At 40.8% G+C, this 72,089-nt stretch overlaps 2 protein-coding genes across 2 annotated transcripts; one reads left to right on the forward strand and one right to left on the reverse strand.

Annotated features, from left to right (window-relative positions):
- Positions 1-14,251: 14,251 nt before the first annotated feature.
- Tmem184c (transmembrane protein 184C) lies at positions 14,252-35,630 on the forward strand. The gene is made up of 9 exons (XM_037206468.1): positions 14,252-14,266; positions 17,532-17,695; positions 17,786-17,822; positions 19,467-19,672; positions 20,739-20,813; positions 23,086-23,179; positions 34,366-34,478; positions 34,923-35,022; positions 35,451-35,630. The coding sequence occupies exons 1-9, from the start codon at positions 14,252-14,254 to the stop codon at positions 35,628-35,630; spliced, it is 984 nt and encodes a 327-aa protein (XP_037062363.1).
- Positions 35,631-68,990: 33,360 nt separating this feature from the next.
- Positions 68,991-71,635, reverse strand: LOC119087958 (ral guanine nucleotide dissociation stimulator-like). Its single transcript, XM_037205619.1, has 5 exons — positions 71,170-71,635; positions 70,876-71,024; positions 70,211-70,258; positions 69,622-69,830; positions 68,991-69,383 (listed from the first exon to the last, which is right to left on the reverse strand). Exons 1-5 carry the CDS (start codon positions 71,344-71,346, stop codon positions 69,355-69,357), a joined length of 612 nt encoding a protein of 203 aa, XP_037061514.1. The 5' UTR covers positions 71,347-71,635; the 3' UTR covers positions 68,991-69,354.
- Between the last annotated feature and the right edge of the window lie 454 nt (positions 71,636-72,089).

Raw genomic sequence — 72,089 nt, forward strand, 5'->3', positions numbered from 1 at the left:
AACCACACTTGTGTTGGCAAGAATCAGTAGTCCTTTGTTTCATGTCCTGTCTGTCCATTTTGTCCTGTTTGTCAGCAGTTGATTAGAGGATACTTTTTTGTCCATTGGCTAACTTTTGCCACAGTGAAAGTTAACTCCATATTCAGTTTCTTCAATGCCCATATTTTTCGCTAAAGTAGATTGGTACTGCCAGGAGCCAACATGTCTCATAGTCATAACAAAAAAGAAAATTTTTCTAAGTTATTAAAACATTTTAAATGCCATATTCTATAGATCTCTGAAGGGTTTTAAGATGACCTGTCTATCTAAAATATATCTGCTCAATCTTGAAAACACACCTAATATAACTAAAAGTTCTATTGTAATGTCTAACTACTAACTTTCATTTCTTTTTATCCTAATACTTGATAATAATAACATTCAAGGATCAGCAAATTGCATTACATTGTTAAATGAACGGTACAAGTACAATATCTTGAACAAGATTAGAAATATATGTATAGCATTTTCTAACAATATCAATATCAATATATATAATTTGTATACAATATAAAACAATCCAGTCCAATGTAAAGTATTTAAAACTAGTAATTGTCTTTTTCTTTTTCTTTTCTTTTTTTTAAACAAGAACCTTAAATCTAATCTCCTTTGCTTAACCCTTTTCCTAACCCTTAACAACAACTTGTAACCAACCCCCCTAAACAATGAAAATTATCCCAGACCCAAAAATCCATTAAAAGACGAAAAAACCACCCGCCCCATATCACCTCTTTGGGAATGTGGGCATAGTATTCTTAAAATTGCTTTCTGCTGGGTATGGGCAATGGTATCTTTATTCTGAAAAGAAAAATTTTGGGTTAATTGTCAAATTCTAAGAAAGGTAGCTATATCCTTTGTTGTCCAATTTGAGCATAATGTCAACGTTCAGGGCTTATCTCAAGTCCTTATTCAAGTAGTCTTTGAAACTGGATCATCTCATCTAGTCCTCTCAAAATTTCTCTGAGCACTTTATAGTCCAAAGCTGATCTGTAGATGATATTTGTCAGCTTAGTGCTATTATTATTGTCCATGTGGAATTATTGTTGTTGTGGGGCCATATCTTCTTCCTGGAGACTTCAGTTAATGTTAGGCCTGACCGTGATTTCCTGCAGAAAACCGATAAGAGACTAGAACACAAAGACATGTATAAGCAGCTAATTGAAGCCTTTTTTCTAGAAATAGTTAGTACTCTATATGACAATTAATATCTTAACAAAGTTAATATATATATAAATCTTGTAAATTTTGTTATAAAATTCATACTTTAAGAAAAGTTCAAAGAATCAGAATAGAATTAAAGAATTGAGATTAGTAGTAGAATAGTCTCTTAATTAATTTGGTTTTTCTTCTGTCCCATGTCAGAAGATGGCTCTTTCTTCTGGCATGATACAGGGAGTTTGCATTTTCCTTTTAACAACATGCTTGAGTTTAAAGAAGGAGAGAGCCATTCTCCAACTCCAAAGTCAGCTTTAGATCTTAATTGAACTGGGACTACAAGAAGACCAATAGTGTTAAATGTCTTTAGAGAAGAACAGAAACAAACATTTAGGAAAACTTATGAAATTTTATAGATGATATACCAATAGGCCATTTTACTCTTTTTCTTGGACAGATGATTTTTCTTCAGTTGTCTCATTTGTCCAGTGTTCTTCAGATTCCTTAGCCTTCATTCTCCTAAAAGACAAAAACAAAAACCTTTCCCCAAGACTAATTTTGGGGAGGTTCCCTTTTGGTAAGTTATTATCTGATTAAATGAAAGGGCATGTGTTACTGGTATAAATTAGTTTAAATTGGATGGTCATGCTGGTTGATGAACTATCATCTCCTCTAATTAATTAAGAGGTCTCTCTTGTTCAAATCGAAACTTTATCAATTTTGATGGTATCCACAGCTTATCTTCTCCTGTAGAAACAAAAGCAAAACATCGTCCCCAACATACACATATCCTGGTTTCCATTCTGAGGTCAGCACATCCTTAAAGTATATAGGCTGGTTTAATTCTGTAGTTTTTCTATTATCCAATGTTTCTCTGCAGCTGTTGTTCCTTTCTCATTAGCATTGAGAAAATTCAAAGTTAATAGAGCATTATGCAGTCTATTTCTGGGGGGTTTTGTTACCCCTTTCTGTTTATTTAGCATATCCTTTAGAGTTCTGATTAATCTTTCAATAACTGCTTGGCCTGTAGGATTATGTGGTATACCTGTAATATGCTTTAAATTGTAATAAGCAAAAAAAGTTTAACAGAGCATTGTCAGTTTTAATTTGTGCAGGTATACCCATGATGGCCATAACTTCTAGCAAATAAGTGATGACAGAATCACCTTTTTCAGAACTCAAAGCAGTTGCCCATTGAAATCCTGAATAAGTATCAATGGTATGGTGTACATATTTCAATTTTGCAAATTCTGAAAAGTGAAACACATCGATCTGCCAGATTTCATTACTCTGAGTACCCTTTGGGTTACATCCTGCTGGTAATGGTGTCTGATTCTAAAAGGAACAAGTAGGACATTTCCTTACAATTTCCTTGGCTTGTTGCCAGGTTATGGAAAAATCCTTTTTTAAACCTTTACTATTGACATGATGTTTTTTGTGAAATTCTGAGGCCTCCAGCACATTTCCTATCAATAATTTATCAATTTCATCATTACCTTGTGCTAGAGGGCCTGGCAGACCAATATGGGATTGGATGTGAGTTATATATAAAGGATGACTCCTTTTCCTGATTGTATCTTGTAATTGAATAAATAGTGAAGTTAATTCTGAAGCATCAGGGATAAATTCTGCAGTCTCAATATGTAATACCACTCTTTCAGCATACTGAGAGTCAGTAACTATGTTGAGAGGTTCTGAAAAATCCATTAATAAGAACAGAATAGCATACAATTCTGATTTTTGAACTGAATTATAAGGACTTTGAACCACTTTACTTAAATTTTCTGATCTGTAACCTGCCTTTCCTTGTTTGTTTGCATCTGTATAAAATTAAAAACTCCAGATATGGGTTTTTCCCATACAATTCGAGGCAAAATCCAATCAGCTCTCTTTATAAGATCAATTCTATAGCTTTTGGGATATTTGTTGTTAATTTCTTCCAAAACATTGCTGCAAGCTCATTGCCAAAGTTCACTTACTGTCCATAATTTTTCAATATTCTCCTTAGTTAAAAGTACAACAATTTCTGCTGGGTCTATTCCTGCTAATTGACGAAGTCTCAATTTTCCTTTCCAAATCAAGTCAGAGATTTTTTTCCACATAAGTTTTTAATTTTTTATTTGGTTTATTTGGTAAAAAAAATATCCATTCCAATATAATACCTTCCCTCTGCATTAATATTCCTGTAGGAGAATGCCTAGAAGGTAAAATAACCAAAATGCAATCTAGTTTTGGATCAATATGATCCATATGTCTTTCATGTACTTTCTTTTCTACCAAGGCCAATTCTTCCTCAGCTTCAGATGATAATTATCTTAGACTATTTAAGTACTTGTCACCTTCTAAGGTTTTGAACAAATTATTCAATTCATCATTTTTTACCCCAATAATAGTTCATAGATGAAAAATGTCTCCAAATAAACTTTGAAAGTCATTAAGAGTCTGTAGTCAATCTCTCCTAATTTGCACCTTTTGGGGTCTATTTTTTTGTAGACCTATTTTATATCCTAAATAATTAATAGAATCTCCTCTTTGTATCTTTTCAGGAGCAATTTGTAACCCCCAGCAAAGCAAAATTTTCTTTACTTCTTCAAAAATTCTAAAGTATCTGCATTTGAGTCAGCTAGTAAAATATCATCCATATAATGATAAATTATAGATTCAGGAAATTTTTTACGTATCACTTCCAATGGCTGTTGTACAAAATATTGGCACAGGGTTTGGCTATTCAACATTCCCTGTGGGAGGACCCTCCATTGAAATCTCTTAACCGGTTGAGAATTATTTTAAGTAGGTACCATGAAGGCAAATCTTTCTGTCTTTTTCTTGTAAAGGTATTGAAAAGTCACCGGGCGGTGGTGGCACACGCCTTTAATCCCAGCACTCGGGAGGCAGAGGCAGGCGGATCTTTGTGAGTTCGAGGCCAGCCTGGGCTACCAAGTGAGTTCCAGGAAAGGTGCAAAGCTACACAGAGAAACTCTGTCTCGAAAAACCAAAAAAAAAAAAAAAAAAAAGTATTGAAAGAATTATTAGTCTTTTAAATTAATAACTATGAGAGGCCATCCTTTTGGTAACAGAGTAGGCAAAGGAATTCCAGATCGTAGAGAGCCCATTGGCTGAATTACTTTGTTAATTGCTCTAAGGTCTGTTACCATTCTCCATTTACCAGATTTCTTTTTAATACAAATACAGGAGAATTCCAAGTGCTGGTTGATTCTTCAATATGCTGAGCATTTAACTGTTCTTCTACCAGCTCTTCTAAAGCCTGGAGTTTCTCTGTTGTTAAAGGCTATTGATGAACCCATACAGGCTTGTCTGTTGACCATTTTAAAGGTAGAGCTGTTGGTGTCTTTGGAAGATCATCAGTTATTGTGTCCTGTTCTTGTATAATATGGATGGCTGGTGACACTCATTAGAAAAATATCTTCTAATATTTCTCTCAGAAACATGTGCTAGTTTATGATTTGTTTCTGAGGTCGGAGGGATGTTAATCTGAGTATTCCATTGTTGCAACAGGTCTTGACTCCACAGGTTCATAGCTATGTTAGCCACATATGGTTTTAATTTTCCTCTCTGTCTTTCTGGACCTATACATTCAAGCCATCTTGCACTGTTTCACTTGAGATAATGTTCCAATTCCTAGCAGATGAACATTTACCTCCTGAAGAGGCCAAGTTGGTTGTCAAAATTCTGGTGCAATTATGGTCACGTCAGCACCTGTGTCTGCCAGTCCAGACAACAAAACACTATTTATTTTTATTGTTAATTTTGGTCTTTGTTCATTTATAGAAATTTGCCAAAAAATTTTCTTTATGTTTTCTCCTGAATTTTCTATTCTCTCTGTTTCATCATCCCAAGCAACATGATTTATTCCAATAGGCATTTGGTTATTTAATTGCTCTGAGTAGGGGTTTCCTCTATGACTGCAGGAAAGATCTGAACTGGATTCACTGTGGGGGCCTGCCTGAGGCCCCTCTGGGAGTTTCCCAAAGACTGAGGCAAAGTATTACCTTGCCTGTCCCTTGTTGATCTACATTCGTTGGTCCAGTTTTTCCCTTACCACACCTTCTGCATAATACAGAAGAAAGGGGCATTCTGTTGCCATTGTTCCTTGAAGAAACATTATTTCTAGGAATGCCCTGTTTACAGTCCCTTTTCAAATGTCCTTGCTTTCCACATCCAAAACATCTGACATTCCTCAAACCTCTTGAAATTGCTTCCCCTATCCACATATCATCATAGTCATGAGCCTCAACATTAAATGTGTCTCTAATCCAATCTTCCAAGGTTGCAGATCTTACCTTTAATAGTCTGGTTGTTCTCTTGCATGCTGCATTCATGTTCTCAAAAGCCAAAGATTCTATTATTATCTGGCTAGCTTCTGAATTCGGGACCATTCTCTTTACTGCTGAAGTCAGTCTTTGTAAGAAATCTGTGAAAGATTCTTTTGGGTCCTGTATAACCTTTGCAAATGACGACTCAGTTTTCTTTCCTGGTACTTCAACTCTGTCCCATACATTCAAGGCTGCCATTCAACATAGAATTAGGGTTTGGATATCATATAAACATTGTGTTTGTATTGCAGCATATTGGCCTTCTCCAACAAGCTGATCCTGGAAGATTTGTATACCTTTAACCCTCCACTGATTTTCTATGTTTTTAGCTTCCTCTTTGAACCACATTTGACACTGCAGCTGTGTCTCAGGTTCTAGAACAGCGTTTTCCAGCTCTTGGCCGTCCTGTGGTATAATCTTATTACAAGTTGACCAGGACTTTAACATTTGCTTTACAAATGGGGAATGCATGCCATAAGATACTATTGCCTCCTTAAACCTTCATAAATCTAACATTTCAATTGGAGTCCAAATATTTTGTGCATTCACTTGACAGATAGCTGCTGTACAGTTACCAGATAAATTAAGGGTGATTGTGTGAAAACAGGCTTTCTTTCTGAAACCTTATAAACCAATCCTGAAACAATTTCACTGTTAATTGCTTCTGTCTGAATCTGAATTTCTCTATAATTCATTTTAACAGGTTTTTCTAAAGCTTTTATCCTGGCACTTTAATTGACTATCTTTTTAAATAGTAAAATAAGGATAAGGAAAGTAAAAATGTGCATAATCCCATCAACATTAATCTTCTCATATAGTTGTTCCATTTTCAGACTGCCTAAAATGTTATCAAACAAAGCCCAATTTTCTTCCAATGTACACATAAAACCCTTTTTATTTAATGTGGAAAAAATTTTCTCCTTTAAATAGTTTTTTCCTTTAAAATATCTGATACCTTAATTGACTTACAAAGTCTGCGTAGAACAGTAGAAATCTGAGGGAATTTCAAAACAGCTACCTAGTGTCCAAGGTGTGAATCCAGAAAGAGAGAGAGAGAGAGAGAGAGAGAGAGAGAGAGAGAGAGAACATGCAAGCAAGCAAGAAAGCTTAGCCATGAGTTCTGGCTAAAAGCTTAAATCTAGCCACGTGTTCCCACTTGAGCCAAGTTGAGCCTGGGCTCTGGCTTCCTTAAGCTCTGACCGTGTGTGTTGACGACTTCAGCCAAAAGCAGCTCTTTCTGCAGTTGCATGTATTAGCGGTAGCTCCAGCAGGCCTGAGTTTTTCATAGCACTAGTGTAGCTACGGTTGGTGGGGCCTGGGTCCTAGGACAAGCTGGCCCGAGCTGGGGAGCCGGGGAGCTGGAGGGCCACCAAGCCACCACAACCGGCTATGTGTAGCTCAGGTCTGAGTGGGGGGGTCCCTAAAGGCCACAGGCAAGTGGCTTTTTCTTGAATTTGTACCACGAACATTGGGCGCCAGATGTAGATGAACAGTCTTATTAAATAAGAAACACAGAGCCAAATGCAGAGTTAAAAGCACAAGAGGTCAGAGCAGTAGCTGAGAGCTGAGACTTAAAAAACCGCCTTCTTACCCTTCCTGCTGCTGCTGTCCTTCCCCTCAGCAAGAGACCTACTTCCTGTGTGTCTGTCTTTTTATTGACTTTCTGTTCTGCCTTCTCATTGGTTGTAAACCCAACCACATGACCTCCTCGTCACTGCCTGTCTATACAGACCTCCAGGTCTTCTATGGTTGGTATTGAGATTAAAGGCATGTGTCTCCATGCTGGCTGTATCTTTGAACACACAGAGATCTGTCTGTCATGTGCTCTGGATTAAAGGTGTGCACCACCACAGCCCGGCTTCTGCTATGGCTTGCTATTAGCTCTGACCCCCAGGCAACTTTATTTATTAACATACAAATAAAATCACATTTCAGTACAAATAAAATATCACCATATGGGTTCTCTGTTCTGACAAAGCAGTTGGATCAGGGAGAGCCCTGAGCTCAGTTATGGCAGAGTTTTTAAGGAGTAAAGAATTGGGGGGTAGGGGAATTCCAGATTCAGATGGGGGTTGAACTCCCAATTGGGCAGGAGTGGGGCTCAGAAGTCTTGTCAAACAGGGATTGGTACTGGCATTGCTGCAAGGAAATTAGCAACAATGTTAATAATAAAGGAAATGATATACAAGTGGTGTGAGCTCTCCTTAATGTTCTGGAGCATCTAGTACTTGTTTATCTCAATTCTGATTGGTCCCCTGTTGGGTACAGTTTGTGGCTTTTCCTGGTTATTGTAATGGTGAGGCCGAGTCCCAGTATTGTTAGTCTGCAGCCTGTCATAGCTGCACTAACGTTAAGTTAGACCTCTTCACAAGGAGTGTGTGCATTCTCTGAAAACTTTGAACTGTCTGCAGCTGCTGTCCAGAAAGGAAGGAACAGGGTTCTAACAATGACTCCAGTTAACAAGAAGAGGAATTCTCCCCTAGAGCATCCAGAAAATAACACAATGCTGTCAACCTCTTGTTTTCAGTCCTCTAAGACCCATTGCCCCAGATTTCTGACTTCTGCAACAAGGAAATAAAATGAACAAACACTTAAGCCACTAAGTCAATAGTTTTTATTATGACAGCAAAAAAAAAAAAAAAAATTACAAGCAAGCAAGATACCATGTCCTGTAGCTAGAGTTTTCCTGCCTTGCCCACAGTCAGGACAAATCTCTGTCACTGCCAGTCTCACAGCTGCTCAGACCCAACCAAGTAAACACGGAGACTTATATTGCATACAAACTGTATGGCCGTGGTAGGCTTCTTGCTAACTGTTCTTATAGCTTAAATTAATCCATTTCCATAAATCTATACCTTGCCACGTGGCTTGTGGCTTACCAGCATCTTCACATGCTGCTTGTCCTGGCGGCAGCTGGCAGTGACTCTGACTCAGCCTTCTAATTCCCAGAATTCTTCTCCTCCTTGTCACACCTATACTTCCTCCTGCCTGACTACTGGCCAATCAGTGTTTTATTTACTAACCAATCAGAGCAACACATTTGCCATACAGAACATCCCACAGCAGTGTCCCTCAAGTCTTTCTTCCTGGGGACAACTCTGAGAATGTGGGAGCATTGAAAGCTCTGCCTGATTCTTATCCTGACCTAGAGATGGTTCCAGGAAACGACCAAGTTGGAAAGGAAAACACAAGCCAGTGTTCCCCTCTTTTCCTCTTTTTCCAGGAGAGGAACATGGAAAGTACACAGCAGAATGTATACTGTACAAGATATTCTTTCTTCATGACTGCAACAAAATCCTGATGTAGAAAGACTTACCATGAAGAAAGCTTTTGGCTCACAGTTTCTGAGGGTTCCATGGCTGCTGGACTCCATGAACTCGGGAAGAACATCAAGAAGCAGAGGGAGGAGACACAGACTGGGAAGAAGTGTAACCTTCAAGGCATGCCCCCAAGCACCCTACTTTTGCCAGCCAGGTTCCACTTCTGAAAGTTCCACAGCTTCCCACAGCAGCACTGCCAGTCGGGGAGCGCCTATTCACTCACATTTCCTACAGAAACAAGACAAGTAGACTCAGAGAGAAAGCCTGTCTCAAAAACCGAGGAGGAGGAGGAGGGGGGAGGAGGAAGAGGAGGAAGAGGAGGAGGAGTCAAATTCAACCCTTATCTACAAAGGGAAGATGTTGCATAAACAGGTACTGTTTGCACTAGCTAAGCCTGGTGGACTCCATTCACAGCATGGAACGCACAGAGCACTCACTTCCAAATGCAGGACACACATGCACACACTCATGTCATGTAAATGAGACCATTCAGGATGTATGCTTATGTGTTTACTTACACAAGGGCACTCAACAGCCCAACATATGTGAGAAAAGTAAAGGCAAAACTTCCACCTCCAAAGAGCATTCTCCTCATAGTTGAAGACAAAACTCATTCTTCACATTAGCACAAAACCCTCCCTCTAATCTTTTGTGGAAGCCAAAGTTACATTCTTGGTTTTGCTTTGTTTTTTTGGGTTTTTTTGTTTTGTTTTTTTTGTTTTTTGTTTTTTGTTTTTTGTTTTTTGTGCCTGTCCTGGATCTCACTCTGTAGACCAGGCTGCCCTTGAACTCACAGAGATCTGCCTGGCTCTGCCTCCCGAGTACTGGGATTAAAGGCCTGTGCCACCACCGTCCAGCTCAAAGTTGTTTTAAGTTTTAATTACTCTGCCTAAGAGACTCATGAAACAAAAACGCCTCCCATCTGCAAGCCTCTTGCCCAAGGACAGATGGTTCCTGAAATGCTGGAGGCTATTGTTTATGGAGGTAACAAACCACGTTTTCATCCCCTAAACAAGTTTGGTTGACCCAACTGCACTGGATGTGCTTGATCATGTGGGCGAGAGGCATGCAGACAGGAAGTGCATCAGGATGTATGCTTGCCCTGGTTGGATGTAGGCAAGAGGTACACAGGCACAAAGTAGTATGTCAAGCTATATGATTGCCCCTGATTGGACCTGATGGGAAATACTGTGGCCTTATGGGTTTGTCTTTTTAAGCCTCTGCAAAATGTGAGTCATGGCCATTTTCTGGAAATCCAGGAATGGACCTGGCCAGAGTCCATTGTCCTAGTCAGTGTCTAATTAAAGCTTGCTTCAAATTTGGCTCAAAATTGTAGTAGTGGTCTTATTCTCATCTGGCAGGATTAACATCTCCCTTTGCTTGTACAAGTCAAAGATTTCTTTGGGGATCACCATGTAATGCACAAATAACATTTCATTTTTATTCAAAATCATAAAAATTTTCAGTATAACTTTTTTATTCTCATGTGTTTTTTTTATTTTTTATAATATAAGGAATCATCATCCTTGCCACAAAAACTTTTCCTCTCAACTTTTCTAGGTAACACAATTTCTGTTAAGTTACTAGGATTTTTCCCAAATCAGATGTGATGGCTCAAAACTACAATTCCAGCCCTCAGGAGGCTGAGGCAGGATAATTACAAAGCTTGGGGCCAGCCTGAGATGCAGAATGAGACCCTATCTCAAGACACACACACAGGGGGTCAGGGATTTCGTTTTCATCTCTTTTAGCCTGCACCTTGATGCTCGACAAGTGTCACTTAAATCGGTCTGAAAACAAAACGCTGGTGGAAATAAGTAAGGACTGGGCTGTAGGAAGTGCTCCGTCGGTAAAGCAGTTGTCCAGCACACATGAAGCACCAGGTGCAATCCCAGCACTGCATGAACTGCCCTTGGCGCTGCAGCCCCGTAACCCCAGGACTTGGGAGATAGAGAAGGATCAGAAGTTCAAGGATCTTGGATATGTAGCAAGTTTGAGGTCAGCCTGGGATACAAGAGAGCCAGAAAGAGGGAGAGAGGAGGGAAGGGGAAGGGGAGGGGGAGGACAGGAGCAGAAAGGAAGGGAAGGAAGGAAGAAGGCTGGAAAGCTCATCTAGAGAGTATTAATTTTTACACGAGGTGATTTATTACTACAATAGGTTGTTTACACCTTCACAGTACTCCATCCTCAGCTAATCACCTTCATTACAGAAATCTACTGGGCAGGAGAAGGCACTTTGTCAGTTTTCTTGTGAGGAAACTAGAGAAGCTGATAGTCATGGATCCAGTATCTCTAGTAGCACACCTTGAGGATAAGGGCAAGGGAAATTCAAATATTCATTTAAATATTTATCTCAGTGGTTTAACCAAGGAACAAACAAAACCCAGGGTAAAAGTTTGTGTGCCAGGGAAGTGAACCAGAGTAAAAACTGGAAAAGTAAAGCTTGTAAAGCATAGGAAGCCATCAGAAACTATTCAGATAAGTACTGCGAATGTGGGGATGGTGTCTGAAATGAAGAAATCAAGGCCAAGGAGAAACGTAAATCCAGGTCAGAAACACAGGCGACTGACCTAGGATTACAGCTCCCAGTGTGTGCGCCAACAGAACACAGGCTGCTGGAGCTCACAGAAGTGTCTGAGATATTTTAATTTGTATCTTAAATTTTTGAAAACAGATACAGCTGTCACAGAATACACAAATGTCTACAATTAAACTGTGTGGGCATGCATACCTAAGAAATAGAATAGTTAGATATCTTTGCTATCACTGCTGGGCCTCCAGTCTCTACAGTACCGAGTGACACAGCTGAGGCCTTTATTCTCAGCCCTGGCTTTACAGGCCCTTGTTCTCTCTCTGAATTCATCGCAGAGCCCTGTAAAACTAGCAGATCTTGCTCTAAAATCAGTGACTATCAACTGTGGGGCATGGTGGCACACACTTTTAATCCTAGCCCTGAGGAAGCAGAAACAGGTGGGTGTCTGTGAGTTCCGGGCCAGTCTGGACTACACAGAGAGACTGTCAAGAATGAAAGGGAGAAATTTAAAAAAGGAAGGAAGGGAGAGAAGAAGGAAGAAAGGAAAAGAAGGGAGGGAGGGAGGGAGGGAGGAGGGAAGGAGGGAGGAGGGAGGAAGAGGAAGGAAGGAAGGAAGGAAGGAAGGAAGGAAGGAAGGAAGGAAGGAAGGAAGGAAGGAAGGAAGGACATCTTCAAAATAAAGCAGAGCCTTTATGAGTGAGAAAATTCAAATGAAAAACTCACTATCTCTGATTTTTCTGTTGCTGTCTAGAAGTTTCACCAAAAATGAATTCCAGCTCAAAAACAAATGCAGTCACATCTGCATCTGACACCTTTGTCTCTTCATTGCCTTGGTTTTTAATAATGGCTCTTAATGGTTCAAGAATTTTAGCTTTTTGAGAAACTCACAGTCTAAGGAAAACAGACAAACATTTAATGGCTGTAACAAAACATGAAGTATGGTGCTAGAGCATTTGAGACAGATTTCAGAAATTATGTTAAAAAGGTTTCCATGAGAAAGAATGGGGGGAAAAAGATGAACTGTTAGGACAGCAATAGAATTTAACAATAACAAGTATCTGCGCGCCTCGGCAAAAGAAGACACATGAGATCTTTCAGATAACAGCGCCTTGATTAGAGACTGAGCTGCATATTCCAGGAAGTATAACGCAGTGAAAGACATTTGGTCATAAGCATACATACTGTCATAACCAATATAGTTTTACAGCTATACAGAGCAGCGCATCTTTGAATAGCAGCTCCCTACAGTATTCACTAATGATTAGGAATTCCCCCTAACCAGCTATTTTAGTTTCAACCAAACAAAATTTGTAGTGCCCCTTTAAGGAAAGTTGCGAAATAGAGATCATGGAGGAATAGGGGAGAGATTGTGGAAGTCAGTCTCCAGGCTCTGGGTCACAGTGTGACAAGGATATGCTATTCCATCTGTATCTCTGGGAGACTCGGGACCACAGCATTTTGCCCACATGGCCAAAAGGCAGAATTTCCCTGGTTGCAGATGATGACAAACCAAATATTTAAACATCAAGCAGACTCCAAGGTCAGAGAAAACAGCTAATGTTTGGGCAAATCAATCACTTGAAACTTCTCATCTGTGAAACAGAAAACTGCCTGTCTCTCGGTCCTTTTGTGCAGATCAGCTTATAGTGTTGCTACATGACCACACATGTTCAGCAGCCAAGCAAGAGGCTTAGTCACCCCTTATGTCCTACATAATCCCTGCGCTGCATGGTGGTGTAATTTACACAGTGTGATCACACAGTCCATGTGCATGCATGGCACAGCTCCTAAGCCCATATGTGCACATGCGGGGGCATCCATAAAAAGCAGGTCACAGACTCCTCCCCTCTTCTCCTTCTTCCTCTCTCTCCATACACAACCTCCCATAGGCCTAAAGCACATTCCCCTCTGTTCCTTCTCCTAATAAACTCCTACGGTGGGTTTTGTCATACCTCCTGGCTTTTCTCTCGTAGTAAACAGTGCTGCTTAATGAATAACACAGCACCACATAAAACTAACCCTTGTAGGTAAAGAACGTAGGACGGTGTTTGATTTCAGAAAATGATATAGGCCATATATATTCACATGTCTAATTGAGACACAGATGTTTGCTTGCTCCCTTGATTTAGAGAGACCTTATGATCCCATTTGCCATTTGTTTGCTCTGCAAACCTATACAGCTAAAAGTTTTGAGTGCACAGAATATGGTGTCAGAATGCCAACCTTTTGAATTCTAAATGAGTAGGACCTTTTAACACAAGTTCCAAATGTGAACATTTCATATTGGCAATTACTTCCAAATAAGCAATTTTTTAGAATGATTCTTCTACTCGGTTCAGAATTATGCAGTGAAACCCCTCCTGAGGGCTCTAAACTTTAACAAATGACTGAAATCTAAGCAAAGGTTTCCTATTCTGTGTTTTTCCAGCCAGTTTCTAATTCCATCCTTAAAGACAACCAGGGAGCCTTTTCAGAAAAAAAGTCTGTCTCAAGTTCTGCTCTGTCCCTCACTAAGGCTTTCCTTTAGATGGAACAAAGTCTCAAGAATGCAGCGGTTTCTGAACCGTCCCCAGTCCCTACAACTTCCGGAATCCTCCTCATGATCCACTAAGACCAGCCAAGTTAGGGAAGTCAACAATCCTCCACTACCCTCCTCTGCATCCCTCCCACCACGCCCTTCAGTAACCTTGGTTACAGTCACGCCCTCCTCCTTAGCTGCCCAATCATAAAGGCCTGACGTCTGACTTCACAGAAAACAGCTAAAGAAGAGAAAGTGTCAAAATCTTGATTTGGTTCATTTTCTTGGCTGTTTAGTGATTTTTCACTGATGAAAATGGCCTGTGCGTGCAATAGGAAAAACTGAAATCGAAATGAACAGAATGAAGGTAAGAGGGTCCAGCACCTTTACCCTTTCTTAGTCTGTTTGGCAGGATCCCTTTGTCAGCCTTTAATGCTTGGGGGTCAGAAAAACATTTCATCTCTGAACATTAAACAGACCCGTCTGATTTCACTTTGCCGCTACAAGTGGAGGTGGAACCTGGTGGAGAAAAACAGTTAATGTTGCTGCTTAGAATGCTTCGCCGGTACCCATCAGTTCCCAGAAAACTATTCTTTTTTTTTTTTTTTTTTTTTTTGGTTTTTTCGAGACAGGGTTTCTCTGCATAGTTTTGCGCCTTTCCTGGAGCTCACTTGGTAGCCAGGCTGGCCTCGAACTCACAGCGATCCGCCTGGCTCTGCCTCCGAGTGCTGGGATTAAAGGCGTGCGCCACCACCGCCCGGCCAGAAAACTATTCTTGAAATCACATCTGCTGTGCAGATACTGGGCTTGACCAGATCAGATAAACTACCTTGAAAGCTACGTTCTGGATTTTATAAGCTTTTAGCCTGCTTCCTGGAACGAAAGGATTCCCGTTAGTTGGACTTTGCTAATTGTTTTTATGTTTGAAGTTCCATCTTTTGTTTCTTTCTTTAATGAGATAAAGTCTCATGTAGACCAGGCTGTTTTGGAACTTGCTTTGTAGCCTAGGATGGTTCTCCAACCTCCACATTCTCAGGGCTTCTGTTTATTCAACACTGAGGATGGAACCCAGGGCTTTGAGCACTTGAGGCAAGCAAGCATTCTACCAACTGAGCTACGTTCGCCCCTTGAAGTTACTCCTCAGCCCCTTGAAGTTACTCCTCAGCTCCTTGAAGTTACTCCTCAGCCCCTTGAAGTTTCTCCTCAGTCAAAACAAAAGTTTTACAAAAGTTCCTCGTGTATTTGTTTCTTTTTTTTTTATGTATTTGTTGTTGGTGTATTCGTGGGATGGCCACTTGTGGAGGTCAGAGCACGGGCCAGTTGGGGGAGTTGTTCTTTCCTTCCATCATGAGTGCTGAGTGGGGACTGAGCTCAAGAGATCAGTGCAGCATCGGAGGCAAGCCCCTTACCTGAGTCATCTCTCCAGCTGCCTTTTGTGACTTGTTGATGTCACAACATGACGTCATGTTGTGACATTACTAAAGTATTACAAGCTGGATACCTAACATATCCGTAATATATGTATAAAATGAACTTAGAATTATTAATAATAATAACCGGAAAGTACTTTATTATTTTAGAAGAGTTATGACATACCATGTACATGACCCCCCCTTTTGAGTGTGGAAAATATTTTAGTTAAACAATATGTCCAAACGTGTCTGGAGGGCCATTTTGTTCACTAAACTTTTGTTGGCTTTTCTTATTATAGTCCACATAGTTATTTAAGACTCTTATAATATTTTAAGTATTTTATAATTATATTTATTAATATAATAATTAAGTATTTCTCATTTGTTAAGATTTTTGTCATTTAAAATATATCCACCCAAATTTAGGTATAGCAATCTTAATATAAATATAATTTCCTCACTTAGTATATTCCTTGGAGCACTTAATTCACTTAGTATTCTCTTAGTTGTGAGCTTCAAGCGTAGTTTGAAAGTGCCATGAACCTTTAAGACCAATTCTAATCTGCAGTGTAAACTGCTAACACCCCAAGTTGAGTCCCTCAAGTTCTGACAGGGATGTTTAATGGAGGATGTGCGGGTGAGCCTGTCAAAAAATGCACTTGGATATGCAAGTCTGGACCTCAGAACAGTTTCAACTGCAGGTACACGTCTTGTTTAATCTACTCTCTGCCATAATAAAGGGCCGTGGAGACAGCTCAGCAGGTGGAGCAATAACCAGGAAACCCGACCACTTGAGTTCCCTCTCTGTGACCCACCTGACTGGCATCTATGGCAAGATGGGAGGTGGACACGGAATTGCCTGGAAGCTCGCCAGCCAGCTGCCTCCACTCTGCAGCACAGCAGCAGAAACAAGAGACGCCCTGGTTCCTAAGCTGGAAGGAGAGCTGACTCCCCAGAGCTGACCTCTGACCTCCACACCTGCACACCTGCACACACACACACATACACACACACACACACACACACACACACACACACACACAGAAGCACATGTGTATACCATGAACTGAGTGCCTTCAACAGGAATTTGTGTTTTCAGTCTTGAAAACTATTTTGGAGTCAGATATCATGGGGACCAGAGGGTTGCTGTATAGGGAAGGTACTCTCAGGTTGCAGATGGCCATGCCCTTGCTGAATCCTCAGGTGGTTGAACGATCTCATTTTGAGATCGCCAGCCCTATGAGACTATGACCTCATTTCACCTAAGTCACTTTCCATCAGCCTTATCTCCAAATATGGCCGTTTGCAATAGGGGTTAAGTTCCGACCTCTAAAGGGGAGCACACCTAGATACTAATGGTCAGACTTTAGACAGTGTCCGCAGTTAAAGAATGCTTGAGATCAAGGACACAGAGAAGGAGCAGCAAGGGACCTGGCACCAGCATTTCCCAGGAATTCACAAGGAACCAATGAAGTGAATGCCCGGGAGGAGGGTCTCGAGGGGACATTCTGAATAGTGTGCACTGTTGCCAACCTGCCTGTCACTCTTCACAAGTAGAAAGGTCAGTGGAGCTTAGTGATCACTGAAGCTGGGAGGACCAAACCCAGAACAGAATTGTTGAAGTACGAATGTGTGGTGAAAACTTAGAATCCGGAGAATATATGAGTTTTGAAGATTTTGACTCCGAAGGAGCCGAGAAATGATAGCACAATAGGTGGAGGGGACTGAGAAGATCAAAGAAAGGTTTTGTTTTTGTGTTCAAGGTTAGAGGCTTAACTGGAGCATTTCCTCAAAATAGCTCATAAACAGCAAACAAGAATCAGATACAGAAAGCAAATAACACACTAGGAATGGGCAGAGATACTATGCAAATATTCTTTTTGTTTGTCTTTGAGGAGAAGGATGAGGAGGAGGGTTCTTTTGTCAGGCTGTCCTGGAGCTCACAGAGACCCTTCTGCCTCTCAAGTTACTGGGACTAAAGGTGTGTGCTACCACACTCTGTAACTCCAGCCCCAAGGAATCTAGCACCCTCTTCTGACCTCAGCAGGTACCCACACTCACACATGCACATATTCACACACAGACACACACATACATAGAATTTTTTAAAAAGTAAATCTTTTTTTAATTGCTACTAATTATTTGGGAAATACCAAGCAGTATCAGTAATCTAATGAAAATTTAAGACAAAAATATTGATCTTTATAGTTTTAATATCAGAATCTAAACCAATGTGTTCTTTTGTTTTTCAAGGTTGGAATACATACTAAAGCATGGTTTATTGCTGGTATCTTTATGCTGTTGACGGTACTTGTGTCCTTCTGGGGGATTCTGCAACACTTGATGCATTACACACAACCCAAACTTCAAAAACCTATTATGAGGTCAAATCTTAATGTATTTCTATTACTACTATTGACTGACTTAAATCATAAAGATGATATTAAGTGTTTTTTATGTTTTACTTTCTGTAGGATTCTTTGGATGGTCCCAATATACAGTTTAGATAGTGTAAGTATATTTTATTGTATTTCGTTAAGAATTCTTTGGCTGGAGAGATGGCTCAGTGGTAAGGAGTACTTTTCTCTTCTAGAGGACCCAGGTTCAATTCCCAGCACCCACATGGCAGCTCACAACTATAACTCCAGTCCCAGGGAATCCAATTTCTGATCTCTGTAGGCACCAGGCATTAACATAGCACATATGCATACAAGTAGACAAAATACTCATGCACATAAAATAATAAAGTAAGTAAGTCTTTTTAGAAAAGGAATTCTTTTGTAACACTTTTCTTTCTGGTTTTTTGAAACAGGGTTTTTTCGTGTAGCCCTGGCTGTCCTGGAACTCATACTGTAGACCAGGCTGTCCTCATACTCAGAGACCCACCTACCTCTGTCTCCCCAGTGAGTGCTGGGATTAAAGGCGTGTGCCACCACCGCCTTGCTTCTTTTCTGACACAACTATGCTTACTAAAGAACGCTTAATAAAGTAATGAACACACAATTTTGACTTTTAAAGGAGATTAATAGTGAAATTTTTTTCTTTCTTTTTTTTTGAGAGAGGATTTCTCTGTGTAGCCCTGGCTATCCTGGAACTCACTCTGTAGACCAGGCTGGCCTCAAACTCAGAGATCCACCTGCCTCTGCTGCCTGATTGCTGGGATCAAAGGTATTCACCACCACAACCCAGCTTTTTCTTTCTTTCTATTTTTACTTATTTATTTATTTTTATATTTTTGAGACAGGGTCTCACTATGTAGTTCTGGCTGTCCTGGAACTCACTATGTAGAGCAGGTTGGTCCTGAACTCACAGAGAGCCCCCTGCCTCTGACTCTGGCCAAGTTCACGTGTTGTTAGTGTTGGTAAGGAAGATAATATAATGAAAAATGCAGATATTTCAAATATTTTTAATGTGTAGCTGTTTTTTGTTCAGTTGATTAAATTTAAGATTAATGACTCTTAATCTTTTAAAGAATGAAATATTGTAATTACCCTCCTCAATACGTAGCCACAAGGGAATACTTTCCCACCCCAGGCATCAAAATGTGCTGATGCTCAGTTCCCTTATATAAAATGGTTAGCATCAGCATATGGACTAGTGTGTCTCCCCTGTCCTTATGGTCATTTCTAGATGGCTTATGACACCTGATAGAATATCAGTGTCATACGCAGGTAAGGGGACCTCTGTGAGTTCGAGGGCAGCCTTGTCTGTATAATGAGTTCCAGAATGCAGACCTGGGGTCAGGGGCTGTTACAAATATTTCTGCTCCAGGGTTGGCTGAACCCATAGATGCAGATTCTCATAAGGATGCTGATAGTTTGCTATCATGCTTTTTAGTTATTGTCTTTTATTTATACACCACCCCACCCCAAAAAAGAAAATAAAAGGAAAAAACATTTTCCACAGTAGACACAACTAAAGAAAATGGCTTTAGCCAGGTGTGGTGTTGCATCCCTTTAATCCCATCACTCAGGTGGAACTCTTAAGTTGGAGGCCAGCCTGTCTACATAGTGAGCTCCAGAGCATCCAGGTTACATAGATCCTATCACCCATCCCAAAAAAAGAAAACAAAAAAAAACAAAAAGAAAAATAATGTCTTCGGTAACATTTTCTGAGTCCGTAATATTTCTCTTTAACATCTGTGCTTTTCCATAGTGGTTGGCCTTGAAATTCCCAAAAATCGCAATATATATTGATACCTGGAGAGACTGTTATGAAGCTTACGTGATCTATAACTTTATGATCTTCTTTAACAACTACTTAACAATACGGTTGCCAAACGTGATATTACACCTGGAATCTAAAGATCAGCAACAGCATCTCTTTCCGTTCTGCTGCTGTCCGCCGTGGGCGATGGGAGAGTAAGTGTGTTTGGTTTTAACGGGCCTCTGTGTGGGTCTGAAATATCAGTCAGCTCTCTGCAAGGGGCAGGGACAGCAGGCAGAGCTCTTACCCTACGTAGCACGTAGTACAGTTTGAAAGATAATAAAATACATTATTACAATGTACATGTTGAGAGTTTTTTTTTTTTTTAACATTGCTTATCCCAATAGGAAAGTTCATCAATGTATTGAGGGAGAAAACCTTAGAAAATGTTTAATCAGCATCTTTTTTACAGTTGGGAATTGGAGCCTAAAAGATTGTGCACGTGGTCACGCAGCTAATTGTCTTGTACTTTGTCTCCCTGCTGAGACAAAGTCACTGACAAAAGCAACTTAGGAACACAGTTGAGGGTGCAGTCCCTTATGGTGGGAAAGGCACGTGGCAGGTGCATGATGTCATACTGCATCTGCTGTCAGGAAGCAGAGAGAAAAGCCAGAACTCAGCTCACTGCCTCGTGTTTAGTCCAGGGCCCCAGCCTGTGGATCGCCGCCCACCCTCAGGGTAGTTTGCCTGTCCCAGGAAATCTTTCTGTAAACACATTCACCAGGAAGCTGCATCCTAAATATCAATGCTTTATACACATGCGTGTGCACAAGCTCACAGTTCATTTGTGACTCCGTTTTCCTCCTGTGTTAGTTAGAGCCATCACTATCAGTTCTAACAGCAAAGCTCCTGAGATAATCGGTTTTATTTGACTCACAGACTCAGTTCATTTGGTCCTGTTGATTTGCAGTGTATCAGGGCAAGAGTGGGAAACAGGAAAAGACCAAGGTCCCAGCCCCTTCTTCTGTTCCTTCTGTTCTGTGTTGCACTATAGTGGAGCTGAAGGGAGGCTTTAGGAGATAAAGTGATTAAATAATTTCAAAGTGGTCTTCAGATTTCCGTGTTGCCACCACATTCTTACCCTACTATCATTTAGGAGAATGAAATTGGCAGGATTCAATATAATTAGTGTCGTTTGTCAAAGTGATTTTTAATTTGGAGGCTTTGCGATGTTCTGATGCCACTGAATAGTTGAGATGTTATGTTCTCTTTCTTCGGCAGAATGCTGCTCTTTCGATGCAAACTGGGAGTGCTGCAGTACACTGTGATTAGACCAATTACCACTCTTACAGCACTGTAAGTATGGCCTTCCCTTAGCTTTTTTTTTTTTTTTTAATCTTCATGATACAAGGCTGGGAATATAGCTCAGTTGATAAGAGTGTTTGCCTTGTATGCACAAAGCCCTTTAATTCCCAGCACAACAGAAACCAAGTGTAGTGATTCATGGCAAATAATCCTTGCACTTGAAGGTAGAGGCAGGAAAATCGAGAGTTTAAGGCCAGACTGGGCCCTGTCTTAAAAAACAATCTATGTTCTTAAATGGAAAAAACAAGTAAAAGAACAATGTTGATTAATAGTGTAAATACAAGGGTTGGGGATTTAGCTCAGTGGTAGAGTGCTTTCCTAGCAAGCAGAAGGTCCTGGGTTCGGTCCTCCGCTCCGGCCGGGGGGGAGGGGGGAGATAAATATGAAAATGTAGTCATAAATTTTAGCCAGACGGTAGTGGCACACACCTTTAATCTCATAACTCAGAAGGCAGAGGCAGGCAGATCTCTGTGAGTTCGAGCCCAGCCTGGGCTACATAGTGAGTTCCAGGCAAGGCACAAAGCTACACAGAGAAACCCTGTCTTGAAAAAAAATAGTGTAAATACATATATAAAAAGCTGGATTCCATTACAATGAACAATGCAAAGGATCACCATGAGATTCACATTCTTTTGAGAGCAGACTGAACAGCACATCAGAAAAACCAAAACTCCTTTAGTTGGGTTAAACTAAATAACCACAGATTTATTTTCTACCTTGTTAAGAGTTTATTAGAAACACTGTCTTTAACTGGTGCCACCTTTAATCCCAGCACTGAGGAGGCAGAGAGAAGCAGATCTCTGTGAGTTTGAGGCCAGCCTGGTCTACATAGAGAGACCGAGTCTCAAAATAAACACACACAAAAACGATTTAATGTCAAAATATGAAACATAATCAGACTCCCTGGGAAACTGTTCCCTAAAAAATCCAAAATGTCAATTTATGATTTATCTATTAGATCTTAATGTTCTGCAGCTCACAAAATAAAAGAAAGCCGTATTTTTTTTTTTTTTTTTTTTTTTTTTTTGGTTTTTCGAGACAGGGTTTCTCTGTGTAGCTTTGCGCCTTTCCTGGGACTCACTTGGTAGCCCAGGCTGGCCTCAAACTCACAGAGATCCACCTGGCTCTGCCTCCCGAGTGCTGGGATTAAAGGCATGCGCCACCACCACCCGGCGAAAGCCGTATTTTTTAAAAAAACAGTTCAACTCTTTACTAGCCTTTGAGCTAGAATTATTTATAAAATTTTGCTTTATTTCCTTGCTGCTTAGAAACTGGGTAAGCATATAACTTAATACTTATGGTAAAATTTATATGCAGGGTGGGAGTGTCTGTAACTAGAGTTTTGCTGCTTTGCCCACAGTCAGGACAAATCTTTGTCACCCGCCAGTCCCACAGCTGCTCAGACCCAACCAAGTAAACACAGAGACTTATATTGCTTACAAACTGTATGGCCATGGCAGGCTTCTTGCTAACTGTTCTTATAGCTTAAATTGATCCATTCCCATAAATCTATACCTTGCCACGTGGCTGGTGGCTTGCCGGTGTCTTCACATGCTGCTGGTCATGGCGACGGCTGGCAGTGTCTCTCTGCCTCAGCCTTCCGCTTCCCAGAATTCTCCTCTCTCCTTGTTCCACCTACTTCCTGCCTGGCCACTGGCCAATCAGTGTTTTATTTATTGACCAAACAGAGCAATTTGACATACAGACCATCCCATAGCAAGTGTCTGGGTCTTCAGATACTTACCTGCAATTTACAGGAAAAGGTGAGCTGTAGTTAATGATTATCAGTCAAGTTTTCCAAAATTAGGCCTTGTTTTTTGAAGTTAATGATTATTCTCTAGCTTAATGGTTCTCAGTTTATAATTTCTTTAAGTTAAAAGGAATAATCATATCATACATATCTAGAAAAATGTTTCTCTGTCAGTGACCAAAGTCTAGTAATTTTCCATAGGTTTACTGAAGTAAACGGACTCTAAATTTTAAGTGTTGCTACCACTACACCTTAAGAACGTGTTCAGGGCTGGAGAGCACTCAGTGGAGCACTCAGTGTTAAGAGCTCTTGGTACTCTTGCAGAGGTTTAGTGAAATCTAGTTCCAGAGTATCCAGTGCCCTCTTCTGGTCACTAAGGGCATTGCATGCACATTGTGCACAGGTATACATGCAGGTAAAATATTCATATACATTAAATAAGTCTCTAAAGGGTACATATAAAGATATGGTTTTGCGTGGTTAGTCATAAAGTTGATTTTTGCCATTTTTAAGGGTATTCGAGCTTGTTGGTGTCTATGGCGAAGGGAACTTAAGTTTCTCCAATGCTTGGACTTACTTGGTTGTAATCAATTATTTGTCACAACTGGTAAGTAAATCATCATTCTTCTTAATTGTACTAAATTTGTTTCTGTTGCTAAATATTATCAGGCATGATTTCTTGAGAAAAAATACCTTTTAATTTTTACATGGAACTTGAAACAGCTTTAATGTATACCTTTACACAATGTAGAAGTACAGTAATATGTTCATGAATGGTTTGGTGACTTACATGCAGAGCTGTTTGCTCTTGTGACCCCACAGCCTTGTGGGGATAAGCATGGTGTGCCTTCTAAATAAACAAACCATAATGCAATCAATCTATTTAGTGAAAGGGAAAAGTCTAATTGGCATGAGAAGATAGAGTTTAAATAAAAATGGAAGAGTTTGCCAGGCAGTGGTGGTGCATGCCTTTAGTACCAGCACTCAGGAGGCAGAGGTAAGCAGATCTCTGTGATTTGAGGCCAGCCTGGTCTACTGAGCGAGTTCCAGGACAGCCAGGGCAACACAGAGAAACCCTGTCTCAAAAAAACAACCAACCGGGGTTGGGGATTTAGCTCAGTGGTAGAGCGCTTGCCTAGCAAGCAAGCGCAAGGTCCTGGGTCTGGTCCTCAGCTCCAGAAAGAAAAAACAAACAAACAAAAAGCAAGAATTCAAATCTCTGATCTATATTTAGAATTAAAGGAAAATAAAAACTGATTTAAAAAAAAATATGAGTGCTGTTCTAGGAACTGAAAGGCTCTCTTAAGCTGATGTGTATTTCATCTAAAGTCTTTGTATAGTGCTTTTTACAGTATAGTAAACACTTCTAATACATAAATTACTAGAAGGTTATGATGGAGCAGAGCATGGCATTGCATTCCTTTAATCCTAGAATTTGGGAAGCAGAGGCAGGCAGATCTCTGAGTTTGAGGCCAGCCTGATCTACAAAGTGAGTTCCAGACCAGCCAGGGCTACACAGAGAAATCCTAGGCTACACAAAGAAATCTTGTCTCAAAGCACCAAAAAAAAAAAAAAAAAAAAAGAAGGAGGGGAGGGAGGGAGGGAGGGAGGAAGGAAGGAAGGAAGTTTATAATGGAAATAAATTGGGTCTGTCTCCAGAGCTTTCTCTCATGTTCATCTCTATGACCAGCAGTCTTTTTCTGGGAATGTAGTCTAAAGAAATGGTAGAAGTGTTTTAGCCTTCTGGGATGTAATGCCCATTATAAGAAAGGACTGGAAACACTCTAAACCCGGTGGGCACAATTTGGTCCTCCCATTGGCATTTAGACAGATACTAAAAGTAAACCTTATGAAACATACACAAAAGTAAGCTACTTTCAGTTGAAAAAGATATTGGGGAACAAAATTTCATTTTAGTTCATGACAGATGTTAGAAAATTGGGTTATGACTGTGGAATACGCCTGGAGTGTTTGCCTATCACACAGCCCTGGGTCAGATCCCAGCATGAGGGTCACAGTTCCTATGTACAGAGAATCGGCTCAGTGCTAAGAGTCTGTTTGTTTTTAGTGGTACTAGAGCTAGAACCCAGGGCCCGGGAGTGTGTGACGAGCACCCTGGGTGGCCCTGCTCCAGTGCAAGGTCTGAACTTGGTTCTTCCTTTACTGCTCTCATATCCTGAAGTATTTTAAATGAGTATAAAGTATCTCCTGGTTTTAATGGGCAAAGTAAGCTTCCAGAAATGCTTCTTGCTGTTGAAATGCTGGTTGGTTATTATAATTGACTCTAAAGACGTGGGCACTTATTTTAAGAAGTAAGGCCAGCTAGACTTACACACTGCTCTCAAGGAAACGGTTTGTGTGATGCAGATTTCATGATCAGAGTTATATTGAAACTATGCTTATTTAATGTGTTGCCTTATAAACTGTGTGTGTGTAAATGTTACACAAGAGACTAGCTAATAATAATAATCAAGTTTTTATAAAAGTGGTGGTAATTTATTGTAGATGTAACCAACCGTCTTATTAAATAAACACAGAACCAATGTAAAAGAGAAAACCAAGAGGTCAGAGCTCAGAGCTAAAATCTTACCCTTCCTCCTGCAGTGCTCCTAGCTTCCCGAAAGAGAGCTACTTCCTGTGTGTATGTCATTAAACAGTCTTTCAGTTCCGCCTTCTCATTGGTTGTAAACCCAAACACATGACTGCCTTGTCACTGCCTGTAAGTACAGCCCTCCAGGTCTTAAAGGCGTATGTCTCCAATACTGGCTGTATCCCTGAACACACAGAGATCTATGGGATTAAAGGCATGCGCCACCGCCGCCACACTCTTTCTATGGCTCTAACAGCTCTGACCCCCAGGCAACTTTATTTATTAACATACAATTAAAATCACATTTCAGTACAAATAAAATACCATCATATTTCCTTTTTTCTATTTTAATAAAAAGAAAACAAGCAAAAGGTTATAACTAACATAAGAAAAACTATATACAAAAGTACAATAACCATACACAATATATACAAGTAATAAATACCTAAACAATGTCTAGTCCATTTGTATTTGACAAATCAGAGAAAATAATTCCATTATCTATCCTATTTTGGTAAGTCCAAAATGTATCTAATTCACTTTCTATCCTAATTAATCTTCAACTATAACTAACTAATCTTCAACTATAACTAACTAATCTTCAACTCCCTCAGAGATCCAAGAAGGAAATAATATTAACTAACAAAAATAAAAATAGGAAGTGCATGCAAACAACTTCCAAAAAATTTGTGAGTTGACAGAAACAGCCAACTGCCTGGACAGTCACCTGAGGTTTCTTCGCAGTGTTGGGGCATCATCTTCAGCCTATAGGCTTAGCATATCTGACAGACTCACTTGTGAAATAGGATGTACACAAGGTCAATAGTTCAACCTCACATTGAGTGAGAGCAGTCCATGTACCAGAAACAGCTGAATTCCACTAGTGTCATGTCATGATTCAGGATTTTAAATTCTGGAAATTGTTGACAGTTTTTGAATTCAGCTGTTCATTCTTCTTGGCTGTGTATATATGGCTTCATCTCAGCATCCCCTTCTTTTCCACATCCCTCTATTAAATGCCAGTCTACTATTGAGAGGCGTGAGCTTAGTTACTCTTCAAGAATAACTGTTTCAGCTGCTGTTCCATTGCACAACAGAAGCTATCGTCCCACTGCCTGTTAAGCTGCCTTCAAAGAAAAGGGCACTGTACCTTTTCCGGATTGTGAAGGCCACTTCAGGGATGGTGCCATATTGTCCTGGCCTCAGAAGATGCCTTTTGATAAAGCCATAACCACACTTGTTTTGGCAACAATCAGTAGTCCCTTGTTTCGTGTTCTGTCTGTCCATTTTGTCCTGTTGATTTGAGGATACTTTGTTGTCCAGTGGCTAACTTTTGCCACAATGAAAGTTGACTCCATATGCAGTTTCTTCAATGCCCATATTTTCTCTGAAGCAGATTGGTACTGCCAGGAGCCGACATGTCTCAAAAAAGAAAAATTTCTAAGTTATTAAAACACTTTAAATGCCATATTCTGTAGTTCTCTGAAGGGTTTGAAGATGACCTGTCTAAAACATCTCTGCTCAATTTTTAAAACATATCTAATATGACTACAAGTTCTATTGTAATGTCTAACTACTAACTTTCATTTCTTTATATCCTAATACTTGATAGTAATAACATTCAAGGATCAGAAAATTGCATTACATTGTTAAATGAATGGTATAAATACAATTAGAAATATACATATAGCATTTTCTTTTTTTTTTTTTTTTTTTTGGTTTTTCAAGACAGGGTTTCTCTGTGTAGCTTTGCGCCTTTCCTGGAACTCACTTGGTAGACCAGGCTGGCCTCGAACTCACAGAGATCTGCCTGTCTCTGCCTCCCAAGTGCTGGGATTAAAGGCGTGCGCCACCACTGCCCGGCTACATATAGCATTTTCTAACAATATCAATTTCAAATTTGTATATAATATAAAACAATACAATCCAATGTAAGTATTTAAAACTAGTAATTGTCTTTTCTTTCTTTCCTTCTTTCTTTTTCTTTCTTTCTTTCTTTCTTTCTTTCTCTTTTTTTTTAAACAAGAACCTTAAATCTAATCTCCTTTGCTTAGCCTTTTTCCTTTTTTTTTTGTTTGTTTTTTTTTTCTTTTTTTTATTTATTTTTTTAATTTTATTTTACAATAGTATTCAGTTCTACATAATAGCCACAGATTGCCTTGTTCTCCCCCTTCCTGCCCCCCCCCTTCCCCCCAGCCCACCCCCCATTCCCATCTCCTCCAGATCAAGGTCTCCCCCGAGGACTGGGATTGACCTGATAGACTCAGTCCAGGCAGGTCCAGTCCCCTCCTCCCAGATTGAGCCAAGCGTCCCTGCATAAGTCCCAGGTTTCAAACAGCTAACTCATGCAACGAGCCCGGGACCTGGTACCACTGCCTAGATGCCTCCCAAACAGATCAAGCCAATCAACTGATTCACCTATTCAGAAGGCCTAATCCAGTTGGGGGCCCCTCAGCCTTTGGTTCATAGTTCATGTGTTTCCGTTTGTTTTGTTATTTGTCCCTGTGCTTTATCCAACCTTGGTTTCAACAATTCTCGCTCATATAAACCCTCCTCTTTCTCTCTAGTTAGGCTCCTGGTGCTCCACCCAGGGCCTAGCCGTGAATGTCTGCATCCAGATTCCTCAGTCCTTGGATGGGGTTTCTGGCCCAACTATTAGGGTGTTTGGCCATCCCATCACCAGAGTAGGTCAGTCCCGGCTGTCTCTCGACCATTGCCAGCAGTCTTTAGTGGGGGTATCTTTGTGGATTTCTGAGGGCCTATATAGCTCTTTGTTTCTTCCTTTTATCATGTGGTCTTCATTTACCATGGTCTCCTATTCCTTGTTCTCCCTCTCTTTTCTTGATCCAGCTAGGATCTCCCGCTCTCTTTCCCTCGACCCTCGCCGTTCATTGCTCCCACTCATGTCCAGGCTGTTCATGTAGATCTCATCCATTTCTCCGTGTCTTTCTTGGGGTCCTGTTTTCCAGGTAGCCTCACTGGTGATGTGAGTAGCAGTCCAGTCATCCTTTTTCCACATCTAGCATCCTCCTATGAGTGAGAAAACAACTCTGAGATACCACCTTACGCCTGTCAGAATGGCTAAGATCAAAAACACTGAAGACACTTTATGCTGGAGAGGATGTGGATCTAGGGGAACTCTCCTCCACTGCTGGTGGGAATGCAAGCTTGTACAACCACTTTGGAAATCAATATGGCGCTTTCTTAGAAAATTGGGAATCAATCTCCCCCAAGATCCAGCTATACCACTCTTGGGCATATACCCAAGAAATGCTCAATCATACCACAAGAGCTCTTGCTCAGCTATGTTCATATCAGCATTTGTTTGCAATAGACAAAACCTGGAAACAACCTAGATGCCCTTCAACTGAAGAATGGATAAATAAATTGTGGCACATATACACAATGGAATACTACTCAGCAGAGAAAAACAATGACATCATGAGTTTTGCAGGCAAATGGATGGATCTAGAAAAAATCATCCTGAGTGAGGTAACCCAGACTCAGAAAGCTTAGCCTTTTTCCTAACCCTTGAAAACAACTTGTAACCAACCCCCCTAAACAATGAAAATTATCCCAGCCCCAAAACCCATTAAAAAGACCAAAAAAACACCCGCCCCATACCACCTCTTTGGGAATGTGGGCGTCGTATTCTTAAAATTGCTTCCTGCTGGATATGGGTGAAGTTATCTTTATCCTGAAAGAAAATTTTAGGTTAGTTGTCAAATTCTAGGAAAGATAACTATATCCTTCATTATCCAGTCTGTGTATAAAGCCGAAGTTCAGGGTTTATCTCAAGTCCTTATTCAAATAGTCTTTGAGACTGGATCATCTCAGCTAGTCATCTCAAAATTTCTCTGAGCACCTTGTAGTTCAGAGCTGATCTGTGGATGATGTTTGTCAGCTTAATGATATTATTATTGTCCACATGGAATTGTTGTTGTTGTGGGGCCCCATCTTCTTCCTGGAGACTTCAGTTGATGTTAGGCCTGGCCGTGATTTCCTGCAGAAAACTGATAAGAGATTCGAACACAAAGACATATATATGCAGCTAATTGAAGCCTTATTATAGAATTAGTTAGTACTCTATATGACCATTCATATCTTAACAAAGTTTAAAATGTGTGTGTGTATCTTGTAAATTTTTATATAAAATTCATACTTTAAGAAAAGTTTAAAGAATCAGAATAGAATCAAAGAGTTGAGATTAGTAATAGAATAGTCCCTGAATTAATTTGGCTTTTGTCCTGTCCCATAGCAGAAGATGGCTCTTTTATTCTGGCATGATACAGGGGGTTTGCATTTTCCTTTTAACAACATGCTTGAGTTTAAAGGAGAGAGCCATTCTCCAACTGCAAAGTCAGCTTTAAATTTTAATTGAACTGGGACTATTAGAAGACCAATAGTGTTAAATCTTCAGAGAAAAGCAGAAACAAACATTTAGGAAGACATAAAATATTTTAGATAATATATACCCATACGCCGTTTCACTCTGTTTCCTGGGATAGGTGATTTGTCCCTTTTCTTCAGTTGTCTCATTTGTCCTGTGTTCTTCCAATTCCTTAACCCTCATTTTCCTAAAAGACAAAAACAAAAACCTTTCCCAAGACTAATTTTGGGGATGTTCCTTTTTGGCAAGTTATTATCTGATTAAATGAAAGGGCATGTGTTATTGATACAAGTTAGTTTAAATTGGATGTTCATGCTGGTTGATGAACTATCACCTCCTCTAATTAAGAGGTTTCTCTTGTTCAAATCGAACCCTTATCAATTTTGATGGTACCCACAGCTTATCTTCTCCTGTAGAAACAAAAGCAAAACATCGTCCCCAACGTAACACTTACCCTGGTTTCCATTTTGAGGTCAGCACATCCTTAAAGTATATAGGCTGATTTAATTCTGTAGTTTTTTCTATTATCCAATGTCTCTCTGCAGCTGTTGTTCCTTTCTCATTGGCATTAAGAAAATTCAAAGTTAATAAAGCATTATGCAGTCTATTTCTGGGGGGTTTTGTTACCCCTTTCTGTTTATTTAGCATATCCTTTAGAGTTCTGTTTGATCTTTCTATAACTGCTTGACCTGTAGGATTATGTGGTATACCTGTAATATGCTTTATATTATAATAAGCAAAAAACTGTTTCATTTTAACAGAGACATATGATGGAGCATTGTCAGTTTTAATTTGTGCAGGTATACCCATGATGGCCATAACTTCTAGCAAATGAGTGATTACAGAATCAGCTTTTTCAGAACTCAAAGCAGTTACCCATTGAAATCCTGAATAAGTATCCATGGTATGGTGTACATATTTCAATTTTCCAAATTCTGCGAAGTGAAACATGCCCATCTGCCAGATTTCATTCCTCTGAGTACCCTTTGGGTTACATACTGCTGGTAATGGCATTTGATTGTAGAAGAAACAAGTAGGACATTTCTTTACTATTTCTTTGGCTTGTTGCTAGATTATGGAAAAATCCTTTTTTAAACCTTTACTATTGACATGATGTTTTTTTATGAAATTCTGAGACCTCCAGACATTTCCTATCAATAATTTATCAATCTCATCATTGCCTTGTGCTAAAGGGCCTGGCAGACCAGTACAGGATCGAATGTGAGTTATATATAAAGGATGACTCCTTTTCCTGATTGTATCTTGTAATTGAATAAATAGTGAAGTTAATTCTGAAGCATCAGGGATAAATTCTGCAGCCTCAACATGTAATACCACTCTTTCAGCATACTGAGAGTCAGTTACTATGTTGAGAGGTTCTGAAAAATCCATTGATACCAACAGAATAGCATACAATTCTGATTTTTGAACTGAATTATAAGGACTTTGAACCACTTTACTTAAATTTTCTGATTTGTAACCTGCCTTTCCTTGTTTGTTAGTATCTGTATAAAATGTACGAACTCCAGATATGGGTTTTTCCCATACAATTCAAGGCAAGATCCAATCAGCTCTCTTTATAAGATTAATTCTATCGCTTTTGGGATATTTGCTGTTAATTTCTTGCAAAAAATTACTGCAAGCTCTTTGCCAAGGTTCACTTTCTATCCATAATTTTTCAATGTCCTCCTTAGTTAAAGGTACAACAATTTCTTCTGGATCTATTCCTGCTAATTGACGAAGTCTCAGTTTTCCTTTCCAAATCAAATCAGATTTTTCCACATAAGTTTTTAATTTTTATTTGGTTTATTTGGTAAAAATATCCATTCCAATATAATATCCTCCCTCTGCATTAATATTCCAGTAGGAGAATGCCTACAAGGTAAAATAACCAAAATGCAATCCAGCTTTGAATCAATATGATCCACGTGTCCTTCATGCACTTTCTTTTCTACCAAGGCCAATTCTTTCTCAGCTTCAGGTGATAATTCTCTTGGACTATTTAAGTCCTGGTCACCTTGTCTAAGGTTTTGAACAAATTAGTCAGTTCATCATTTTTTACCCCAAAAATTGTTCATAGATGAGAAATATCTCCAAATAATCTTTGAAAGTCATTAAGAATCTGTAGTCTATCTCTCCAAATTTGCACCTTTTGGGGTCTAATTTTTTGTAGCTCTATTTTATACCCTAAATAATTAATAGAATCTCCTCTTTGTATATTTTCGGGAGCAATTTGTAATCCCCAGCAAGACAAATTTTTCTTACTTCTTCAAACATTCTAAAGTATCTGCATTTGAGTCAGCTAGTAAAATATCATCCATATAATGATAAATTATAGATTTAGGAAATTTTTTACGTATCACTTCCAATGGCTGTTGTACAAAGTATTGACACAGAGTTGGGCTATTCAACATTCCCTGTGGGAGGACCCTCCATTGAAATCTTTTAACCAGTTGAGAATTATTATAAGTAGGCACTGTAAAAGCAAATCTTTCTCTGTCTTTTTTTTGTAAGGGTATTGAAAAGAAACAGTCTTTTAAATCAATAACTATGAGAGGCCATCCTTTTGGTAACAGAGTAGGCAAAGGCATCCCAGATTGTAGAGAGCCCATTGGCTGAATTACTTTGTTAATTGCTCTAAGGTCTGTTACCATTCTCCATTTACCAGATTTCTTTTTAATAACAAATACAGGAGAATTCCAAGGGCTGGTTGATTCTTCAATATGCTGAGCATTTAACTGTTCTTCTACCAGCTCTTCTAAACCCTGGAGTTTCTCTGTTGTTAAGGGCCATTGCTGAACCCATACAGGCTTGTCTGTTAACCATTTTAAAGGTAGAGCTGTTGGTGTCTTTGGAAGATCATCAGTTGTTGTGCCCTGTTTTTGAATAATATGGATGGCTGGTGACCACTCATTAGAATAATGCCTTCTAATATTTCTCTCAGAAACATGTGCTAGTTTATGATTTGTTTCTGAGATTGGAGAGATGTTAATCTGAGTATCCCATTGTTGCAACGAGTCTCGACCCCACAGGTTCATAGCTATGTTAGCCACATATGGTTTTAATTTTCCTCTCTGTCCTTCTGGACCTATACATTCGAGCCATCTTGCACTCTGTTTCACCTGAGATAATGTCCCAATTCCTAACAGTTGAACGTTTACCTCCTGAAGAGGCCAAGTTGGATGCCAAAATTCTGGTGCAATTATGGCCACATCAGCACCTGTGTCTACCAGACCAGAGAGCAAAACACCATTTATTATTATTGTAAATTTTGGTCTTTGTTCATTTATACAAGTTTTCCAAAAATTTTTCTTCATGGTTTCTCACGAATTTTCTGTTCTCTCTGTCTCAGCTGTTCCATCACCCTGAGCAGCCTGGTTTATTCCAATAAGCATTTGGTTATTTAATTGCTCTGAGTAGGGGTTTCCTCTATGACTGCAGGAAAGGTCTGAACTGGATTTGCTGTGCCGGACTGCCTGAGGCTCTTCTGGGATTTTCCCAACTGAGGCAAAGGATTTCCTTCTCTGTCCCTTGTTGATTTACATTCGTTGGTTCAATGTTTACCCTGAGTTGGCGATTCAGCCGCAAGGAGCTGTAGCTACAGTCGAGTGCAGCTGGACCGGAAGCTCTGGCCAGGCTGAGGCCAAGTCGACCTGGGCTCCGGCTAGGGAGCCGCCCACCTGGGCTAGGGAGCCGGTCACCCTTGCGGGGAAACCAGACCTGCTGCCAAGCCAAGCAGTTTTTAATGGATTCTTGTCATGTTGGGTGCCAAATGTAGATGTAACCAACCATCTTATTAAATAAGAAACACAGTTTGAGGCCAGCCTGGTCTGCCAAGTGAGTTCCAGGAAAGGCGCAAAGCTACACAAGAGAAACCCTGTCTTGGAAAACCAAAGAAAGAAAGAAAGAAACACAGAACCAATGTAAAAGAGAAAGCCAAGAGGTCAGAGCTCAGAGCTAAAACCTTACCTTCCTCCTGCGGTGGTCCTACCTCTCCAAAAGAGAGCTACTTCCTGTGTGTTGTGTGTTTGTCTTTAGATAGTCTTTCTGTTCTGCCTTCTCATTGGTTGTAAACCAAACACATGACTGCCTCGTCACTGCCTGTAAGTACAGCCCTCCGGGTCTTTTTTTTTTTTTTTTTTTTTTTGGTTTTGGTTTTTCGAGACAGGGTTTCTCTGTGTAGCTTTGCGCCTCTCCTGGGACTCACTTGGTAGTCCAGGCTGGCCTCGAACTCACAGAGATCCACCTGGCTCTGCCTCCTGAGTGCTGGGATTAAAGGCGTGTGCCACCACCGCCCAGCTCAGCCCTCCAGGTCTTAAAGGCGTGTGTCTCCAATGCTGGCTGTATCCCTGAACACACAGAGACTTACTTAGCTCTGCCTACCAAGTGCTGGGATTAAAGGCATGCGCCACCACCGCCACGCTCTTGCTATGGCTCTAATAGCTCTGACCCCTGGGCAACTTTATTTATTAACATGCAATTAAAATCACATTTCAGTACAAATAAAATACCACCATAATTTGTGTTGCCTTTTTCTTTGACTGAAGGAAACCTTCCATTCATGTCATTTGTTTATTGCTTTGAGTTCCAGTATGTGAACACTTAGAAACATATTCAGGAAAAATGTTACATACCTCTCTTGAGAAATCTCACATATATGCATCTTCAGCAACATATTAAAAGCACTAAAACGTCGACTGATTAGCCCTAAACTCCACCGGGAACATTACTGTAGACTCTGGTTTCAGCTTTAAGGAAAGGTTCTGTCACTGTCTTCCTGCTGCAGAATGTTGAATGTTGCTTTTGTTTCTAGTTGGCCATGTACTGCCTCCTGCTGTTTTACGAAGTACTAAAGGAAGAGCTCAGCCCTATACAACCTGTTGGCAAATTTCTTTGTGTCAAACTCGTAGTCTTTGCCTCATTCGTGTAAGTATTGCTTGCTCTAAATATTCTCATTTTATAAATGCCAATAAAACTGTTGGTTAAGGGAGTTTTTTAAATAATGTGAATACAATGCCAGGCTCAGTGGTGCCTGTCTGTAATCCCAGCTCTTGGGAGACTGAGGCAGGACTACCACTCAAGGCCAGCCTGAACAAGGAAGATGCCTTTGGGGCTGGAGAAGAGGCTCAGCAGTTCAAAGAGTGTGCCGCGTATCCAGAGGACCACAGTTTGGTCCCCAGCACCCATGTGCCAGGTTTACAGATGTGCACCACCATGCCAGCCTTCCCTGGCTTCTGTGACTCTAACTCAGGTCCTCACACTTGTGCAGCAAGTGCTTTACACACCGAGTGCCCTCCCGAGCCCCTAATTGCATAGACAGTTGGTCATTTCATGATCTAGATTTCACATTTACCTTTTCTTGACATACAGGCAAGCAGGCCTTATAGCACTGTTGGTAAAGGTTGGCGTTATTTCTGAAAAGCGTACGTGGGAATGGCAGAGCGCAGAAGCTGTGGCCACAGGCCTGCAGGTAAGTAGTGCTGTCAATGAATCAAGGGGTTTTACTGTTTAAGCTGTTTGACACAGTGTTGACCCAAATGTACAAACAGTAAGCAAGGCTGATAGCTTTCTCCGTGGTGATGAGCTGAGGAGCGGGAGCCCTAGAGAAATGGCCCATAGGTACTGATTGGTAGTGGTTTTATTCCTGGTCCACTTTTATCTGCACGTTTCCTTTCAGTCCTTGAGTGATGGATTAAGAAATACTTGATTGAGGAAAAGCAAAAGAGATGTAAATCTTGGCTTGTCATGTTTTGTGTGGGGAAAAAAATGTTGAAAATGAGTATAATCTGGGTTATATTTTAAAAAGTTATTGACACCCTAAGTAACTTTGAAAATGTTATCAGTTGGAAAAACTAGATTTAAAGCCAAAGATGTTTGATATTTTTGTGACTGTTGTAGGATTTCATGATGTGCATTGAAATGTTCTTTGTGGCCATTGCCCACCTTTATTCATTCTCTGCTAAACCCTATGCAAAAGAGGCAGAGGAAGGCTCATGCTTTGACTGTTTCCTGGCTATGTGGGATGTGTCAGATATCAGAGATGATATTTCTCAACAAGTAAGACGCGTGAGTAAGTAACAGCTGTTTAACTTTTGTTAGTTTGAGTGTGTGTGTAGCGGGTGGGGGGTGGGGGTGTGCACATAGAGACAAAGATGAACTTCAGGTGTGGTCCCTCAGGAGCTGTTCAGCTTGGGGTTTGGAACAGGGCCTCTCACTGTCCTGGGGCTCACAGATTGAGCTAGGATCGCTGTCCAGAGGCCCCAGGATCCAGCTCTGTTGCTAGCACAGGGACTGCAAGCTGCCCAGCTTGGGACCTGTGCTGAGGACTGAACTCAGGTCCTCATTCTTGTGTGGCAAGCACTTTGCAGACTGCGGTATCACCCCAACCCAAATACATAAGATTTACTCTAGTAATTTAAGAAATAAGAACATACTTAAAGCAGTACCATGATACAGGCTCTTCAAATTTGGGGAGGACAAAGAGGGGAACTATTTTTAGAATGGTAAAAATAACTTTTGGCTAATTTATATTGTCTTAAAGGAAGAACAATACGTGGTTATCCAAAAAAGAAACTTTTTCCTGAAGACCCGGAGCACACTGAACACACAGGTCTGCTTTCCTCATCCTCACAACATGCACTATCTTCAGGTTCAAAGCCATCCTCACCTCTAGGCCAATATCAGGTCTTTGGACACACGATTACATCACATAATACAGCTGCTGCATCCAAGTTATGTGAAGACATTGTGATTGATATCCCAGAAGATCAGGAACCTTCTGATACAGCCCAATCTCAAGACTTGGAAGACACAGTTGCTTCATAGGATACACTTTCTGAGGACAAGCTTTGTGAAGATGTCATGACAGATATCCCAGAAGAGGAGAAGGAGCCCCCAACCCATCAACAGGTTCTTTGTGTGTAGGCTCAAAATCTGGACAGTTCAAAATGTTGGAAAAATTCAAAGACAGACAAAAACCAGATATAACTACTATACATAATATACACACACGTATAATACTAATACACACATGTTAGTATATATATATTTGTATGTTTTGTATATCACAGATAACATTTACATTTCCTATGCTTTGGCTTTTTTAAACTGTTAGGGTATCATATATTCAAACAGTAGGTAACAACTTCAGCTGAACACTTGCATTTCTCAGGAGGATGGACATTTGAAAAAAAATCAGTGCTTCTTACCACTGCATGAATGTAATGCTCTGGACTGAAAATGTAAACATAAAATTACAATTAATTTAATTTAATCATAATCATGTGCCATTTAATTTTACATAATTATACTTCAATTACATGTCTTTCAATAAATGCAATACCATTTTCTGAAACTCTTGTATGTCTTACTCTTTTACTCTTTCTTTCTTTTTTTAGACAGGGTTTCTTTGTAAATCCCTGGCTGTCCTGGAACTCCCTCTGTAGACCAGACTGCCCTTGACTCACAAAGACCAGCCTGCCTGCGCCATCTGAGTGCTGGGACTAAAAGCATGCACCACCACCAACCTGGCTGTGTCTTACTCTTTAAACATAAATTCTTTTTTTTTTTTTTTTTTTGGTTTTTCAGGACAGGGTTTCTCTGTGTAGCTTTGCGCCTTTCCTGGAACTCACTTGGTACCCCAGGCTGGCCTCGAACTCACAGAGATCCGCCTGCCTCTGCCTCCCGAGTGCTGGGATTAAAGGCGTGCGCCACCACCGCCCAGCTAAACATAAATTCTTAATGCTTTAACAAAAATTGCTTGATTAGAAGTTGACATTTTTTTTAATTTTTGAGCTAGACTTAACAGTGTACACATTTAAACCCAGCACTCAGGAAGCAGAGGCAGGTGGAATTTGGGGAGTTCCCGGCCAGTCTGATCTAGGCCAAAAACAAAAACAAAACACTGGTCAAAGAAACAGAAGATGAAGCTAAATGGAAGGACACCCTGTGACTCAGAATAAATCTTATCAGAATGTCCACACTACCAACAGGAACATAATAGATCAATGTAACTGCCGTCAGAATCCTAGTGGCATGATTAAGGCAAAGAACAGTCCTAAAATTCATATAGAAATATTTTCAAAAGGCCAGACCACTTCTGAGGAAAATTGGACACATGGCATTTCCTGATTTGAAATGCAAGCTGGGTGCCATGGTTCATGGTCGGTCATCCTAGCATAGGCGGCTGAAAAGGGTCACTTGAACCCAGTGTTTGAGCTTAGCCTGAGCAACAGAGTGAGAAACACACACACCCACCTCAAGAAAGAACTGTTACAGAGTCTCAGTGGTCAACAGGGTGGTGGGCTGGAGAGTTTGCTCAGTGGTCAAGAACACCAGCTGCTCTCCCAGAGGACCCAGGATTGACTTCCAGCACCAACATGGTAACTCAAAACCATCTGTAACTGTAGTTCAGGAAATGTAGTGCCCTCTTCTGACCAGCTCAGGCACCAGGCATGCACACTGGTGCACAGGCTTGTATACAGGCCAAACACCCAAACACATAAATAAAAATGTTTAAAGGAAAAAAAGTGTGACGCTAACAAAAACCAGACAAGTAGAACAAAATGGAAAGACAGAAAAATTGCTGACAAGAGCACCAAGTGGGTGCACTAAGAAAAAATAGCTTCCACCCAGGGATTGTCCCAAGAAGTCTGGATTCCAATACCAAAGAATAAAACCGGACCTTTATTTTACACCAGACACCAAATCAACTCACTGTGCAAGGCACGCAAATGTGAGACCTGTAACTAAACTAAGAGAAGCCCTGAACCATTGGCTTTGCCAGTGACTTTCAGAACACCACACCAGAAGGTACCATGCAAGCTTCCAAAGTCCTACACAGCTATGGCAGAACCACGTCAACAACGCGCATGCCATGACGACCCTAAGGCGCAACAGCAGCATGCGCACTTTGGCAGTAACCAACAGCTCTAACGACTGAAGATCTGCTCGACAAGAGGAAACCTGCCTGGGACTGGAAACCTGGCTAACTCCTTAGTGCTAGTGATTACTGGAGGAGAATCTACAACCACTAATTTACTAAACCAGCATAATCCCTAACAACAATCCATAAACGTCTGTCCTTATACCCACAGATAAGTGTAGTTTTTACCCCTCATCAAGGAAACTGCTTGGCCTGTAGGATTATGTGGTATACCTGTAATATGCTTTATATTGTAATAAACAAAAAAATATTTCATTTTACCAGAGACATATGCTGGAGCATTGTCAGTTTTGATTTGTGCAGGTATACCCATGATGGCCATAACTTCTATCAAATGTGTGATTACAGAATCAGCTTTTTCAGAACTCAGAGAAATTGCCCATTGGAATCCTGAATAAGTATCAATGATGTAGTGTACATATTTCAATTTTCCAAATTTTGTATAATATTAGAGAGAGCAGCTTTAATATTATACATCCCAGGGGCTCAGGAGAGAGAACTACTAACGGCAAGGACTATTTTCGGGAAATAGAATCTCAGCACACTGAGCTCTTTAGTCCACTTGCTTTAATTCCTCTGGCATAACATCCACATATACACAGCTTCAGTTCTGTTCTTGTGCCTAGCTCCTTTCTTGTCTGATTTCTCTCTATATCTATCTACTGCTCCCTGTAAGTTTTATCGTAATTCTCTCGTCTTAATTCTGCCTCATCAAGGTCCTTTTCACCTTGTTCTTACCCAGTTAGGACTTCCCCATCTGACTCTTCCTCATCTATCTTGTCCACACATACTCTCTGGTCAAAATCCTCCTTGTCCCTCTCCATTCATCTTACCATTCCCCCTCAGTCTCTCCTGAGTCCAATTATAAACCCAAGTAATAGCAATCCCCTGGTCAAGCAAGGTCACGAGGCTTGAACTCCCGTGTGGTCCTAAAGGCAGGTAAGAGTTTCCTCAGGCAGTGATTGTCAGGCTTCCAGGGTCAGGTTTGGGTTGGGGATTTAGCTCAGTGGTTTCCTATCAGTGCTTTCCTATCAAGTGCAAGGCCCTGGGTTTGGTCCTCAGCTCCAGGAAAAAAAAAACAGAGGGGTGATAAGAATCACATAGAGGGGCAGTAATTGTTATTTATCATTTGCAACCCAAAGGGGAAGTGACTAATGAATTAAAGGCTAATTTTGGGTAATATCTAAGAAGAGGGATCTTATGTGCTCCACTATAGTCTTTATCGTGACTGGTAGAAAATGTTATGAATATCTATAAGTTGCTAGGTCAATGGGAGAAAATAAAACCGTCTTCGTTTTTCCTGTGGCTCCTATCTGTCCAAGCTCTCTGCCATTTTTCTGCAGGGTGGGGGAAAGTGTGCTCGATCACTAGGCAACCTGCGTACAGTTGGATGCCTCTGGTGATTGTTAAAGGGAGGTCTGGAACTAGAGGTAAGATTTGGGAAAGGAGGAAGTTAAGCTTAATTGACACATCTGCCAAGCATTCTCAAACGGGTAGCCTGGATGCTTAAGTCTGTTCTTAGAGAGTACAGAGGTATCTCTGATAAGGTATTTTCCTCTGTCTGGGGATGGACCTGGCTGGATGCTGCCAGTGATGATAATTACAGGGAGGCTTGAACTGGGGTTCGGGCTGAGCATAGCTGTTAGAGCAGAAGGTTATCTAAATATTCCTAGAAGTGGTTAGGTAAAGAGTTAAAGGTCTATAAAGTTAGTAAGGCTGTAAGAAAGGAGGGTCCAAGCTAAATTCCATAAAGCTATTACTTAATGTCCATCTGACTTAGGCGGTGTCTCCTCGTGGAATTCACCTTAAATCGGGAGACTTGCATGTGGACTGTTATTACTGTTAGTCCTTGAAAGTGGCTAAGGGAGATATCTGATTCCAGATGAAGCCTTTCCGGAGGCTGTTCTCCAAATACCTTAAATGTGTATGTCCAGAGAGTGATCAGCCCACACTGTTAGCCCTTCTTAGGGAAAAATCAATTGGGAAAACTATGAAGGCACACATGATTTTCATAACAGAATACAGCTGATATATAACAAGCCAAGTAACACCAAAAGCTCTTTGGAATTTGGCTTCCTCTGAAGGAAATCCTTGATCCCTCCCAGTAATAACTTTGCCATAACCATCTGAGTTCTTATGATATATTCCTGTGGCCCACAGCATCCAAATTCTGCAAAGTGAAACACATCCATCTGCCAGAATTCATTCCTCTGAGTACTCTTTGAGTTACATCCTGCTGTTAGTGGAGTCTGATTGTAAAAAGAACAAGTAGGACAATTCCTTATAATTTCCTTGGCTTGTTACCAGGTTATGGAAAAAATCCTTTTTAAAACCTTTTCTATTGACATGATTTTTTTCTAATGAAATTCTGAGGCTTCCAGCACATTTCCTATCAAGAGTTTATCAATTTTATCATTACCTTGTTCTAGAGGGCCTGGCAGACCTGTATGGTATTGGATGTGAGTTATACATAAGGGATACTTCCTATTCCTGATTATTTCTTGTAACTGAATAAATAACAAAATTAATTCTGACTCGTCAGAGATAAATTCTGCAGTCTCAATATGTAAGACCACAGTTTTAGCATACTGAGAGTCAGTAACTATGTTGAGAGGTTCGAAAAATCCATTAATACCAACAGAATAGCATATAATTCTTTTTTTTTTGGTTTTTCGAGACAGGGTTTCTCTGTGTAGCTTTGCACCTTTCCTGGAACTCACTTGGTAGCCCAGGTTGGCTTGGAACTCCGCCTTCCTCTGCCTCCTGGGTACTGGGATTAAAGGCAAGCACCACCACCGCCCAGCAGAATAGCATATAATTCTGATTTTTGAATTGGATTATAAGGACTTTGAACCACTTTACTTAAATTTTCTGATCTGTAACCTGCCTTTCCTTGTTTGTTTGCATCTGTATAAAATGTAGGTGCTCCAGATATGGGTGTTTCCCGTACAATGCAAGACAGAATTCAATTAGCTCTCTCTATAAGTTGAATTCTATCACTTTTGGGATACTTGCAGTTAATCTCTCCCAAAAAAATTACTGCAAGTTCTTTGCCAAGGTTCATTTTCTGCCCATAATTTGTCAATGTCATCCTTAGTTAAAGGTACAACAATTTCTTCTGGGTCTATTCCTGCTAATTAACAAAGTCTCAACTTTCCTTTTAAAATCAAATCAAAGATCTTTTCCACATAAGTTTTTTTTTTATTTTTCACTCTGTTAATTTGGTAGAAATATCCATTCCAATATAATATCTTCCCTCTGCATTAAAATTCCTGTAGGAGAATGCCTAGAGGGTAAAATAACCAAAATGCAATCCAGCTTTGGATCCACATGTTCTTCCTGTACTTTCTTTTCTAGCAAGGCCAATTCTTTCTCAGCTTCAGCTGATAATTCTCTTGAGCTATTTAAGTCCTTGTCATCTTCTAAGGTTTTGAACAGATTATTCAGTTCATAATTTTTTACACCATCAATAGTCCATAGATGGGAAATGTCTCTGAATAATCTTTGAAAGTCATTAAGAGTCTGTAATTGACCTTTCCTAATTTGCACCTTTTGGGGTCTAATTTTTTGTAGACCTATTTTATATCCTAAATAGTTAATAGAATCTCCTCTTTGTATCTTTTCAAGAGCAATTTGTAATCCCCAGCAAGGCAAAATTTTCTTTACTTCTTCAAACATTCTTTCTAAGGTATCTGCATTTGAATCAGATAGTAAAACATCGTTCATGTAATGATAAATTATATATTTAGGAAATTGTTTACGTACTACTTCTAATGGCTATTGTACAAAATATTGGCACAGGGTTGGACTATTTAACATTCCCTGTGGGAGAATCCTCCATTGATAACTCTTAACCGGCTGAGAATTATTATATGTAGGCACCATGAAGGCAAAATGTCTTTTTCTTGTAGGGGTATTGAGAAGAAACAGTTTTTTAAATTGATAACTATAAGAGGCCATCCTTTAGCTAACAGAGTAGGCAAAGGAATTCCAGATTGTAGAGAGCCCATTGGCTGAATTACCTTGTTAATTGCTCCTAGGTCTGTTACCATTCTCCATTTACCAGATTTCTTTTTAATAACAAATACAGGAGAATTCCAAGGGCTGGTTGATTCTTCAACATGCTGAGCATTTAACTTCTCTTGTACCAGCTCTTATAAAACCTGCAGTTTCTCTATTGTTAAAAGCCATTCCTGAACCCATACAGGCTCGTCTGTTAACCATTTTAAAGGTAGAGCTGTTGGTGTCTTTGAAAGATCAGTAGTTGTTGTGCCCTGTTCTTGTACAATCTGGATGGCCAATGACTGTTCTTTACAATAATACCTCCTAATATTTCTTTTAAAAACATGTATTAGTTTATTGTTTGTTTCTGAGGTTGGAGGAATATTAATCTGGATATTTCATTGTTGTAATAGATCACTACCACATAAATTCATAGCTTTATTAGCCACATATGGCTTTAATTTTCCTCTCTGTCCTTCTGGCCCTCTACGTTCAACCCATCTTGCACTGTGTTTCACTTGAGATAATATTCTAATACCTAACAACTGAAGATTTACCTCCTGAAGAGGGCAATTTGGATGCCAAATTTCTGGTGCAATTATTGTAACATCCACACCAGTGTCTACAAGACCTTCCAAGAGAACATTGTTTATCCTTTTTGTTAATTTTGGTCTTTGTTCATTTATAGAAGTTTGCCAAAAAATTGCTTTATGGTTTCTCCTGAATTACCTGTTCTCTTTGTTATAGCTGTTCTATCACCCCAAGCAGTCTGGTTTATTACAATAGGCATTTGGTTATTAAATTGCTCTGAGAAGGGGTTTCTCTATGATGGCAGGAAAGGACTTTACTGAATTTGCCATGGGGGCCCCTCAAGGAGTTTCCAAACAGCAGAGGCAAAGGATTACCTTGTCTGTCCCTTGTTGGTCTACATTTATTAGTCCAATATTTAACTTTATGACACCTGCAAAATCAAAAGGGAGGGGCATTCTGTTGCCATTGTTCCTTGAAGAAACATTGTTTCTAGAAATGTCCTGTTTATAGTCCCTCTTTAGGTGACCTTGTTTACCAAAATTAAAGCATCTGACATTATTATTTTTCCTCAAAGCTCTTGATATAACCTGTCCTATCCACAGATCATCATGGTCATGAGACTCAATATTGTGTCCCTGATCCAATCCTCCAAGGGTGCTGATCGTGACTTTAATGGCCTGATTATTCTTTTACATGCTGCATTCTCATTCTCAAAAGCCAAAGATTCAATTATTATCTGTCTAGTTCTGAATTTGGTATCTATTCACTGCTGAAGACAGCCTTTGTAAGAAATCTGTGAAGGATTCTTTGGGGCCCTGTATAACTATTGTAAACAATTCAATTTTCTTCCCTGCTTCCTTAATTCTTTCCCACACATTCATGGCTGCCATGTGGCATAGAATTAGGGTTTGGCTATCATATAAACATTGTCTTTGTACATCAGCATAATCACCTCCTCCAAGAAGCTGACACCGGGAAATTTCTATACCTCTAGTTCTACATTGTTGTTCTATAGTTTTAGCCTCGTCTTTCCACCACGTTCTCCACTGTAACTGTGGACTGGCCTCTAGCTCTGCTATAACTAATTCTTTCCAGTCCTGAGGGATAATTCTATTACAAGTTGACCACAAGTTTAACATCTGCTTTACAAATGAGACTGCATGCCATATGATACTATAGCTTCTTTAAATCTCCTTAAATCTAACATTTCCACTGGAGTCCAGTTAGCTTGTACACACGCTTGAGCATTTGGCAGTTCCTGTAAGATTACTGAGTAGATCAATGTTTGCTGTGTGGTAACCTGAGGCTGTCTCTCTGTAATGGTATAATTCAATCCTGAGATAGGTTCACCTTTAAATTCTTCTGTCTGGGTCTGAATTTCCCTATAAATCATTTTAACAGGTTTTTCTAAAGTTAATCCTGGGATAGATTCACCTTTAAATTCTTCTGTCTGGATCTGAATTTCTCTATAATTCATTTTAACAGGTTTTTGTAAATCTTTTATCTTAGCACTCAAATTGACCAACATTTTTAATGCTAAAATAAAAATGATCAAACAAATTATATTCATAATTGATGTTATGTACATCCCATCAACATTAATTATCATCTCATTTAATTGTTCCACTTTCAGATTGCTTAACATGTTATCAAATAGAGACTAAATTCCTTCCATTGTAAAAATGTTTCACATTTTTTAATGTGGGAAAAAATTCTCTTTTAACTAATTTCTCCCTTTAAGATATCTTGATTGACTTACCAAGTCTGTTGACTATGTAGAACAGTAGAAGTCTGAGGGAATTTCAAAGCAGCTACCTAGTATGGTAGTAGTTCAAAATGGGAATCCAGAGAGAGCCCACTATCCACCAGGAGAAAAAAAAGCCAGAGACTCTGGCAGCATGCAGCTCTGGGCTGAGCCAGGGGCTTTTTAGTAAATTCTTGCCACAAAGCATTGGGTGCTTTGACTGCATGCAACTGTAAATGAAATTTGATAATGTAGCCATTTTCACAATATTAGTTCTGTCAACCACGGAAGGGCTTTTCATCATATAGTATCTTCTATGATTTCCCTTTTCAATGTCTTAAAATTTTCATTTTAGAGACTTTCTCTTCTTTGGTTAGATATATTCCTAAATAAATTTTTGTACTTAACTTGAATGGGATATTTTTCTCAACTTCTTTATCTCAGAGTATATTCTTGGTATATATGAAGTCTGCTTTTTTCTTTAATACTGATTTTGGATTCTGCAATTATAATGTGTTTATTAGATCCAAGGGTTTTCTAGTAGATTGTATAGGGTCTTTTAAGCAAAGAATGCTGTCACTTGCAAATAGGGATGGTTTGGCATCTTCCTGTCCTGTTTCTATCCCTTTTGCGCCTTTCTCATGTCTAATTGCTGTAGCTATGACTTCAACCGCTATAGTGACTCAGAGAGGAAACAGTGGACATCCTTGCTTCATTCCTGATTTTAGAGGAAATGCTGTTTGTTTCCATTTAATATATTGTTGGCTATGGTTTCTTATATATAGCCTTCATTATTTTGAGATATGTTCTGTGGTATTGTATTCCCCCAAATACTGTGCATGCTAATAAACTTATCTGGGGTCAGAGACAGAACAGCCACAATATTAAACATAAAGGATAGGCATTGGTAGCACACGCCTTTAAACCTAGCATTCCAGAGGCAGAAACCCATGAGTTCGAGGATACAGCCAAGCATGGTGACTCATGCCTTTAATCCCAGAAAGCGAGCCTTTAATCCCAGGGAGTGATGGTAGAAAGCAGAAATGTATATAAGGCATGAGGACCAGAAACTAGAGGCATTTGGCCTGGTTAAGCATTCAGGCTTTTGAGCAGCAATTCAGCTGAGACCCATTCTGGATGAGGACTCAGAAGCCTCCAGTCTGAGGAAACAAGACCAGCTGAGGATCCGATGAGGTGAAGTAGCTGTGGCTTGTTCTGGCTCTCTGATTTTCCAGTGTTCACCCCAATACCTGGCTCATTTGATTTTATTAATAAGAACTTTTTTTTGGCTGGTTTTTTCGAGACAGGGTTTCTCTGTGTAGCTTTGCGCCTTTCCTGGAGCTCACTTGGTAGACCAGGCTGGCCTCGAACTCACAGAGATCCGCCTGCCTCTGCTTCCCGAGTGCTGGGATTAAAGGCGTGCGCCGCCAACGCCCGGCTTAATAAGAACTTTTAAGGTTCATGCTACAATGTTCCATCTATTACTAAAGTCTCCAGGACTTTAAGAAGGCATATTAAGCTTTATCAAATGTCTTTTCAGCAATCTATTGAATGGTGTGATTCCTGTCCTTAGGTTTATTTAAATGGAGTCTTATCTTTCCTTTTTCTTTTTCTCTTTCTTTCCTTTTCCCTTCCTTTGTAGATGTAATTCTAAACAGTCTCCTTAAATAAGAAATAGAGCCAAATAAAGAGTTAAAAACTCAGAGATCAGCAGTAGCCAAGAGCTAAAATCACCTTATCTTACCACTCGCTACCATCCTTCCCCTTGAGAGAGAGAGACCTTATTCCTGTGTCCTGTCTTTTTATTGCCTTTCTGTTCTGCCTTCTCATTGGCTGTAAACCCAACCACATGACTTCCTCATCACTGCCTGTCTATACAGACCTCCAGGTCTCTATAGTTGGTACTGAGATTAAAGGTTCAGGTCACCTTTGGCTGTGTCCTTGAACACACAGAGACTCTGCCTGACATGTGATCGGATTAAGGGCATGTGCTACCACTACCAGACTTTCCGCTTAATGGCTTGCTCTTAGCTCTGATCCCCAGGCAACTTTATGAACATACAAATAAAGTCACATTTCAGCACAATTACCGTATTCCTTCCTTCCCGCCTCTATATCTTTATTTGTTTTCTTTTGAGATAATGTTTATCTACATAGCCCTGGCTGCTTTGGAACTCACTATATAGTCCAGGCTGCAGAGAACTCACAGAGATCTACCTGCCTGTACCTCCCAAGTGCTGAGATTAAAGGAGTACAGCACCACTCCTGGCTGGTTTGGTTTTTGAGATTTTAATTTTATGTATGTGGGTGTTTTGTCTGCATATATGTCTGTGTACTATGTGTATACTTGGTGCTGGGGGAGGCCAGAAGAGGGCACCACATCCCCTAGAAATGGAATTACAGACAGTTGTGAGCCACCATGTGGGTGCTGGGAATCAAACCCAGATCCTCTGGAAGAGTTCCAGCACCCTTCTCCACTGAGCCATCCCTCCAGACATTAAACTTCTTGACTTACATATGTAAACCAACCTTGCCTTTCTGGGATGAAACCCTCTTGGTTGTGGTTTGAATGAGATGTCTTTCATGTTCTCTTCAGTTCAAACCCCTGTTTGGGGAGGTTTATAAGTGTGGCCTTGCTGAAGGAAGTGTGTACTCCAACAAGGGTTGGGTTTGGGGAGCTCAAAGAGATGGAGCCGTTTGGGGTTTGCTCTCTCTGCTTCCTGCTTATGGTTCAGATGTGAACTCTCAGCTCTTCCTGCCACCGTGTCTAGTGCTTGCTACACATCCCCACTGGGATGGTGATTATCCCTCTGAAACTGTAAGCCCCAAAGAAATCTTTCATTCTGAAAGTTGGCTTGTTTGTGGTGTTCCATCACAGCAACAGAAAAGTAACTGAGATATTTGTCAAGTATAATCATCTTAATGTGCTCCTGATTTTAGTTTGAAGGTATTTTGTTGAAAGTTTTTACATCAATGGTCATAACGAAATTGCTCTGTAGTTTTCTTTTTTGTTGTGTAGGGTCCCAAGAAAGGGCTGAAGGAAGACCCTAGACTCAATAGTATGCAAGAGCAAGGAGCATTCATTTACCAGCACAGTCGGGGTCGTTCATCCATACAAAATGGTGACAAGGGGTTGGAGAGATGGCTCAGCAGTTAAGAGCATTAGCTGTTCTTCCAGAGGTCCTGAGTTCAATTCCCAGCAACCACATGGTGGCTCACAACCATCCATAATGAGATCTGGTGCCCTCTTCTGGCCTGCAAGCATGCATGTAGGCAGAATACTGTATACATAATAAATAAATGTTAAAAAAAAAATGGTGACAACCCTGAGCAGAACATGCAGGCCCTTTAAGCACAGCTAGGGGAATTTCAGGAACAGTTAGGTCATCTAAAACATGATTGGTTAAATAAGCAGCAGTTACATTAATATATTTTTGATTGACTGAGGTTTTAGTTTTTCCATCTTTGGGCATACTGGGGCAAGTCTGGGCCTGTTTCAGGGGAATACAGGAACTGTCCTTTTTTAGTCACTGTCTTGTGATGCTGTGGGGGCTGGCTCAGGCCCCATAGCTGCTGTTCTCCTCTTGTCTGCTGTCAGGGACAGTGTTGGCTCTTGGCCCTTTGTTGGAAAAAAACTTATTTGCTCTTAAAATACTGAAACCTGGATCCGGCTGTGAAGTGGCGGAAATTTAGACCTTTCACTCCCCCTTGAGTTTGGCTCCATCTCAAATCCTTGCTATGGACTAAGGGGCTTATTTTGGAATCTAATAACCATCAGCTTAATAGTAGCCAGAGAGGAGTCACTATTCAGTTAAGACACCAATGATGTAAGTGTAATATGATACCTCGAGCAAGAAGTCTTGGCGGGTTGGGCCAAGGTGCCCCGTGGAGTGAAGGAGACACACCATGTAGACACAGTGGTGGTCAGCATGGCACAGTAGAAAGTCACTCATACCCAAGGCATGGCATCCACATGGAAGTTTATTATAAGAGAGAGAGAGAGAGAGAGATAGAGAGAGAGAGAGAGAGAGAGAGAGAGAGAGGAGAGATTGAGAAAGGGAGGGAAAGAGGGAAAGCAGAGGTGTGTACACTCGTGGGAAGGGTTGGAGGAAGAAGGAAGGAGGAGGTTTCCTCAAAGGAGGCTTTACGTCAGGACACAGGGTGGGTCCCCAAGGGGTGAGCCAGAATGCCAGCATTCCTCCATTTTGATTATTATAGTAAAGTGAGTTATGGATAGCAAGTGGGTGAACAAGGACGCTGAATTCTCAAGACTGCTTCCTGCTGATTTTAGGGTGAAGTGGGAGAGGGAAGCTGGGAGTCAGGTCATGCATGGTGGGAGGTGTGAGTGAAGAAGCATTCTGTTGGCTGTCATTGTGGAGATCTCAGGCATGGCGATCTCAGGTGTCTGTTCCTTGAGGCAGCTGAGAAGGCAGGTTGCTAGGCGAAAAATAGATTGTTATCCTGGGCTTCATGAGCAGGGCTAGCCATGGGAAAAGTGATAACTGCCAGAAAGAATGGGACAGAGAGGTGCCCTGGTTGTACAGAAGAGGCAAGGGTGAATGAGTGAGACATGAGAGCCAATATGTCCTTTATTGGGACATCTTGGAAAACCAGGTTCTGGTTGCTGGGTAGGTGCCCACTTGAGCCTGGAGAGGTGGTACCAGCAGTGAATTGAGGGATGATGTGTTCTTCAAGAGTACCTGAGCCATCACAACTGCTGTTTATCAGAAGATGGGGGTGTATATTCACCCAGCTGGTGTCTTCAGTGCTGGTGCAGGGGCTGACATATCTGGAGGACACTCTGTAGACTGGCCTTGGCCCAAGCAGGAGGAGTAAAACTGTAAAATATGCTCAAAAGTCAGTGGGTCAGAATGGGCTCTGGAGACTTAGTTTTCATCAGACCAGATTTCTTGATATAGTATCAGAACTTTTCCAGGAGGCTGCAGGTATCTACCAGACTGCTGAAACAGATTTATATCTTAGTGTCATAGCAAAAGGGTTAAAAATTCATAGAAATTTAAGGACTCTTAAGAACTGTTTGTAGTCAATGCTGTATTAGTTTATCAAAACTGCATTTATCAATATTAAAACTTTGAACCTCTGGAGTTATATCTGAAACTAGTCTATCCTATATCATGAAGTCTGTGAATGAGGCATACCTGTTTGTATCATTAACAAGAAACATATCAATGAGCTATCAAGGTGCTTATTGTCTTGGGATTGGGGCTGTTAAACTGATACCCTAGTCATCAAACACCAGCAGATCTGGAAGGATAAATTTAAGAAAAAGTGAGACAGCTTTCCAGCCACCCAGAACAGCTATCCTAGGTTTCTCTGTGGTTGTTGGGGGGGGGGCGTGGAGCAGAAGCCCCAAAGGCAGCATTTGTTCAGCTGCTAAGCCCAGAACATCTGACAGATTTTGTGTGTGTATGGAGTAGGAATTTGGGGAGACTGACTCACCTTGACTTTGCAGCATGGAGCAATTGATCCTCTGTTGTTTCACTTATTCACAGTCTGGACAGGATCTCAGCTTTTTGCTGTGTGGCCAGACTTGCCATAAGCTTTTAAGTGGAAGTTTTCTGTGGCTATCCATCTTCTGGGAGAAAATACAGAATGCTGCCAGGAGCTGACATGTCTCTATCATAAAAAAGCCTTTATATTAAATGCCATATTCTCAGATCTCTAAAGTTGCTTGAGGACCAAGGGAGCCAAATCTATTAGGTATATCTAAATTAACTCCAAGAACATGTATAAGTCAAATCTGGACATACACAACTCCCAATCAGTTACAGCTTACTAATGGTAGCAAAGATAAGGAGGCTAGACATATATTCTTGTACTGTTATTTTTTTAAGGCCCTGTAGTTCTGATCTTTGAGTACAGCCAGATTATAATCCTGAATGATTTATATAGAAATAATAATTTTTAAGGTCATATAATACCTCTTTTGTTTTGAATAAAGAATATCAAGGTTTGTTGTTGTTGTTGTTGTTGTTGTTTGGTTTTTCAAGACAGAGTTTCCCTATGTAGTTTTGGTGCCTGTCCTGGATCTCGCTCTGTAGACCAGGCTGGCCTCGAACTCACAGAGATCCACCTGGCTCTGCCTCGTGTGCCACCACCACCTGGCTGAAGGTCAAGTATCTTATTGCAAAACCATTTTAGTTAATAAATCTATTAATTGACAACTCTGGGCCCAATTGTTTAGGATATCAATGGGCATTATAGGTAGAAATTTTCTTCCCTACACCAGAGAGTTTTCTTTGACTTAACCCTTTAACCTGTTTCTGGGGGGCAGAGATGATGCTCTTCTGTGGCTGCTTAGAATACAAATGGTCAGAGCCCAGGAGGCTGAAAGGCCAGTCACAGGTAAGGAGGGAACCCAGGCAATGAGAAGCGTGTGGTCATCTGACCCAGCTGTAGAGACAAGGAACAATTATGTTTGGTTGGACTAGTCCACATCATATCAACCTTCAGCAAGCCTAGAGCTCATGGTCGTTTAGAACAGATTGCAGTTAGCAATTGATGCTTGGATGTGTCTGCCAGCCAAGTAGAAACCTGCTGAGGCAGATAGACTAGAGACAAAAGTTAATATTTATGAACTTGGGCAGCCTGGAGAGATGGCTCAGAGGTTAAGACCACTGGCTGTTCTTCCAGAGGACCTGAGTTCAATTCCAAGCACCCACATGGTGGCTCAACCATCTATGAGACCTGGTGCCCTCTTCTGGCCTGCAGGCATACATGCAGGCAGAATACTGTATGCATAATAAATAAATGTTTGGTTTAAAAATATATTTATGAACTTATTTGGAGCCTTTATGCCCACAGCCTCAGTAATCGGGGAAGGGGGAATGAGAAAACTCAAGCTATACTGCTGTACCCATCTGGAGCCCCTCTGACCTCTGTGACATGGATCCAGTGGCTTCTTTTGGTCCTCTGAGACTTACATGAATTCTTATTTTATAAAAGGACATAATGTTTTACATATATTAGTATTACCAATCAGCACTGAAATCCATATCATAGAAAAGCAGACAATGGGTATTGAGGCTTATACATTTGAGTACTAGCAAAATTACAGATTTTGGTTAAAAGATATGTACAATTTTTGTTGAGAGAGAGGCAGGTACAGATTGGACAGAGCTGTCTTTGGCCTGATAAGAAGTTTAAGTTTATATTTAGAAGACAACTGAGGAAAATCTAAAATCCTGAGCTTATGACCCAAACAGTATCAGAATTCTACTAATGTTAAAATTTGAAATTTTAAAATCTTAATATATAGAAGGGGAAAGTAATCTGAAGCACTTACATAACTGAAATCTAGTGTAAATAATAAATGTAAAGTTTTTTATCTGGGATTTTTTCATAATCCTCTTGGATCATTCCTTTGATCCCGTCCTTGGCGGCATATCCATAGCCTGACTTCTAGATCTCAGCCTGTTCCATTTTACTGTGGCTGGTGCTTCTGGAGGCTATCATCTGGCAAAATTGTTAAGGTCCACCTGGGTCTTGTGAAGGAAAAGCCATAATCCAACCCTAGACCCAGTGTTTCAATAAAGAAGAACAGCATAAAACAATTTTAACATTATCTATATCTAAAACACATTTGAACTTGTGCTAACCTGAATCTAGTAATCATAGCTCAGAGATCAATTTTGAGCCAGCCCCACCCACCTGCATGGGAGCAGGTCCTTGTGACCCAAACAGTCATAAAACAAGGTTCTGGGGCCACAGGAGCATGCTGCCCCACCCACAGGGAACTGCAGGCCTGGTACCGCCATCCTCCCCCTCCCTCCTGCCCAGGAAGGGGCAGGCCAAGGACAAGGTCCCATACTCCCCACCCATGCTTGAGCCACAGACAGGATGTGGCTTCCCACTGCCCTTAGTAAAGATGGTGGTGAGGCCATATGACCTGTCTGTCTTTAACCTTATTTTAAATGGCGCCTGACCACGTGGTCACGTGTATTTTTAAAGACATATAGAACAAATATGGTACATATAAACTAAAGGATAAACGTGGCCACATCAGTCACACATTTCCATCTGCACATAGGAAATAGACTTTTTAAAAGAAAGACGGACAAAATTTTTTTCCCAGAAACCTTTACGGTTAATTCACTGGAGCTTGGAGGCAGTGCTATAGAGAAGACTGGGAAGCAGAAGAGCAGGGCAGCTGAGTGGGAGAGAGGAACTCCCCTGGGCTGCGGCGTGGGAGCAGTGGCTGCAGAAGAAAACCGGGAAACAGGGACAAGATAAGAATGAGACAGTTTGAGCGAAAGCATGAGATGCCAGCAGGCACAGAAGCAGGGAGCAGAAAAATGAAGGACTCCAGCAGGGGGAGCCCAAGCCATGGGTTTCTCGATGGCGGTGGCCATAGAGATGTACTCTCTTCTGCAATTATTTCCCACTGAAACTAGGATGTTGTTGTCAGGACCCTCGAAGTCTGAAATGTTAGTCAAAGGCAAGGAGGGAATTCAGGCAATGGGGCACTCATCAGAAGCATCTGAATTGCTGATCCAGCGGAAGAGACAGGGAGTATTCACATCGGCTGGATTGGAACACATCAGCTTAGTTAGAAAAAACCCAAACTTCTCTATTTAAACAGTTCCATTTTTAAGCAGTTCCATTTTTACATAAACAGTTCCATAAATTATCAATGTTGATAGAGCCTATATGAATAAGTCCCATTGCAATGAAATCACTACTGTCCATTTCATTTAAGTCTGAAAAGTTCAAAAGAATAAATTCTGGTAGCAGGTCTAAGAGTTCCTCTGAGTGCCTGAAATAGCTGCCCTTAAGTCTTTGTATAGCAAATAGCTCCAAATATGAGGAGTCCCATAACCAAAACGTTTTTTTTTTTCAGTTCAAGCAAGCCTCTCTGAAACTTTTGCTCTCAGCCTCTGCCACTGCACCTCCCCTGAGCCACCTGCTTGGCTCTCCACCTCTCCTGTGGTGTCTTGGGCTCCAGTCACCAGGGGCTACAGCTCTGGGAGACAGACCTGCTCCAGCAGCTGAAGTCCAAAGTCTTTGCTGCACACTACTGCTTGCCATTCACCCTTCTCTTGGCATGCCATCTCGGCTGGGCTTGTCAAGGCTGGGTGTAGTTTCTGGCTATATCTCTCTGGCTGGCTGGCTGCATCCTCCCACCATGGTTCTTTCATGTCAGAAAGCATGCAGAACCTTGCAGCTAATGCTGGCTCTGCTTTTGCTAGCTTTTGGCATCTGCTGCTCTGGAAGCTATGATGCTCCACTATAGACAAATTTCTAATCAGTCTTATTAAATAAGAAACACACGGATGCAAGCTGTAGAGATCAGGGTAATAGCCACCAACTAACCTTAGCTCACTATGTCACCATAGCTTCCCAAGAGAGGCTCTTCCTGTTAACCTGTGTCTTTATTGCCTTCCTGTTCTGCCTTCTCATTGGCTCTAAGCCCAGCCACATCACTTCCTCATTACTGCCTGTCTATACAGACCTCCAGGTCTCTATGGTTGGTACTGGGATTAAAGGCGTGTGCCTATAGCTGAAGTTATCCTGTTCCTGCCTGGATCCCATGGCCCTCAGACCCAAGTAAACACACAGAGACTTATATTACTTATAAACTGTATGGCCATGGCAGGTTTCTTGCTATCTAATTCTTATATCTTAAATTAACCCATTTCTATTCATGTATACCTTGCCACATGGCTTACCAATATCTTACATGTTGCTACTCATGGCAGCAGCTGGCAGCGTCTCATCCTCAGCCTTCCACTTCCCAGAATTCTCCTCTTTGTCCCACCTATGCTTCCTGCCTGGCTACTGGCCAATCAGCACTTTATTTATCAATCAATCAGAGCACATTTTCACAGCATACAGAACATCCCACAGCACTTCCCCTTTTCTTTTTTTTCAAAAAGGAAGGTTTAACTTTAACATAGTAAAATTACATATAACAAAAAATTATCAAGCAAGAATTACAGTTACAATATCTAGTCTATTTATAATATCTAGTCTATTTGTATTTGGCAAAATTAAAAAGATATCCTATCTATTCTATATTTGTTAGTCTAAGGTTTCTTATCTAATTTTTTCTCATAACTAAGGAAAATTATAACTATCTAGTCTTCAACTACATCAAAGACCTCAGAAAGATATAATATTACCTGAGAAATGAGAGAAGGATGAAAGCAACTTTTAGGAGTCTTGCAAGAGTAGACAGAGACACCTGGCAGCCTGGACAGTCATCCAAAGTTCTTCTGTAAAGTTGGGGCATCTGTCTTCAGCCCATAGGTCTAGAGTCTCTCAGTCACTTCTCTCTGTGTTCTGTAGAATGTCTGGCAGTTTTCTCTGAGAAGCAGGAACCTGAAGGACCATTTTGCCAAGCAAGTTCAGTGGTCACCTATGGGTCCTGCATGTCCAGCCTGATCAAATAGTCCAGGCAAGAACAGTTTCTTTCCCAATTTTAGGATTATGGAGTAGTCTGTGGCTATATTGTCTGAGCCAGTTGCCTTGAAACCATTCTGGATGTTGGATCATCTGGGCCATGGTGTTATCAGAAACCTTTCAGGGGGTCTTGACTGGTCAAACTTGATGTATCTTAATCTGGAACAAATCCATAGCCTCTTGCTTTCTGTGGAAACAAAAGCAGAGCCTCCTTTCTGAAGCAACATATCTTTAGATCCAAATTTTGAAGTCAAGATACCTTTAAAATATACATATTGGTTTAATTCAACTGCCTTTACAATCAAATGTCTCTCTACAGTTAAAAGTATCAAAAGCAGCACGATCCAGATTCTCTGTGTAAAATCCATCTTTATGTGACTTATTTTTATATTACTTTTACTTTCTCTTTAAAGACTTTATTTTTTTAAACTTTGTGTTTGTTTAATATAACTGTCTATATTCCTTTTCTCTTGCAAGCCTACGTACATTTTTACACACATTGTAAACCATTTAAAGTCTTGTTCCATCTGAATCTGTCTTATTGTGTAACTTGCTTTAAACTGCAGCAGATTAAGGGCGTGTGCTACCACCACCTGACTTCTGTTTATGGCTGGCTATGACCTCTGATCCCCAGGCAAACTTTATTAACATACAAATAAAGTATCACACTTCAGCACACATAAAGTATCCCCACAGCTCCACGGGTCTCAGCCACAGACGCCTGGCCGGAGCAGCAGACCATGCTCTGCTGCTGCTTTCTGAAGCTGCTTCTTGCAGTTGTTGGCTGCTTCTCGAACTGCCATGTTTGCAGTCTGCTATGGATGCTGTTTCTGCATCCCAGGCTGGGAAAAACCTACTGTACTGTAAATTAGTTTTTTTATTAAACCTCCACCACATAATCCTCTATTTAACCCTCACCATGTCCCTAGACCTAAAGCCTATATCCTACCTTATTATACCTAAGTCTTTCTTAAGCCTACACAATATCTTTATGCCTAAAGCTTATTCCACCTTAATACGTAAATCTACATTTCTATGATTTACTTTATTTACACGTCTTATTTAAACTTACATTTACAACTAGCATGGCCTTTTACTACATGTATTCACAGTAAGCATTTAGACTCACATCCAACATTTACACTTTGCATAAACTCACATTCAACATATACTTACTTATACTTCTTACAAGTTTATATTCTTAAGGAAACTCTATAGGACTACCTTAGCAAAGATACTTTTTACTCTTAACAGAACTAGCTTACACTAGGAAGAATCTCTTAGCAAATTCTCTACAGGGCTACCATTAGCAAATATCTAACTTAGCAAACAACTAAAAGAGCTTTCTTGACACCTAGAAGATATTTAACATCTTCTTACAAGACAGAGAATAATTTTCTACAAACTTCATTTAGGAAATAGAAATAAGAATAAACTTATCAAACCCAAAAAGGAAGAAAAGAGAATGAGAAGAAAAACCTTTTAAGGGGCATAATATATTTCTAAGTGACTCCACTGCCCTTATAAGTAGCTTTGTCATCCAGCTACCGTAAAAAACATTCTGTGAAGCTATTAGACAATATCAGGCACTTTCTCAAAGGAGCCTGTACAGCCAAAAGCATCACAGCTGAAAGTTCCATATCCTTTCAGTTTTTCACTGGAGCTGACACTCAGCAAACTCTCACTTTTCCTCCTTCTTAATTTTTTAAAAGCTGTTTTTTAAGTTTACCTTGAGCAGTTTTTAATGATATCAATGTTACTCATGAATCTTAAACACAACTCAATCTCATAAGTTTTTTTTTGGTTTTAATTCTCTCCTGTGAGGCAAGCTGTGTGTTTGCTCTCAGCTTTTTTGGGAAGTAAATCTAAGCTTTCTAGCAATGCTTAGGAAAGGAAATTCATTTTGAGCTGAAAAAACAGTTTCTGGGCAATATTGCCATTTTTAGCTGCAAATCTACATTTCCCAGAAAGCCTTTCTCTGTATTGGCCTGCTGTTCTGAGATACCTTTTAGACTCCATTTCCCATAACTCCTTTTGCATCTGAGAGCCAACTTCTGGCTCCTTTTACTGGATTTGCTTTTGTATTGAAAATCAAGAGCAAAAAAGCTTTTTCTTTACTTCAGGAGATTTATTGAGTCAAAAGATTTCTGTTCTCCCCGAGCTGGCCTTAATAGGTGTTTTTCTTTCATCTGGTGCCAGCCCCAGATCAGAGTCATGAGCACACAGTGAGGCAGGCATTCCTGATACCAAAATTCCCTCGATGCTTGCTCATCTGCCCCAGCCAGTCAGTGAAAAGGAATGAAAGCACTCAAAGCTTTCCTACAGCTCCTTCAGAGAGACTTTCCTTCATAGATCTTTATCTCAACCTGCTTGTTCCTTCCTCCTCAGATGCAGAGGTTCAGATGTCTTAGACTGCAGCTCTGTTCCTCCGCTCACTGCTTCTGGAGGTAGGGGCTTCTCTCCCTGAATCTGCCTCAGACTCTAGCGACTTTCCCCAGGTCCTACACCTCTCCAGGAGAAATCTGTCCCTTCTCCGTCCTGTCCTGGCTTGGATCTTCCCTCAGACAGAGTCCCTGACACCGCATCACAGTTGCAGGCGCAGCTGGGCTTTACTGCTTCCTCTGCCTGACTTTCCTGTGTCTATGGCTAGGCTCTAGCTGCAGAGGGATTTCTGGCTAAGGTCCAAAGTAACTGCTGTTTTCCCGGCTTGAAAGAAAGACAGAACTTAGCAGAGAAGTTTTGCCCTGTTCCAAGAGGATTGTTGTTTTTTCCTATAGCGAATCACAGGTGATTTCCCATACTAATATCTCCAGGTGATTCTTATTTTTACCTTTACAGAAAGAGAATCCGAGAGAGAAAGTTCTGAAAGGCTTTTACTTTTTTTAGAGAGAGATTAAGTTTTTCCCAAGAAAGCTTTCAGTTTGAGAGAGAACACCACCAAGTTTTCCCCAAACTTCTAAACTTTGAATTATTATTACACCCACAATGCTTCGGGGAAAATTACTTTGTCCTGATGCTTGGGACCAAAAGCTTCCCACAGGAGTCTTTTTCTCCCTGTTTCTTCTTCTAATTTTTCCCAGTTTGTGTTCATAGCCCCACAGTTAGAAAATTAAGGACATAGTTTCTCTGACTAGTTGCTTATCATATTCTACTTTACCCCAAATTTTTCTTTACACTATATTCCTACATCCTACTTTTCTAAGTTTTTTCAACACTCTATTACTACAGTCTACCTTCCTTAATTTTCATAGATAAAAATTAAGAGAGAAACAGAAAGAGAGAAACCTTGATAGAGAAGATTCTATGCTGCAGCCTTACATTTGGACATCCTTTCAGTCCCTTTTTCCCTTTTCTCTTGAGGATAAAACTCCCTGACTCATTTTACTTCTCTTTCTCACTACTAAACTGGACCAGTCCCATGTGGTGGTATTCTAATTGTACTGAAATGTGATTTTGATTGTATGTTAATAAATAAAGTTGCCCGGGGGTCAGAGCTATTAGAGCCATAGACAGAGTGTGGCGGTGGTGGCACACGCCTTTAATCCCATAGATCTCTGTGTGTTCAGGGATACAGCCAGCATTGGAGACATATGCCTTTAAGACCTAGGGGGCTGTACATTCAGACAGTGATGAGGCAGTCATGTGTTTGGGTTTACAATCAATGAGAAGGCAGAATGACTGGAAAAGAGACTTACAGACAGGAAATAGCTCTCTTTTCGGGAAGCTGGGACAGGAGGAGGAAGGGTGAGATTTTAGCTCTGAGATCTGACCTCTTTGGCTTTCTCTTTTACATTGTTTCTGTGTTTCTTATTTAATAAGATGGTTGGTTACATCTACAGTCCCACTGATTTCTGGCAGGACCTAACTTCTACTTTCACCAAGTACTCTGGACTTTTTTGTCTTTTTTGTCTTTGCCCCTGTTCACTGGCACCATCTGTGGGGGGTCATCCCACCCCCACTTTTCCCTAGGGTACTCTTGAATAGGAACAGCAGGAAATATTAGATAGAAGTAAAGAGGGGAGAGAAACAGATAGAAAATACAGGATAGCCTCAGGAGGGCCTGGATCCTAAATCATTGGGTTCTGACTGTCTCTGCCAAAGGGCTTTTAAAGGAATGCCAAGGGCTGGAGCAAAAGACCCCCCCCAGCACAGCCAAGTGCAGACCATCTCAGACACCTGGTCCTCAGGCCTGTGGTCCAATCATCCTCTCTATGCAGGCCTGCTGGGTAAAGCCACTAGGGACCTAAATGGGCTCCCACAGGCAGAGCAGTAGCTTCACTAGTATACTGGATTGTTCCATGTCAACTTGACACAAGCTAGAGTTATCAGAAAGGAGCCTCAGTTGAGGAAAAGCCATGATGAGATCCAGCTTTAAACTGTTGTATCAATTAGTGATTGATGGGGGAGGGCCTAGCCCATGGTGGTTGGTTCCATCTCTAGGCTGGTGGTCCTGGGTTCTATAAGAAAGCAGGCTGAGAGACAGACAGGCCCGGCGGCAGCCCGCAGAGGTAGACGGGCACGGCAACGGTGACAAGCAGAGGCAGGTAGGCCCGCGGCAGCCGGCAGAGGCAGGCAGGCCCAGTGCAGAGGCAGGCAAGCAGAGCAGGCAGCAGCCGAAACACAGTTGCAATAAAGACCAGAAACTGAGCTATTTCCCGCTGAAGAGCTAGTGAAAACAAGCTCTTAATCAACAGCTTGGAACAAGGATGCCTTTAACCCCAACACCCGGGGAAGAAGCTATCTCTGTGGGACGGAACCAGAACGAAACTGAACACTCTGTCTGAGGCCAACCCAGGGCCCAGCTGCTGATCCTGCAAAACCCAACAACTTGGAGGTGTTGGTCAGACTACCCCGCTCAGCTGAAATCCATCCGGGAGAGGATTCAGATCCCTACAGTTTGAAGTCTGAGGAAACAAGATGAGCTGAGGAGTTGACAAATGAACAAAACGTGACCTGGGAACACAGAAGAAGGAACTGCCCAACCACCAAACCAGATCACCAGAAACATAAGTATATACTTCACCGACTGAGATCAGCTGCTCCTGAAGAAACAGCCCAATAGCACCAGTTTAACCAAGAACTCCTAGTGAAACAAGACTAAAAATTAGAACAAGAGAGGCACTCTCAGACACAGACACCACCTGCACCGAGCAGAGGAAAAGATGAGTAGACGCCAGCGCAAAAATACAGGCAACAACATAAAGACCTATATGGCAACATCAGAACCTAGTGATTCTACACCTGCAAGACCTAAACATACCAAGACAGGAGAAACAGAAGAAATCAATCGTAAAAATGACTTTAAGAAGATGATAGAGGCCCTTAAAGAAGAAATAAAACATTCCCTGAAAGAGGAAATAAAAAATTCCCTTAAAGAGGAAATGAAAAACTCCATTAAAGAGGAAATAAAAACTTCCCTTAAGGAGGAAATGAAAATCTCCATTTTAAAGAGGAAATAAAAACTTCCCTTAAAGAGGAAATGAAAAACTCCCTTAAAGAGGAAATAAAAAACTCCCTTAAAGAAATGGAAGAAAAAAACAAACAAAAAATGGGAAGAAATCAAAGAAAGCCAAGAAAAAGCAATAAAACAGATGAAAGAAACATTCCAAGATCTGAAAAATGAATTTGAGACAATAAAGAAAACACATGCTGAGGGAATGCTGGAAACAGAAATCCTTACTAAGCGAACAGGAACTACAGAAACAAGCATAACCAAGCGAATGCAAGAGATCAAACAGAGAATCTCTGACACTGAAGACACGATAGAGAAAATAGATTCATCAGTCAAAGAAAACACTAAAGACAAAAAAGTCGTAACACAAAATATCCAGAAAATTTGGGACACCATGAAAAGATCAAACTTAGGAATAATAGGGATAGAAGAAGGGGAAGAATACCAACTCAAAGACACAGAAAATATATTCAACAAAATCATAGAATAAAACTTTCCTAACCTAAAGAAAGAAATACCTATGAAATTACAAGAAGTTTAAAGAACACCAAATAGGCTGGATCCAAAAAAAGTAGTCCCCTCGCCACATAATAATCAAAACACTAAACATACAGAACAAAGAAAAAATATTAAGAGCCACAAAGGAAAAAGACCAAGTAACATATAAAGACAAACCCATCAGAATAACACCAGACTTCTCAATAGAGACTATGAAAGCTAGAAGATCATGGACAAATCTTATGCAGACACTAAGAGACCATGGATGCCAACCCAGACTATTATACCCAGCAAAACTCTCAATCACCATAGGCGGAGTAAACAAAATATTCCAGGATAAAACCAGATTTAATCAATACCTGTCCACAAACCCAGCCCTACAGAAAGCACTAGAAGGGAAAATCCAACCCAAAGAAGCTAAACACATCCATGAAAAATCAAGCAATAGATAATCCCACACCAACATACACCAAAGAAGGACAACACAACACAACCACAAAAAATAACAGGAATTAACAATCATTGGTCATTAATATCCATCAATATCAATGGTCTCAAATCACCTATAAAAAGACACAGGCTAACGGAATGGATAAGAAAACAGGACCCATCCATCTGTTGCATACAAGAAACACACCTTAACTTCAAAGACAGACACTACCTCCGAATAAAGGGCTGGGAAAAGGCTTTCCAAGCAAATGGACCTAAGATACAAGCTGGCATAGCTATCCTAATATCTAATAAAATAGACTTCAAACTAAAATCAATCAAAAGAGATCAGAATGGACATTACATATTTATCACAGGAAAAATCCACCAAGAGGAAGTCTCGATTCTAAACATTTATGCTCCAAATACAAAAGTACCCACATTCATAAAAGAAACACTACTAAAGTTTAAAATGCACATCAAACCCCACACATTAGTAGTGGAAGATTTTAACACACCACTCTCACCAAAAGACAGATCTACCAGACTGAAACTTAACAAAGAAATAAAGGACCTAACAGATGTTATGACTCAAATGGACTTAATAGATATCTACAGAACATTCCATCCTAACACAAAAGAATATACCTTCTTCTCAGCACCCCATGGAACCTTCTCAAAAATTGACCACATGCTTGGACACAAAACAAATCTCAACAGATACAAAAAAATTGGAATAACCTCCTGTGTCTTTTTTTTTTTTTTTTTCGTTTTTCGAGACAGGGTTTCTCTGTGTAGCTTTGCACCTTTCCTGGAACTCACTTGGTAGCCCAGGCTGGCCTCGAACTCACAAAGATCCGCCTGGCTCTGCCTCCCGAGTGCTGGGATTAAAGGCGTGCGCCACCACCGCCCGGCACCTCCTGTATCTTATCAGACCACCATGCCTTAAAGTTAGACCTCAACAACAACAAAAATTACAGAAAACCCACAAACTCATGGAAACTGAATAATGCCCATCTGAAACATCAATGGGTCAAGGAAGAAATAAAGAAAGAAATTAAAGATTTCCTAGAATTCAATGAAAATGAAAGTACAACATACCCAAACTTATGGGATACTATGAAAGCAGAGCTAAGAGGAAAATTCATGGCTCTAAATGTACACATAAAGAAGATGGAGCAATCCCATACCAATGAATTAACAGCACAACTGAAAGCTCTAGAACAAAAAGAAACAAACTCACCCAGGAGAAATAGACACCAGGAAATAATCAAATTGAGGGCTGAAATCAACGAAATAGAAAGCAAGAGAACAATACAAAAAATCAATGAAACAAAGAGTTGGTTCTTTGAAAAAATCAACAAGATAAACAAACCCCTAGCCAAATTAACAAAAAGGCAAAGAGAGAGCACCCTAATTCACAAAATCAGAAATGAAAAGGGAGACATAACAACAGACAATGAGGAAATCCAGAGAATCATCAGATCATACTTCAAAAACCTGTACTCCACAAAAATGGAAAACCAGGAAGAAATGGACAATTTTCTGGATAAATACCACATACCAAAATTAAATCAAGACCAGATAAACCATTTAAGTGGACCAATAACCCCTAAAGAAATAGAAACAGTCATCAAAAGTCTCCCAACCAAAAAAAGCCCAGGACCAGATGGTTTCAGTGCAGAATTCTACCAGACTTTCAAAGAAGAATTAATACCAATACTCTTCAAAGTGTTCCACACAATAGAAACAGAAGGAACACTACTAAACTCTTTTTATGAGGCTACAATTATCCTAATACCCAAACCACACAAAGATGCATCAAAGAAAGAGAACTACAAACCAATCTCCCTCATGAACATTGATGCAAAAATACTAAACAAAATATTGGCAAACCGCATCCAAGAATACATCAAAACAATTATCCATCACGACCAAGTAGGATTCATTCCAGGGATGCAAGGATGGTTCAACATACGAAAATCAGTCAATGTAATACACCATATAAGCAAACTGAAAGAAAAAAACCACATGATCATCTCATTAGATGCTGAAAAAGCCTTTGACAAAATCCAACACCCCTTCATGATTAAGGTCTTAGAAAGATAAGGAATACAAGGAACATTTCTAAACATAATAAGGGCAATTTATAGCAAGCCAACAGCAAACATCAAATTAAACAGAGAGAAACTCAAAGCGATACCACTACTAGATTCAGGAACAAAACAAGGCTGTCCACTCTCTCCATATTTATTCAATATAGTACTAGAAGTTCTAGCTAGAGCAATAAGACAACAAAAGGAGATCAAAGGGATACAAATTGGAAAGGAAGAAGTCAAACTTTCACTATTTGCAGATGATATGATAGTATATATAAGTGACCCCAAAAACTCTACCAGGGAACTCCTACAGCTGATAAACTCCTTCAGTAAAGTGGCAGGATACAAGATCAACTCAAAAAAAATCAGTAGCTCTCCTATACACAAATGATAAAAGGGCTGAGAAAGAAGTCAGAGAAACATCACCCTTTACAATAGCCACAAATAATATAAAATACCTTGAGGTAACACTAACTAAACAAGTGAAGGACCTTTTTGATAAGAACTTTAAATCTCTAAAGAAAGAAATTGAAGAAGATATCAGAAAATGGAAGGATCTCCCATGCTCATGGATAGGTAGGATTAACATAGTAAAAATGGCAATCTTACCAAAAGCAATCTACAGATTCAATGCAATCCCCATCAAAATCCCAACACCTTTCTTCACAGACTTGGAAAGAAAAATACTCAACTTCATATGGAAAAACAAAAGACCCAGGATAGCTAAAAGAATCCTATACGATAAAGCAATCTTTGGAGGCATCACCATTCCTGACCTCAAACTCTACTATAGAGCTATAGTAATAAAAACAGCTTGGTACTGGTATAAAAACCAACATACGGACCAATGGAATCGAATTGAAGACACTGACATTAATCCATGCACATATGAACACCTGGTTTTTGACAAAGGAGCCAAAACTATACAATGGAAAAAAGAAAGTATCTTCAACAAATGGTGCTGGCATAACTGGATCTCAATATGTAAAAGACTACAAATAGATCCATATCTGTCACCATGCACAAAACTCAAGTCCAAATGGATCAAAGACCTGAACATAAATCCAGTTACACTAAACTTAATAGAAAAGAAAGTTGGAAGCACTCTTGAACGCATTGGCACCAGAGACCATTTCCTAAATAAAACACCAACAGCACAGACCAGGAGCACAACAATTAATAAATGGGACCTCTCAAAACTGAGAAGCTTTTGCAGGGCAAAAGACACAGTCAATAAGACAAAAAGACAGCCAACAGAATGGGAAAAGATCTTCACCAACCCCACATCTGACAGAGGATTGATCTCCACAGTATATAAAGAACTCAAGAAACTAGACATCAAAATACTGAACAATCCAAATAAAAATGAGCTAAAGAGCTAAACAGACAATTTACAAAACAAGAATACAAATGGCTGAAAGACATTTAAAGAAATGCTCAACATCCTTAATCATCAGAGAAATGCAGATCAAAATGACTCTGAGATACCACCTTACACCTGTCAGAATGGCTACGATCAAAAACACCAATGATAGTCAATGTTGGAGAGGACGTGGAGCAAAGAGAACACTCCTCCACTGTTGGTGGGAATGTAAACTTGTACAACCACTGTGGAAATCATTATGACGGTTTCTCAGAAAATTAGGAATCAAACTACCTCAAGATCCAGCCATCCCACTCTTGGGCATATACCCAAGGAATGCTGATTCATACCATAAAGATACATGCTCAGCTATGTTCATAGCAGCACTATTTGTAATAACCAGAACCTGGAAACAACCTAGATGCCCGTCAACGGAAGAATGGATGGAAAAAATGTGGTACATATACACAATGGAGTACTACTCAGCAGAGAAAAACAGTGAAAGCATGAAATTTGCAGGCAAATGGATGGAACTAGAAAAAATCATCCTGAGTGAGGTAACCCAAACCCAGAAAGACAGTCATGGTATGTACTCACTCATAAGTGGATATATATATATATATATATATATATATATATATATATATATATAGAGAGAGAGAGAGAGAGAGAGAGGCTATATATATAGCATGGAGGTCCCTAGGATGACTGTGGCTTATAATAAATTTCTGTTTAACTCAATTAGTGAGCAAGCCTCAATGAAACATCTCACTATTAAGGTAAGAATACATACTCTATCAAGATGATAATATGAAAATAATTAATTAATTTTAAACAATAGAAATAAATAAAAATAGAAAAATTTGAAATATTAAACAAACAAACATTTTACTAAAGTTAAAAAAAGGGAGAACTAGGGACTCATTATTCCTCCCCACATTCTATTCTTTCCCTTGTTTTATATATTTTAAATTTTTTTATCGGTGGATTATGCTGGAGTTTCTTGGTGGATCTGCTGGAGGATCTGATGCAGATAAGCACTGGAGGGCTCCTGTTGCAAATAACCCTCTGGAATGATGGAAGGATCTTTCTACTAACACGTGGAGAAGATCCAATCTAGTGTTGGTGTGGCCCCAGAGTTTGGTTTATGTCTTTCCTCAGGACAATGAGGTTTCTCTTTGGATTCCTGAGCACTGAACATGCTCTGTGGATGCTGCTGAAGCCCAACATGACAGAGACCTAATGGGTCATCATGAAAAAAATCTACCCTTCTGACGCCAATGGAGATTGAGGGCCCAATATGGCCAGCTTTGGCAAGCATTAATGTAAGCCTAGGAACTGTAGCCATGAGATTGGATTCTCCAAAAGAGCTGCCAGCCAAAGTCATGCTGGGATCAAGAAAAACGGGCCTTGGCGGTTCGTGTTCCTAGAGTTGTATCCATGCCAGTGGATTTCCACACAATCCAGAAGAGAATTTGACATTGCTGCTGCCACTGATGCTGTTATAACAATGGCGCACACCGCTGCTATTATTTCTGGGATTACCATTTTATAATTGCTTACTACAGCTAGCACAGTAGAGACCCTGGCAACAAAAGTAGCTACTCCAGTTAGTTAATCTTTCATTCTATTGGGCATGATAAATTTAATTCAGTAGTTATATACATCTCAATTGGCTTTCAAAATTATAAATTTATAAACTCAAGTTCCAGTTGCTTTTGGGATACTATCTTACAAGGACTCCAATGTACAGTATGGCTCGATAAGGAAGGGAATGGCTCAGTTGCCTTTAGCCTACTGGCTATGGGTGAGATAGGACCTCTGTTGGTCTTTTCTGTATCGAACACACAGATTGCAAGCCCAGTGCCACTTTGAGATCTTTGGCAGCAATTAACCATGCAGTTCACACACGATTGAGACGGTATGACAATGAGTGTTCAGAGACGGGTAATGCCTGGGGGCACTCACCAACCTAAGACAGAGCGCCTGTGTGGCCTGGGCAGGCGTCTCCATGACGGGTAAGGTGACCTGCTGACGTCCCACGCAACCCAAGTCAGAAGCTCATATTTTAATAAAAGGGGGACCTGCAGGGCCCTGGCCCCCATTTTGGGTAACTGTTACCTTGCTTGAGGACCTTGACCTTGATATCCTCCCAATGCTAATTCCCTGCCAGGTTCCACCCTCCTGAATGCCTAAGGGAAGTTCCTTGTCTGTGTATCCTGAATAATGGGCGTTGACAGCTTAGATGCAAGATTGTAAAACATCAGTAACGAACTTCTGCCCTCCGGGGTCCGCCCATTGTGCTGTAAGCCTGTAATTAAGACCGCCTACCCCCTTCAAGAACTGACATTCGACATTTAAAATTAAATATATATGATTGAATAAATACTGCGAATGTAATCTATGAATACCACAAATGTGATTAATATCATGAGTGTAATTTAAAAAATAAATTAATTAATTTTAAAAAAACCCTCACCCTGAGAGCTCAGGGCTGTTCTCCTCCACCCACTGTGTTGGATGTTGAATGTGGACCAAGCCCGGGCTTGCTTGTTATCAATAAACCCCTATGTGTTTTGCATTGAAAAAAAAAAGAAAAAAGAAAGCAGGCTGAGCAAGTCAGGGGATGCAAGACAACAGAGCAGTCCTCTGAGGGTGCTGAAAACAACCCCAAATTAGAGACCTTGGCCTCTAATCTAGCTCTTTATAGGGCTAGAAGTAAATCTCTAAATTTCCACAAATATTTCACCATCTTCAATTACCTGTACGATCTTGTCAAAGACAGTCCACTGCCCCTGTTCTGTTGGACTGGCGGCACACTCTGACTCCATTTTCACCAGGAAGCCTGATCTGGCCCAAGCAGGATGGGGATCTCTCAGCAGACTTCCTGCACAACCTGCCCCCCCATACACACATTCCATCTCACACTACATACACCTCACTGAATCTCAACTCCCAAGCTATGATGTGGAGTCTCTGATGTCTGGACATTTGCCTCTAGAGAACTAAGACTTGTGTGATCTTTTCCCATGAAAAATGTCATGGTGACTGATGGGTGGGTTCCCTTCATCCCTCAGAAGCTCTCATGAGCAGGTCTGTGACCCCTCTGAGTCCTGCACACCCTGATTGCCTTCACTGGGGAGATGAGCACCTTAGCTGCCCCAGGTCACATATGTGGGACAACAGTTGGGAGTCATCAATGGAATTGTCATGAGGAGAGCGACAGAAGCATGGTGAGTGGCACTTGGATTGTTTCCAGGCCACCTTCATAAACACGGGAGGAAATATAAATAAGACCTTGACATTGTTACTCATAGACTGTCCCAACATTGAAGAAAAGCTAAGGATGACTTCAAGAAAATCTGCATGGTTTAAACATTGTCCATAGCATCCAACACCCCTGAAATCTATGGCCACTCCTCTCTTCACATTGTGTCTTTAATATGGGAAATGGTGTGTGCCTAGCCTTGTGCACATGGGAAGCAGGGACCTGGTGACATTGCAATTTGTCCTCATCGGACCCTGAAATAGTGCCGCTACCCAGCTACAGGAGCCTGAAACTAAAGCAGAAACCCTTTGAAGGACACCTGGTCAGCCTGACCTCTAAATGCATGACCTAGCTCTTAGGACCCCAGCAAATAGCAGCCAGCCACAACTATCTGTATTTCCAGCACCTCTCTCAGGCATTCACCTGGTCTCTGTCAAGGCAGTGGCTTTGCCTCCCTTTCTCCAGGATGGTCTGTCTCTATGTCGCCCCTCACGGAACCAGTGTGGTCTGCTTAGGGAAACTGCTAGGCCCTGTACAAGCATGCTGAGGGGACATCACAACCACAACTTAGACAATGAGAAACAAACGAACAATTTATTAAAACCAATGCTTAAACTAATACAATATCGAAAATAACCAGAACAATAAAAACAGTTACTCGGGATGGGGAGGCTGGCTGTGGGCTGACAAGGCTGGGGGTTCAAATCCGGGAGGGATTCTGTGGGGAACACAGAACTGGTGCTGTCTGCAGAGCAGGTGCTGATGGTTCAGCAGAAGGGAAACGGGTGGCAGGGCCGTTCCCTGGGGAGGTAGACGCACTGCAGCAAAGTCAGATGTGCAAAAGCTGCAGCATCTGCTGACATGCACTCATGACATGACTCGGTATCCACAGCTGCTAACCCATGTGGTGACCCAACTGCTGCTGCCACATCTCACAGGTGTCACAGAAACTTCTGCTGGGTGTTGTGGTCTCCAGTTCTGGTGTAGCTGTCTTCATTGTTGGTTAATAGACCTCAAGCTCCAGATCTGTGCATGTTCGGCTCCCCAGATCTAAGGATGTACTGCTGATGCAGGCATCTCTAGAAGGGGAAGAGGCAGTGGAGTGCAGGAGGAGACAACATGCCCAGGATGAGACCTCCTTCTCAGCCTTTCCAAATACAGAAGAGACCATGTTGGCCTGGAATCCCAGACCGTATTCTATAAAAGGATATGTGCCCAGGCTAGAGTCCAGTAACAGCTCCTGCAAAGAGGAGCCTCTCAAGGATCCCCCCCAGCTCTCCAGGTACTGAACCTCCTGACAGGGTGTCAAGCACCTACCTGAGGCATCCTCAGTGCTGGCCTCTGAGTTACTGGCCACTTCTGTCTGCAGCTGGGTCAGGAGTTCATTGACATGCATGAGAACATCTGAATGGGGAATGTTGACAATCAAGTAGTTCTTCACTTGTTTCAGAATGGACAGGACTGATGCCTGGCAAAAATCCTCATGGAACTTCTCAATCCGTATATCCAGGAAGGTGGAGATGGTGCTGGGTTAGGAGACAGACAGCACAGTCAGTGTCCTGGACTCTCCTTTGCTGCCCCTCTCAAGGCTCCTGTGCATGTGAGACTGCAAGGTAGAAGATCTCCAGCCCTTATGCAAATGAGCACAGCTGACCAGGCCTGGATGACATGGGTTGAGATCAGGGTAGAGTCTCACTGGGGCACCAGAGGTCACAGGATCCTCCATATTCCCACTAGCAAGGACCCTGCCCATGCAATTCTTCTCACTCTCCAGGAAATACTCTGACATCAGTATGGTAGAAAGCAGGAGTGTCAGACCCAAGCATCGGTCATCCCTGACCCTTAGAACCCAAATGACCTGACTCTGGAGAGCCAAGGCCTTTCTCTTGTTACAAAGCCCACTTACTCCATAACTTCTTCATCCTCTTCACAATCAGGGTAGAAGTATGCATACCTAGAGGAGACCAGGAAGGATGTCACCTGTAGAGTCCCAGGTCCCCATCCAAAAGACCTCTAGGGGGACACGGATACCTGGAGAGGAATTCAAGTCCAGCACCTAGAAGTCCTGTCTGCCCTCAGCATTATGAATTCACCCTCATACAGTAGGTAGGTGCTTCAAATATGTTTGTACAGTGGGTGATCACAAACATCTCTATCCAGACATCCCAGTGCACACGAGGTCCCTTGGATTACCCTCCATGGGTCTCCACTCTGGACACATCTCTATTCGGTACTCCAATAGGAATTCTAGAACCTCCTTTACAATAGGAGAAGTGCTTTGATCAAGGCTCAGAAAAACTGGGCCAAGGATAGAGAGCTTCTTGAAGGTGCAGGGAACATCCACACTCATTAGAGTCTCAGCTCTGGACACACCAGTCCCTAAGGCCGAGCCTTGAGGAAGCACTTTTTGAATTCGTACTGTTGGGTCCTGACAATACTCTAGAAAATAAGGAGGCTCAGAGAAAGACAGAGAGCTTCCCCTAACCAGGAGAGGATCTGAGGCCTCTGAGCTTGGAGGTGGGCACTCACTGCTTGAACAGCAGGCCTGGCACCTGCTGCATGGTGACAAACCTTTGATGTATGCAAATGAACGTGAGAACAACCGAGGGGTCCCCAATCTGCAGGGAAATCACCAGGTGAATCACCACCTCTTCCAAAGTACTGAAGCGGGCCTTTCTACAGGACTCCTTCAGGTCCTTTGGGGCAGACTCCTTTGCAACCTGAGGAGAGATCAAGGTGGATGGTTCCAACAGGCACAGGACTACAATGTTCTGATTGGCTATTATCATTCCAACTTTTCCTGAATCTTTACACTGCCAAACTCCCAAAGTGAAATTTGGGAAACTCTGAGATTTCAGTGATTACCTGGTTTGTGTGATCCTGGCCCTGGCTGCCCTGGGTCGAGTTTGTTTTTCTCTGGCCAAATGGCCAGAGGCGTTGGAACCAGGAGTGAACCCGGGATCTCCGGGTACCACCATGGCCTCCTCTTTTCTCTTTCTTAGGTTCTGAGCCTCGAGTAATTCCAAAACAACAAGAAAACATCTTGCTCTGACTAGAGTATCAGGACAAATGAGCCTGCTAGGCTGTCTCTAAGCAGTTGGCTGCCTGGTTGCAGGGTTCTGCATTGTTGGGTCATTGTTAAGGAAGTGAGGTCACTCCTGGTGACTTCTGCCTGAGTTCCCTCTGCCACGGACTGGCCCATCAGGGGTACCATGAGTGTAGGAGAATCAGGGATTGGGTAGTCATGAAGGCAAGGATTCAGCAAATGACAGACAGACAACACACTCAGAAGTGGTTTGAATCTGCTGCAATTTTACTTCTGCAAATCTATATACAGAAAAGAAAACTATCAAGTCATACAAAGAACAACAAGAGCTTGGCAATAATTCAATTACATCATCTTTAAAAACAGCAAGCACACTATTATTAATCGGCACTAGACATATCCCTTCACCCACAAGAACTTTATGACCCAAAGAGCAGTCTGTGATTTCTAAACTTAACACAGTTCCTAGACTCGTGTAGACTTCTTGCGGTTGCAGCTGTGTCCTTTATCTTATCTCAGCGGTTTTTTAGTTTATTATACTCTTCTACTTTTCTGGTTCTCATGACCCACTTAGCCAATTTGGATGCTGCAGACCCTCTCTAAGTCTTTCTTCAGTTCTTCCACCACATATCTCTTCTAATATAAAACCTTTTTATCTGCTGGAATATGGACTCTTGTACTTTTACACCTGTAAGGGGAAGGGGTTCTGCTGTAGTCCTTAAGTTTCCCATGCTGAACT

Source organism: Peromyscus leucopus, chromosome 5, assembly GCF_004664715.2.
Source record: "Peromyscus leucopus breed LL Stock chromosome 5, UCI_PerLeu_2.1, whole genome shotgun sequence".
NCBI lineage: Eukaryota > Metazoa > Chordata > Mammalia > Rodentia > Cricetidae > Peromyscus > Peromyscus leucopus.

Bases quoted from the DNA above. Each gene is read 5' to 3' on its own strand.
- Tmem184c (XM_037206468.1), top strand. The intron at 19,673-20,738 runs GTAAGTGTGTTT...TTTCTTCGGCAG, and splicing joins CCGCCGTGGGCGATGGGAGA to AATGCTGCTCTTTCGATGCA. The intron at 35,023-35,450 runs GTAAGTAGTGCT...TGACTGTTGTAG, and splicing joins CTGTGGCCACAGGCCTGCAG to GATTTCATGATGTGCATTGA.
- LOC119087958 (XM_037205619.1), bottom strand. From the start codon at position 71,346: ATGTTTTCTTGTTGTTTTGGAATTACTCGAGGCTCAGAACCTAAGAAA. The intron at 70,259-70,875 runs GTTTGTCACCAT...GGTCTCCTCTAG, and splicing joins TTCATTTGCATACATCAAAG to GTATGCATACTTCTACCCTG. The intron at 69,384-69,621 runs GTAGGTGCTTGA...TTCCCCTTCTAG, and splicing joins CAGCACTGAGGATGCCTCAG to AGATGCCTGCATCAGCAGTA.